This window comes from Anser brachyrhynchus (assembly GCF_964034855.1).
Source record: "Anser brachyrhynchus genome assembly, chromosome: 3".
Classification (NCBI taxonomy): domain Eukaryota; kingdom Metazoa; phylum Chordata; class Aves; order Anseriformes; family Anatidae; genus Anser; species Anser brachyrhynchus.
Genome location: NC_137696.1, coordinates 10,856,191 through 10,925,376, shown reverse-complemented (window position 1 = coordinate 10,925,376; position 69,186 = coordinate 10,856,191). Strand labels below are relative to the sequence as shown.

At 53.9% G+C, this 69,186-nt stretch overlaps 2 protein-coding genes and 1 long non-coding RNA gene across 8 annotated transcripts in view; 2 read left to right on the top strand and 1 right to left on the bottom strand.

The window, feature by feature from the left end:
* Nucleotides 1-3,218, top strand: part of LOC308191484 — a 19,362-nt gene extending 16,144 nt beyond the window's left edge. For 2 of the 5 annotated variants that reach the window (XR_013948030.1, XR_013948032.1), the window contains exons 4-6: nt 1-314; nt 689-752; nt 2,117-3,218. The exon at nt 1-314 is cut by the window's left edge and continues 672 nt beyond it. This is a non-coding gene — a long non-coding RNA (uncharacterized lncRNA). The remainder of the gene's footprint in view (nt 315-688; nt 753-2,116) is intronic. The other 3 variants (XR_013948033.1, XR_013948034.1, XR_013948031.1) reach the window with 2 other exon arrangements.
* Nucleotides 3,219-4,832: 1,614 nt separating this feature from the next.
* Nucleotides 4,833-16,370, bottom strand: NKX2-2 (NK2 homeobox 2). Of its 2 annotated transcripts, XM_080586580.1 has the most exons (3): nt 16,211-16,370; nt 9,540-10,262; nt 4,833-9,350 (listed from the first exon to the last, which is right to left on the bottom strand). In XM_080586580.1, the coding sequence occupies exons 2-3, from the start codon at nt 9,796-9,798 to the stop codon at nt 8,791-8,793; spliced, it is 819 nt and encodes a 272-aa protein (XP_080442706.1). In that variant the 5' UTR covers nt 9,799-10,262; nt 16,211-16,370; the 3' UTR covers nt 4,833-8,790. The 2 variants fall into 2 exon arrangements, with proteins under 2 accessions (XP_080442706.1, XP_080442707.1); XM_080586581.1 differs by lacking the exon at nt 16,211-16,370 and having other exon boundaries at nt 9,540-10,334.
* Nucleotides 16,371-50,660: 34,290 nt separating this feature from the next.
* PAX1 (paired box 1) lies at nt 50,661-59,585 on the top strand. The gene is made up of 5 exons (XM_080586579.1): nt 50,661-50,915; nt 52,052-52,681; nt 53,592-53,734; nt 53,820-54,036; nt 56,424-59,585. Exons 1-5 carry the CDS (start codon nt 50,912-50,914, stop codon nt 56,513-56,515), a joined length of 1,086 nt encoding a protein of 361 aa, XP_080442705.1. The 5' UTR covers nt 50,661-50,911; the 3' UTR covers nt 56,516-59,585.
* Nucleotides 59,586-69,186: the final 9,601 nt, after the last annotated feature.

Sequence of the window (69,186 nt, the reverse complement as noted above, 5' to 3'; positions counted from 1 at the left end):
AAGGGAGAACAAGGAAGATGGGCGAAAAGTCATTTTTAAAATAAAATAAAAATAAACTTTTATTTGACTGGGCCTTTGAAGAAGCACAGTGACCTGAGGCACAGAACGCATTATTTACCTCAGGAAGCGATCATGAATTATACAGAAAGTTGTCCAGGAGCCCCTCTGGAGCTGTGACCTGTGGTGATTTGTGAACAGAGAGCGCGCTCGTGGTGGGTTGCTCTCAGCTGCAGTCAGTGTCACACCCCACGGGCTCTAATGGAGAGATGCTGGCTTCCAACAGCTGAAGATCTGACCTTAGGAGTAACTGAGAGGTAAAAGCAAGCAGATAGAGAACAAAAGCCTATCTTTAGCATACTTTAAAGTTCTTAACCTAGATACAAAGCATGGCTATAAATGAAAAGACAGCCCTAGAATTTTAGCTTAAACCAAACAAAATTGACTGGTTATGGAAAAAGTCTTGTTTACTGCTGAGCTTCAGTTTTACATTCTCAAATGTAAAGGGGATAAAATTTAAGTGATTACTTCTAGCTTCCCATTTAAATACTCACATAATAATTTTAGCCAAATGGAAAGTCTAGACCAATTCAGGTTTTTGTTTTTGTTTTTATGACAGTGTTAAAAAACTGATGGTATGTTAGGCCAGATGGCTTAGAACATGCAATTGAGCTGATTTATTCCTTCACAGATGCTGGGGTGCCTAGAAAAATCCCAGTTCCTTCTGCGTGTGCTGCTTATTTTAGCTTGACTATGTGAGTTTTCTGAAGGCAGAAGCCTTCTTTAATGAAGTTATTAGGCATCTTCAGATTTCAGAGGGTTTGGGGTCAGCAGGAGGTGGACCCATAGCTGTCTGGATGGAGTGTGATGTTCAGGTGCTTATTTCCCAGAGGTGGCACGCCATGGCCACAGTAACTTCCTTCCCTAGCCCCTCCTGCAAAGCTGTGCTCACTGTGAGGACAGTAAGGTCATGATTACCAGCTGGCAGTCACTTATCTGTCCCATAGTGGGTTTGGACAGACCATGTGCTGACCAGGTTGCCATCGCATGGCTCCAAGGCTGCAGCTGAATCATCATGTTGTGCCATGAGGCAGGCTGCAAATACAAAAGTGCGCGATTCAACAAGAATTGAAAAAGGGCGGTGAATCCAAAGTGTCCTGGACTGTAAAAGGGCAAAATTGCTGTCAATGTTACAGCTCCTCTGTCATTTTAGGCAAATTCTGTGATCCATTCAGTAATGTCTCCCCACCAAGTTGCTGTCCCCAGGTCTTTGACACCTCTCTCTTTCCCACGTGGTTGCTTTACTGGTGCATTACCCCACACAAAATGCACTGTGGCAGCCTGCTGGTGCAGAATGGGTGGCGACAGCTTCTTCTCTCCTCTTTCCATCTTCTTAATCAGCTTGGATGTTCTTTGTTGAGCCTGTGTTGAGTTTTATTTCTGCCTCTTTCTGAAATGCTTACCTTAAAAGAGCCAAAATACAAAAAGGCAGGCAAGTTTCAGTTGTGCTTTTGCCCATAACATGGAGTTTTAAGTGGCCTCACTTGACAAGGTCAAATCAAGCAGTCTTCTGAAAAATGCAGCATACAGCTGCTATTGAAAGTCACTGCTTGTGATTACACTGAATTTTCTTTTGTAGTGGATTTTTGCCTGGCTGTCACCTAACTCTAAATGGGACCATCAAAGGCAAGCCTAGTCATGGCTTGTGGGATGCTTTTTGAAGTAATGGGCAAGTTTTTCTTTTGACCCTTAAAGCCTTTGTCTTTGGAAATCATTGGTAAGAGTTCCCTTCCCCTCCTCACCTATCGCCTTGCCTGGGCAGGAAGGTGATGGGGCTGACACAGTGCCACAGCCCCTCTCCAGGTGGGAGGAAGCTGTGGGAGTTCCCAAAACCTTTGGATACGTGTGATGCAAGCTGAGGTCTGTGTGTGTCTTGGCAAAGGTAATGCTTCATCTTGCATTTAGGACAAAATACGGCCAGGTTAGAGGTCATTCATAGTGTGCAAATAGGTCTTCTAGGGTCGCTCCATGGCTGGTCCATACCCAACTCAGTCTAAGGCACCACAGTATGCTTTGACTTAGGTTCTCACAGCCGTTGCTTTATTTTTTTTTCCTGCAGAGGACTCTTTCCTGCAAGATGTGGGCAGCGCATACTGAAGGCCGTGGGGAGAGGAAGCTCTGCTGCATGCTGTTTGCAACCTGCACGCCCCCATCAGCCCCAGTGGGCGTTCCTGTCAGCGGTGTGACCAAAGGATAGGGACACCACGCCTGCCCTGAGCTCAGAGGTGGCATGGAAATGGTGCTCCTACAGCTGGGGCAGAGCAAGGCCTCTGCTGGTTGCCTGGTTCTGTAGAGCTGCATGTTCCAGGAGTAATCACCACTTATTTTACTGGTGTGTATGTGACCTTAGATGCTAAAAGGGTCCTGAGCCTTTAAGCCCCCCAAATCTCCCCCATTTTATGTACTTCCTGAGGTCAGAGGGAGTGCTTGAATTCTTTGTGGTTTTGTCTCTCAGAGTTTAACTGGTATACTGCTGGTTTGTGTTCTTGGCACTAAAAAACAAGAGCCATCAGAATACACATACGCTGTTCTAAGGTATTCTTTCCTTAAACAGTTGAAATAGTTCAGCCTGTTTGACCAGACCATGCTGTGATAACATGGTTTTACACAATTTATTCTGAGAAGCTTTGCTTGCAGTTTTCCTGATGGATAACTTTCTCCCTGAAATGGTACTAAACCCTATGAAATACAGCAGATCTCTATGTAGAATTGAGGGACTCTGATGTTTGCTTAAGTCAATCTGCAGCAATTCAAGGCAGGTTCATCTGAGCTCTCTGATTTGTACATTGCATTTTGAATGTTTTCTATCGGTAGCATTGATAAGGTTCCTAGCAGTTAAACCCCCAATGTGTAAGTGGAATTAGGGGCCATTGTATGCATCCCAGTTACCTCTGACTGTTCAAACCTTGTTTGTGTAAAACAATAAAACACCTAAACATTAAAAGGAGATGTGATTCATGTTTTAGATGACTTTTGCCTGCTGTGTAAAACTTTTAGAAATAATTTGTCAGATTTGCATGCCAACACATACCTGTGGCAGGGGCACGGAAGAGCACACTGATGCTCTCAGACCCTCCTTGTTATCTGTGGGAAAGGCTTTATATTTTGTGACCAGCCAAGCTTGCAGAGTGCTGTGGACTGTGCGGTCGGCCTGGGGTGCTTGCAGGAGGGAAGGATTGAGCACCCAGCTGACTGGCATTGGTCTCCTGTCCTTGTTTCACAGCCCAATGCCTGTCCCTCGCATGGGAGCAGCATGGCCTCTGGGAAACTGCCTGTTGATCGAGTGTTTTGGGGGCAGCTGGTGTGGCTGGCACAAGCAGCCCCTGGGCCCTGGGGTGCCCCTGCAGGCAGCAGGTGAGGCTGAGGCAGCCAGGAGAAGCAGGACAGCGGGTGCAGGAGTGCTGGCTGTGGGCCTGCCAAAACCCAGCATGGGGCCAGGTGGGGAGGGACAGCAGGTGGGTGCCTTTGATGGGTGGCTGGACACTGGTGCCTCCAGCCACCAGGTGCTGCTCCGTGTGCTTCTGTGTTCCACATGCGGGGGGAGAAAAGCCAGAACTGTGTGTTCTTTATTCATAAAGTGTCATTAGTCACCATGTTTTGGTTCTGCAAGAAATGGCAGCTGTCTATGGAATGGGTGAGAGTATGGGGGGTTCATGTGTGGACGTTCAATTTCCAAGAAAGATCTGTGTTTTAAAGGGAATGTCAAATCCTGGGGCTTGGTTGGCTTACTGGCTGGTGAATCTGACGAACTAAAGCCTTGCTGTTTACCAAATTAAATGCAAAAATTAGATATGGATCACCTGGAGAGAAATAAGTGCAGAATGGGTAAGCCTCTAAAGAAGAATAAATCTTTCTGGGGCTGGAGGAGAGTGATGTCCTGGGAAAGAAATGGGGATCTCCCTCTTCTAAAGAGCGCTTGTTGTGCTCTGTTGTGCTCTGTCCTGGGGAAAGCAGCAGGCTGGCTGCTGTGGAGCTGGGCCTGGGTGTGCCTGGGTGAGGGCTGTGGTACCTGCTGAAGCACCCCAGTAGGGTCAGCCTGGGGGGTGAGCACTCCATGCTGCTCCCAGCAATGAGAGCCACCACTCATTCCATTTCACTTCTTCTTCCAAATGAGGTTACAGAGCTGTCCTGACTGCTCTGATACTTTCAAATGCCAGAAGCGGGGACAAAACCAGAGACTGGCCTCGGTTTTGACACAAAATGTGAGTACTGACATCCTTTTAGACTTTGTTCTAGCTAACACAAGAAACCTAATAGGCCAGAGCACAGGGATAAATGGTGCGTGAATGCCCTGATGTGTATGAGTAATGAAGGCAGCTGTGGCTATCCATGTACTTTCCCCTGCTTTGACTTCAGGCAGCGGGGAGAAGAGGCCAAGTGCTGGGTGAGAGCTGTACTGTCAGCACCATGCACCCATCCTCGCTGCCTCCCCCGTCCCCCTGCGCCCTTGGTGCTCGGAGAGGAGGTGAAACGTGGGCTCCCGGAGGGGGGGGTCCCACGTCGGGCAGCTCTGAAGACACCTCGGGCTACCGGAGGCCCCACTTCTTTGTCCCCTTGCCCCGGGTCGGGATTAGGGGGCAACCGTTTCCCCACCGTGACTCCCTACGGGCGGGCGGGGGGAGCTGGAGGGCGCTGGGGGGGGCGGCGGCCCCGACGGCGCGTCCCTTGTCCGGCAGCGCCGCCGTGCGGCCGCCCCGTCGGGCGGGGGCCGGTGCTCACCGCCTCAGCTCCCCCCGGCCCCCGGCACGGAGACGCCCGGTCCCCGCCACCTCCCCGCCCCGGGCGGCTCCGCGGGGCTCCGCGGCGCCCTGCGCGGAGCTTTGCTGCCTCCCAGCGGCCGCCCGGCCCCGCGCCGCTGCAGGAAAATCAGGAAAAAAAAAAGGCACCAGGCAAATCCCCGCAGTTGCAGAGAGCAATAAACCCCGAAATTGTTTCCTCTGCGGAAGGATAGCGGGGCCGTTTGGCTCGGGGAGGACTCTGCGGATTTTGGTGCGGGGCTACGGGGCGACGATGCGCGCCCGCGCACAGGGGCGCGTTCCCGTAGGGCCGCATCTCGCCGTCCCGGGGGCACCGGACACGGCGTGTGGGGGGGGAGGGGACGGCCCCGGCTCTCCCCCGCCCCCGGCAGCCCTTCCCCGCCGGCCCCTTAATAAACACCGCCGAGAATTGTTCTTATACTCGGTAAATATTGGATTAGCTTTTCATTGACCGGCTCTCTTGAAAAGACCCGAAAAATCCACACCGGTTCCAAACTAAGCCAAACAGTCAATAGGTGACGAAAGTAAGTTATTTCCAGGGCTTAACGGGGCTTCCAGCTCATTATCAGGTTATCTGATTCGCCTAAAGAGTTTCTGCCCTTCGAGAGGCTGGAGGAAGAAGAGGAGGAGGACGAGGAGCGGAGCAGGGCAGGAGGCGAGGGTGCAGCCCCCGCAGTGCCCGCTGCCGCTGGCCGGGTGCGGGGGGCTGCGGCCAAACGGGTGGGAAGGGGCCGGGGGTGCCGGGGCCCGGCGCCCAGGTGAAGGCTCCTCTCCCCGCTCCGGGCCCGCTCCCACACCGGATCAACCCCAGGCCCCCCGGGCTGAGTGGGGGGCGGTGGAAGCGTCAAGGATGATTGCTTTTTTTCTTTTTCTGCCTTTCTTTCTTTCCCTCTGTCTCTCTGTCTTCTTTTTTTTTTTTTTTTTTTTTCTCTAATCGCCTGACTTGCACAACGAGGAGCTAGGACAAGAGAGAGCCAGTTCTCTGGAAAAGACCGGGAGTCGGTCAGCGCGGCGCTGCCGGGCTGCATAACATTAGAGGGTGAATGCGCCCTTGTGTGCGCCCCGCGCGGCTGCGGGGCCGGCCGGGCGCGGCGCGGGATGCGCCGGGGGAGGCGAGGCGAGGCTCCTGCGCAGCGAGGGGCGAACTTGTCAGCGGGACCGGGAGAAAAGGAGGGCCTCTGTTATTCTTCAAAGAGAGAGGGACAGCGAGGGAGAGAGGGAGAGAAAGAGAGAGGGGTTCTTTTTCCCTTTTCGTTTTTTTTTTTCCAGAATAGATATAGCACGAATTTTTAATTCGTCTTCCTTTCACAGACAACAATGCTGGTTTTGAAAGCTGGGCACAATTTGGGTTTTGTGAGGGGTCCCCCGGCCCAGCTGGCCATATGGGATACAACATGTAGAACATGCCTAACAATGAGCACGAGTGACAGCCGTAACAAAACGCAAAGGACACTGCTCCCTGACTCCGAGATGTACTGCCTCCGATAAATGAATTGAAAGGCCCTAAAAAGAGGGAAGGGGGCGGAGGGGGGGTGGGGGGAGAAGAGGGGGAAGGCGCAGGGAGGGGGCTCACCCCCCCCAAACTGTCTCTCCCTTTTTTTTTTCTCCCCCCCCTCCGGCCCAGCCCAACCCTGGCTGCCTTTGCCTCCGTCTCCTTAATATGCACGCCTCTAACATGCTCACCTCCCTGCCTCCCCATTGTGCTGTTTTGTGAAGTCTACTGTATATTGTGCAAAGATAGACTGCCCGGAGCTGGTCCGGCAGCATGGGAGATATAAGGCCACGGAGGTTAGGGCCACACAACTGGTTTTATAGACTTAGCAGAGCCTGGGGAAAAAAAAAAATGGAGGGGGAGAAAGTATTTTCCTGCTCTCCCGCGCCTGGCTCGCACGCCGGTCTGCCCAGGGAAAACCAAATCCGCGGAAGCGCGGCGGGGCCGGGGGCATGTAGCGCCCGCGGGAGCGCGGTGCGGGTGCCCGGGCGCTGGGCGCTGGGCGTCGAGGCCGCTCCCCGGCCTCTGGCTCCCGGGCGGGTGAGAGAGGGAGGCAAGAGGGAAAAGAAGGGGAAAAGGAAAAAGAAATAAAAAGGAGAGGAAGGCAGTCCCGAGCGCGGCGGTTATGCCGGCTCTTCGCTGACCGCGGAGGGCTGCGCGGGGGCGGAGGGGCGCGGACACCCCCCCGGGGCCGCCGGTCCCGGCTGTCCGCCGCTCTGCGCGCTGCTCGGCCCGTCGGGACGGGGCGGGCGCTGCCCGGCCCCGTCGCACCGGGAGAGGCTGTAAAAAATATATATTTGTGGTACCTCCGGCAGCCTAAAATCGCGGAGCGGGACTGGGAGAGAGCGGTGAGGGTGCGAGCGCTCATGTCCCGCGGCTCTGCCCGAGAGAACCAGGTGTCCCCGGGCAGCGCTGGGTGCCCGCCGCCGTCCCCCCAGCCTCTCTTTTGGGGTGCCGCCCCTCACCCCGGCAGGCGTTAACCCTTTCTTTCGCCCTCCCGCTCGCGCCCCGGGGGCAGCCCCAAAGTTTCCGCGCTCCGCAAGCTCGGGGGGGCATCTGCGGCGACAGCCGCCCCCCGCCGAGGGACCCCAGCTACTGCGGGGGAGGTCCTGCGGCGTGGGAAAGTGGCGGCGCCGGTAGAAAAAGCCCCGCTGCCCCTGCTCCGCTCCCGGCCGCGGCGGCGGCGGCGGAGCCCGGCCCGAGGCACAGCCGCTGCCGGGGCAAAAGTTGCGGGCGCGGGGCGGGGGCGGTGGGACCCCAGCCCCCTCCCGGGGGTCTCCCCGCGGGGCCCCGCCGCCCCCAGCCTGGCCCCAACCCGTCCCCCAAACCGGCGCCGGGGCCGGCAGGGAGGAGGCGGCTGCGGCGGCGCGAAGTCAAACAAAACCGGGGCTCGGCGTCGCTCTCCGTCTTTTTCTTTTCTTTTCTTTTCTTTTCTTTTCTTTTCTTTTCTTTTCTTTTCTTTTCTTTTCTTTTCTTTTCTTTTCTTTTCTTTTCTTTTCTTTTCTTTTCTTTTCTTTTCTTTTCTTTTCTTTTCTTTTCTTTTCTTTTCTTTTCTTTTCTTTTCTTTTCTTTTCTTTTCTTTTCTTTTCTTTTCTTTTCTTTTCTTTTCTTTTCTTTTCTTTTCTTTTCATAAATAAGTAAATAAATAATAATCCCAAACCAGCGTTTTTACTAAAATTCGTATTAAAATGTGGAAGGGCCCTGTTTGCACACAGCTCCGGCGCCGAGCTCTCCCGCGGCGGCGGGCGGCAGGTTTAGGCTGCGTCTCTTCTCCTTGTGCCCCTGGCTTCCCGGGAAGAGCCGTGCGCGGTCCCGTGTAAGGCAAACCAGAAGGAAAGCCCTGGCTGTTGCTTACGGCGGCAATGCCAAGAACGATTTCTAAAAAATACCCCTGCTAACAGTTGTCGGGAATTACGCACGGGCAAAATTGTGCCAGAAGGGGAGAAATCGAGCACTCCGTTTCGGGGGGCTCTGCACCGCGCTGCCGAGGCCGGCAGCCGCGCTCCCAGCGTCCGGACGCACCTCACAAAACCACAGGAGCACCGGATTTTTTATTCTTTTTTTTTTTTATTATTATTATTATTATTATTCTGACGACCCTCCCCCCCTTTTTATTTTAGTTGTAGGTAGACAGGACCACTCTGAATGGCGCAAAAATTTCTGTAAACAATGACGCACAAAAACACCTCCCCGCCCTTCCCCCCGCCTCCCCCCGAAATGAAACCGAGCCCCCCAAAAATGGAGGGGAAAAGAAAAAGGAGAGGGAAAAAAACCCAAACATAATAATAATAATAATAGCAATAATAATAATAATAATAGTAATAGCGTTTCCCTCTCCATTCCTTCCCCTGTAGTTTTGATTTTCTTTTTGGAGCATCAGTCTGTCTGTCTGTCTCTCTATTTTTTCCTCCTTTTTTCGTGTGTGTGCGTGCGTGAGGTTGCGCGCATGGGACGTGTGCGTGTGTGCACGCTCTCCTACAGCGTTCACCAAGTCCATTGCTGAGCCTGTACCAAGTGGTGTGCTGTGGGGTACTGGGGGTTGCTGGTCGCGCTGTACTGGGCGTTGTATTGCATATGCTGTAGAGACTGGGCGCTATAGGCGGAGAAGGGGATTCCCGTCTGGAAAGTCGCGGCTGCCAAGTCCTGAGCTTTGAGCGTGTGGCAGGGCTTGCCGTCCCTGACTAAGACCGGCACGGCCACCCGCCGCGGGGAGGGAAGAGGAGTCACTTCCATACCTTTCTCGGCCCGGGCCCGCTTCATCTTGTAGCGGTGGTTCTGGAACCAGATCTTCACCTGGGTGGGCGTCAGGCGGATCAGGCTGGCCAGGTGCTCCCGCTCGGGCGCCGACAGGTACCGCTGCTGCCGGAACCGCCGCTCCAGCTCGTAGGTCTGCGCCTTGGAGAAGAGCACCCTCCTCTTCCTCTTCTTCCCCGCATCCCCGCCGCCCGCCGCCTCCTTCTCGTTGTCGGGCGACTCGTCGGCCGATGGCTCCGGGGACTTGGCGGCGGCGTCCGGGCCGCCGCCGCCGGCCGTGAGCCCGTGCACTGCGGGGAGCGGCGGAGAAGAGAGGCGCCGTCAGCGGGCCCCGACGGCACCGCCCGCCCCGGAACACGCCGCCCGCCCGGCCCCGCGCGGGGCGAGCCCCGGACCCCCGGCCCCCGCCCGCCCCCGGGGCAGCCCCGGCCGCCCCCCGCCCCCGGGCCCCCGAGCCCGGCCCGGCCCGCCGCACTCACGGGAGTACTGGATGCCCTCGGCGCTCGCCAGCCAGCGCGTGTAGGGGTTGTCGCTGTTGTCGTAGAAGGGGCTCTTCAGGGGCAGCGCCTGAACAGTGTCCAAGGGGGTCTGTCCCAGAACGCCCGCTTTCTTGGTGGGCTCCGGCGCTTCGCTCTCCTCCTCGCCGCCCTCCGCGGCGGAACCGTCCTCGTCGTTGGTGTCGGGGAGGTCCAGGATGTCCTTCACGGAAAAGCCCGTCTTTGTGTTGGTCAGAGCCATGGTCCGGGCAAATTGGGGCAGGGGACTTGGAGGAGCAGCTTGCCGAGCCGCCGTGTCACCCGCGCGCACGCACACACGGGGCAGCGGCGACACCAAGGCACACGCACACGGCGGCCGGGGGGGGAGAGGCGCGGAGGAGGAAAAAACACGGCGAAAAATAACTGGGGGGGCTGCGCGAAAGAGGAAGAGGAGCCCCGGCCGCGGCGGTGGATCTCCGGGTTTCTGCGGGCTCCTTCTGCCGCGGGGGAAATTCGGAGAGCAGGAGCAGCAGCTGGCTTCGAAAATAGTTTGTAACTCCAGGGGAAAGGGGGAAAGACGCACAAAAAAAAAAAAAAAAAAAGGAGAAAAAAAAAGGATCACTTCTGGATCTTGCTTAAACACCCCGAACCCGTGCCTGCCGCTTGAAAAAAACAAGCCATTGCTGGAGCGAACAGTCCATATAAGGCTGGTCCCCACACATGAACCTGCCGAGAGGAGGGAGAAAAAAAATACATTAAACCCGGGAAAGGTTGGCCACGTGTGGGCGGGTCTTGGAAGTCAAGTGGATGAAGACAGTGTTTGCAGATGCGAAATTGCGGGTTTTGGGCGAGCTCCGAGCTTCCACCATTGGTGATGAGTGGTATAACGTGTCAGTTAATTACCGGCGTGGGGAGGGCCCTTCCTCGTGTGTGTGCGCGAGAGAGAGAGAGGGAGTGTGTGAATTCTTTTTTTTTTAAACACAGTATTTACATACAAAGAGCCTCGCACCAGCCCGATATTCCGCACACTCCAAAGTGTTTTTCCACCGATTGTCTTGAAAAGCAGCTAACAAAAACAAAAAATCAGGGGGCGGGGGGGGGGGGGGGGGCGAGGAGCCCCAGGCCGCCTGCCCGCTCTCCGGCCCCCCGGCAGCATCTCCCCCCCAGCCCACCCGAGACCCCCGCCCGTCGCGCGGGGCCGAAACACGGCGCGGCTCAGATGGCAGGGGACCAACTTATCTAAACCGCCTAGGTCAATATTTTGGTTGAGGCTTAAGGATGAACGCTGGAAATTAAACAGCAAGTAATTGATTCTAGTATGCTCCGAAACTAACAGAACTGGCAAAATGCGATCGTCAGTCACGACGCGGAGAGATTCGGTACGCGATTAGTGGAGGGGTGGGGGGGTGTTGGCGGGGGGGCTTTATTTGAGGAGGTCTCAGTGATTTTGCCTCTTTCTTCCAGGGGAATGGAACCCGATCCGTCTGGTTAATGTAATGGGCTGGAGACCAACGGACGTTCAAATATGACTGCCTACATTTTTATTTTATTTTTTTTTTAAATTCTTATCACTATTTCTGTTTCAGAACCTGCGGAAGGAGGAGGCTGGAGGAGGGCTGGCTGTTCCCGAGGCGGTCCCGGAGACCGTCCCTGCAGGTGTCCCCGGCCGCGGGCCCCGGCGCTGCGCGGCCGCGGCCTCCCCCTGCCCGCCCGGGGCTGAGGCCGCTCCCTCCCCAGCCCCTTCCGCCCCTGTCTGCCTGCCACCGACTGCTATTTTAACACCGCCACCCCCCTTCCTACATCCCCAAAGGACCCTGCTCGGCCGTGCGCGCCCTTCGCCGTGCCCGGCCCGCACCTGCCTGGTCCCTGAAGCAGCCCGGGGCCGGGGGCTAAAATCTGGGCTAGGGCTTCTCACCGCCACCTTTATTTCTGGGAGAGAAAAGTTGTCTGAGTTTGTCTTCCCGCAGGAGGCAGTGGGAGTCGGGCTGGCGGCGGTGGGCAGAGAGGAAGACGGTCCCTCAGACATCCTCCTATTTGCCGATCAATTTATCCGCATCTTCCCCTCCCCTCTCTCCCCTCTCCCCCCATCTTTCCTCCCCCAGCCCCCAGCCTGCCTCCCATAAAGTATGTGATGTGGCTGACAATGCCCAGGGATTTTTTTTTTTTTTTAAGCGAGCCCCTGAGCACATCCTGGGTGGTCGGACCCGCGCAAACACAAATACAACCCTATGGCTAAGCTGGAGACAATGTCCGCAATGTAGACAAATGTCCGGCTTCTGTTGGAACCCTTTGTCTCGGCGCAGTTTTTGCATTTATTTCAGTGGCGAAATAATACGTGATTGACGCCCTCTTTCAATGTGTCCTAACTGTTGGGAATAAATCTGAGGTTGTTCCTAGTTGTCATGGTATTCAACCGCACTCAATGGCTATCTCTTCATCCATTTCGGAGTCCTTCCTCGATATTACGGGAACCCCTTCTTGCGGGCTCTCCCCCGCGCCTCTCCTTCCCCCGCGGGGAGGGGCCTGGGCAGCTCCCCAAGCTGGGTATTTGTCCTCGTGTTTGGCCTCATCCCGGCCCTACAGACCCTTTTATTGCCCCGGCCCGACCTGCCGGCGCGGGGGCGGCGGCCGCGTTTCGCCCCGATGGGGCAGGATGGGGCTTCGGGTCCGACAGAGAAAACAGCAGCGATAAGGGTGACAGTCGCGACAAGCGGCGTCACGGCGACGAAACGTCCCGAATGAAGGCAGGCCGGCGGCAGCCGGGGGGCAGCGGGGCTCTCGTTGCGGCTGGGAATCTCGGCCTTGCGGATAAAAACCAAGAACCCCAAAACCCAAGGAGAAGAATAAACACATACACAAATAAAAGTAAGAAATGACGCCGCAAGGCGCCCCAACACCCAAGGCAAACGGCCGCGCAAATGCCGCAGCAGGCATGCGGCGGCCGCCGACCCCCAGGGGCTGCAGGTGGGGCGGTGGCAGTCCTACGGCCACGGGAGACGGCGGTGCCCACGCGGGCTGCAGGCGGCCCCGGCGTGGAGGGACCTCCCCGGGGGGAGCCGGCGCGGGCGGCCGGGTTCCGGGGGCAGCGGGGAACAAAGCTCCCTTGTGGGCCCGCACAAAGCCTCGGGAGCGGGCCCGGGCCACGCAGGGCCGGCGGCAGCCGCGGGCGGCCCCCGCGCGTGGGCACCGAGCCTGCGGGCCGGGTCCCCCGCCAGCTGGGGGCGTGACGTCACCGGCGGGGTGTGACGTGAGAGCCGCTCAGGCCCTCTGACGTCACGAGGGGCCGCGGGGCCGGGCCCGTGCCAGGAGCCGCCGCGCCGCGAGGGAGAAAACCCGACGGCAAGCCGACGGCTGTCGCCACAGAGCTGGGGAGCCCGCGATCGCGACCGAGGGATGCTCCCAGCCGCCCTCTGTGCCCGTCCACGCTGCGCTGTCCTCCTCTCCCAGCGCCCCCACGGAGCTGGCCGCCCCCGCCCCGCCCGTCGCGCAGGGGGGACAAAACGGGGGGACCCCGCAGAACACCCCCGGCTGCTGGGAGAAGGGGAGCAGGGGGGCCGGCTGGCCTTCCCGGCCCGGCGGAATTTGAACTCCAGCCCCGCGGCCTGAGGGGCTGTTTGCACAAGCGAACAAGAGGCCGGAGGAGAGGTGCGTGTACACAGGCTAAGTGGCTGTACTTCAGGACAAGTGCCCTCTAGGAGCGGGGGAGTGTTTACCTGTTTACTTTCGCAGGTAGCTCAAACAGCCCGCATTCGCCCTTCCTCCGCCGCCCCCCCGAGCGGCGCGGGAAGCCCCCACCCCGGCGGGCGGCGGCTGCAGAATTTAGCGGTGTTAAAGCTCTTCTTCCCTTCCCTTCCCTTCCCTTCCCCTCCCCTTTTTCCCCCCCAGAGAGGGCGAAGAGACACTTGGTGGGGGATAAGAGGGGAAAAGAGCCCTTCTGAGCTGCTGCGATCCCTGGGAGGGGGCGGCTTGCGCGGTGCGCGGGGCGGCCGGCGTTCCCCGCAGCTCCGCGGACACACGTGGGGCCGGAGAGCAGACGGCCGCGGCTGGCCGACACCTCCCGCCCAGAGGCCGCGGTTTTGAGGCGGCGAACTGCTGTCCTCCGCCGGCCAGCGGGGAAAAGCTGCTCCGCGGAGCCTGGGCTCTGCTTGCTCAAAAGCACCAGCCCTTTCCCACTGTTTTAAGCCACCGACGCTTCGTCCCCCCTCCCCGGCGAGTGATATCATACACATGCACTATATGTAATAACATGTAATATGTGTATAAATGAACGCGAAGATGTTTGACAGGAGTCTTCCGCTGCTCCTCCCGTCCCTGTGCAGCTCGTTCGCGCTGACCTCTAACCCATCGCCACATCGCATCTCCGATAACAGCCGTCAAGTGGATTAGTTTATTGTCTGATTAGACCAAAGGTGCGAGCTATTGTTTTCCTTCACTCCAGACCACAAATAAACAAACAAAAAGAACTGCACCTTGCCGCTCGTTAAGCGAAGCCCGCACAAAGCCTTTGTTAGGGGAACAGGTTTATTTTATCTCTTAGAATGAGCTACACTTGAAATAGAGGGGAAGGGAAGCATAGTTCCTGATAATTGTTATTAGGAGATTCACCTGAGGAGCATCCCCGGTAAGCAATACTGCCTTTGTTTTACGGGGAAAAGGAGAGCTGCGTCATTAAGAGAAGACATCTTTTGTCGGTGATAAAAACAACCACCACCACCCTGCTACTTCTAGCTCTGCCCTACGCGAGCCCCGCACAGGCGGTGATAAATTGCCTTCGCCTGGGCATCAGGGCTGCTTCCAGCCCCGGAGCTCAGCAGCAGCCGCGGGGAGGCTCGGGGTGCCCGCAGCTGGGTTATCTTGCCCGCGGGCCGCTACAAAAAATCGGATTTCCTGAAATCACGGGGAACCGGGGCCCTCTGAATCCTCCGTGGCTTTCAGGAACTTAATCGTGATGTGCGGGGCTCGGAGTTTCTGGTGGGTGAAATTCCCTTCTCTGTTCGTAGCTGAAAAAATTGCATTAACAAAGGCGTTAATGATGTTTGGGGGGGGGGGGGGGGGGAAGAGAAGGAAACGAGAGAGAGGAGAAAAAGGGGGAAGATTCCCCCGCATGCAGAAAGGAAGCCGGCAGCAGCCTTCCCTATCGAGGAGAAAGCTCGGGAAAAATCCGCGCTACCCCCCAAAATCACCGCGCCGGCCTGCCTTTCTCCTGGAGACAATTAAATCTTCTCCAGGACATAGGAATCTAAATGAGCTTTCCTATTCTCACGATTACTTTATCTCCTTCCCCCTGAAGCTTCAAAGACGGAGAAATCCTTCCAATTCACCGATATTACTTATAAATTTGTAGATCTAGATATAGTCAACCCCCCAGCCAACCTCCCGAGGTGGCGAATTGTAATAGAAATTCGGATTTTCCCCCTCCTCCCTGGGGGCTAATGGGGTTATGTCGGAGCCGGAGGGCACATGTTAGGGCTTTGATAAATGCACTTTAATGAGATCTTTGAAAATATTGCCAGTAGAGTCGGAGGCAATGCCAGCGCGAGGCAGTTTGTTAGCGCAATGCGTGCTAGCACAAAGCCGGCAGACTGAAGCCCCCGCACCTCGCAGCCACCCGGCCCAGCTATTTGTTTGTCTTATTTAGTTTTTCCTCCCGGCCCAAGCTGTAAGCCTGGCCCGGGGCCTCCCTTCCCGTTCCACTCTATTATAACTGTTTTATTTCCCGGCCAAACGTTTCGCCCCCCCCCCAGCAAGCCCCCCGGCTGTATTCGTTCACATCTCTCTAATGATTAAACGTGTCCCAATGAGATTAAGCTTTGTCAGAAATGTTCTTCCTCGCGAAGAAAAATCCAACTCGTTTCGATAAGGGTAATTTGAATGCGGGAGATTTATGGCTCTTTATGAAACGCGGCCCTGAGAGCACTTTCTTATCTGAATTTATTTCTTACACCCGCACGCACAACATGGAGGGCTCGAGGGCCAGCCCGGCCCCGGCGCTGCCGCATGCGGACCGGAGGGCGCGCACGGACCGCGCGGGGGAGCCGTGAGGGAGACTCCGCGCGCCGCGAAGGCTCCGTGCGGGAGAGGGACGGCGGCGGGGGGGGGGGACCTGCCCGGCTCCCAGCCGGGGGGAGCCGCAAGAAAAACGCAGGGGGAAGGCACAGACGAGGATGGAGGGAGGGAGCGGCGCGGCGGGCAGAGCCGGTCGGCGGCGCGGAGCGGTCCGGCCGGGCCATTCCCGGTACTCTGGCGGACTCTGCCGTCGTAGCCGAGAAGTGTCCCGCTGCAGCCTTGCCGGGCCCGGGGGCGCTGGCCCGGCCCCCCCGCCCCAGGGGGGCCGCGCGTCCCGGCCCCGCGGCGCACGGAGGGCGCAAGGGCCCTGCCCGTCCCGCCGTCGGTACAGCCAGGCGCTGGGGTGGGACACGCGACGGGACGGGTTGGGACGGGCAGGGGAGACCCCGCCGTCGGAGCTCGGGGAGCGGCGCTGCCGTCGGTGCGCCCCAGCCGCCCCGCGCCGCCTCTCGCCTTCCCGCGGGGGCCCCGCAGCGCCCTGCCAGCGCCCCCTCCCCGCACAAAAAAAAAAAAAAAAGCCACAAACCCACCTGCTGCTCCCCCGCCCAGGCTTCCTTACAACCCCCTGCCCCCGTGGGACCCCCGCCCCGGTCCCCCGCCCCGCTCACCTGCGGCCGGCTCTAGGCGGGCAGGGGCTGAGCACGGCGGCCCCACGCCTCTCGCATTGTCCCCGCCGTGTGCGGGCGGCCGCTCCTTCACCGGCTTTACATCGCCCGCTCTGTTTGCTTTCCTCCCCGGCGTGTGACGCCAGGCGAAATACTGGCCATATGTTCGGCGGTAATAAATTGGTTATAAGCGCAAACACGCCGGTTCCTGGATGGCTCTTTTAAGCCGGCCCCGGCCCCGCTGCTGAGCCGTCCCTCTTCCCCCGGGGGGTAGAGCCCTCCCCCCGGCCCCCCCCTTCCCAAAGACGCCGGGAGCTGCTTTCTGCCCCCTCCCCGCGCTGCCCGAAGCCAGCCTGGCTCCTGCCGCCACCCCGCTCCTTCGCACCTCCCAGCCCGCCCCGCCTCGGGCAGCCGGCAACTTCCCCGGCAGCCCGGGCTGCTCTTTAACAAGCTCGCCCTCTATAAATCGCTCGGTAGCTAAGACGCTATAAAAAACAAATAGCCAGATGTGGCACGTTATTTATGTGTGAAAGCTCGTTTACATTAGATATGCTGATCCAAGCTTTGATAGCGGGGGTTTGCCAGAGATTAGAGTTGGGTTTCCATAGACAACTCCAGCTGCAGCCCCCCTCCCCTGCCCCTCTTTGGTTTTCTTTTTCTTTTAGCATAAATTTTATTTATTTGTGCCTTTTTTTTTTTTTAATAGGATGGGTGAAGAAAAGCCAGTGGAGCCAGTGGTGCCATCTGACTTTCCTGAAGCTGTGGAAAAAGAGTGATACCAGTTTGACAGAGGATCCTCCAAAAGGTACAGCCCCCTGCAAACACAGACAAACAAGGAGAGGCTTCCTTGGCACTCCACCCTACAACCTGTGCCCCCCAGACTGGCCCTGTTCTTGTCCCTCTCATGCTGCAGCTCGGGAAGCGCATCCAGCCCTGCTGTGACGTGGGACCCCTGGCCACCCCTCGCTCTGCCAACCCCAGGCCAGAGCCAGGGTAGCTCTTTGGGTGTCAAGCCCCATGTACCCAAGGATTTTGCTGCTCCATTTGAAACCCAGGGGCCTGCAAACACCATGACCCAAGGCATGCTTTCAGCATCCTCAGGAGAGCTTCCCACCTCCGCCAAGCTCAAAGTCCTCTTGAATGGGCATCACTGGTCGCTCTTAGGGCTGGTGGGAAGGTGACGGGGACGCTTCTCCATCTCACCTCACCTAGATTCTCTCCGTCACCTGCTGTATTTTTAAAAACACTGGAGAGACCTTGGACTCTTCTGTGAAAGTCTCCAAGGCCCAGGTCAGATATCGCTTAGCTAAATACCCTGGTCACAGGCGGCTGTAACAGAGCAGCCTGCAGATAAGGAGATTGATCCTCAGAGTAATCAATAAAGATCTTGTTCTGGGCAGTTAATAACTTTGCCAAACTTGCTTTGCTTGGATAAAAAAGCGACCACATTGCTGACCAAGAGAGTGAACTTTGGGGAAAAACTATCCTGTTGATGAAAAATTAAAAAAATAATAAAAATAAAAAAATGCTAATAGTTAGCTGTGTATTCACATACCTGCAAAGTCTTTAGCCTTTATAACAAGAAATTCAGTACAGATGTCTGGGGCATGTCTTGCTACAACCCTCCCAGCTGCTCTGTGTGGGAGTGTGCTGTGCCCGAGCTGCGGGAATGGTGCTGCGAGGAGGGGAGCGTGGGAGCAGCACCGGGCTGCAGCAGCAGGATTTGAGGTTGGTGAAGGAGGGCTCGAGGGGAACAAGCTGGGACCTGTGGGAGGGGAACAAGGGTGAGGAGGGCAGAAGGGTGGCCAGTGGTGCGAGCGGCAAGCTGTGCCTTTGGGAGGGTAGTGCCTTTGGGAGGCTACCCCTTCCTATCCCTGTGCTGCCAGACCTCTGGAAAAGCAGGTGTCTCAGCCCCAGCTGGCTGGCACGGGACCTGCCATGCTGATGGTGGTCCAGAGGGAAAGCAAGGAGTGATGGACCACAGAGATGCAGACATCCCCTCTGACAGTGACAACCAAGCTGTGTCTCAGATTGTATTGCAAAACATGCAGTTACTTTTTTATTAATAAATTTATGTTTTTGTTCATTAGTACAAGCAAACCTTTTTGGAGGCTTTTTGGTTTCCTGATGCATGTGGCTGAGCACTGCACCAGAACTGCTGCCAGCCAGTGTTCTGAGCATCCCGGCTGGCTCCATGCGTCAGCCAGAGCTGTGGTCATCTGTGCTGCACCCAGCTCCTGGGGCGTGGGTTCCCAGTGGGTACTGCTGTCCTTTGCACTTAACCATGTGATTTGAGTCTTTATTGGTGAGTAAAACCTGCCTGGGGGGCTTATTGCGTGGTGTGTTTCACAGGTGAGGAGACTTTTCGAATATTGATTTGTTTGTAGGGCCACCAGGAATTGTTGCTTCAGGAACAAAAAGGTGGAAGGGAGGAGGTCAGGATACCTCTCTGTGTGGGTTTGTTCCCTTTTCCTTAAACAGCCCCAATAATCACAATGGCTTTGTTGGAGGAGGCTGGGCTGTCAAATTGTGTGGATGCATTGGGAAGAGCTCCCAGACACAGTACAACTGCAGGGAGACAAAGGGTGCAGATGGCTGCTGCCCCCATCCACCCCCTTTGCCCTCCCCTACTGCACCCAATACAATACCCTGCCCATCTTGAGGAGGTGAGGGCAGGAAGCCCTGCTCCCCCAGATATGCTGGTCATGTCCCAAAGAGGCAGGGGCCCTGTGGCTGCTGCTGCTTACTTTGAACCAGTTCAGGCCACCATGCCCCCGCTAACACCCCCTTCCTGTGTTTCCTGTGTGTGATCCCCGGTGCTTCGGGAAGCAAGGTCGGGGGGGGGTGTGTGTGTGAAGCAGTTGGGCAGAGCACCAGCGTGACATGCACCAGCATGACGTGCAGGATGGGGCTGTGCTCCTGGTCCTGATTCAGAGTCATGCTGGCCGCTGGGGCTGGGTCCCCAGGTCCCAGGACAGATCTTGTGGGTCAAAGGGAAATGTTAAGGGCTGGCCCCTGGACCTGGGGAACTCAGTGTTGATCGGGTAGGGTGAATATAGCTGGGGTTTCCCTGCAGGTGTGTATTTCCACTTTTCATCTACATGCACCCACTCCTTTTTGCAGACGTGAAGGAATTTGGAGTGACCAGCTGGCAATCCTCCCCTGGTGAGGAGAGCTGGCTAAGGGGCCTATTTGGCACCACATGTCAAGAGACGTCACATTTCGGTGGTGAGCAGGGACCACTTCCATGAGGTCTGGAGGACACCAGGTGGGCAAACAACACCTGAGAGGGCTGGCAGGGCTTTGCAGCACAGGAGCCGTGGACGTGTGGGCCCCAGTGGTGTGGGACATAAGCCACGGCTGGCGCCCACCCTCCCGGCAGCCCCATGCACACCACAGCCCATGACTGGGGTGTCTGAGGGTGCCTCTGCTGCAGCCTGTGCTATGTACACACCTGTGATGAACAGATGGCCATGGGTCGTCACTGCTGGTTTGAACACACAGCGCAATCTGGCCTGCTCCCCAGGATGGCTCCTTGGCTCTGGTTCATGCTAGTGGGAAGAGGGGAGGAAGAAGATGAAGTCCATGGAGGAGGAGATGGGATTTGCTCCTTTCAGCCAGATTTGATTTGGAAGAGGGCACTAATCCTTCACTTTTCCTATGGGGGAGGCTGCAGTGTTGCACAGGATTTGGCCCGGAGCTGTTCCCAGACCCCAGCCATGGGCACAGGGGGTGGTGGGTCCCCCAACATCTCCCCCAAAAAGGGCAGTGGCAGGCATCTCCCAGTGGTACTTACGATTTCCCACTGGAACTGGTTTCTTCTCTCCTCTTAACAGCCCATCCATCCATTTCCTTCTCTCTGTAGCTAATCTCATTTTTTTTTTCTGTGTGCACCCAGGTTTTTGTATGCCATTTGCACTTGTGATGTTTGGCTAAGAATTGCCGTGGAAGATGCTTTAGAAGGATCCAGCTCTCAGCGGGCCTGCCAGGACAAGTAGGTACCAGTCTGTTCATACTTGCACACACTTTCTGTGGACAGTTGGGAAAGACGGGTCATGCCCCGAATAGCTTGTCTGATTTTACTAATCCTGAAACAGAGTCTCTGGTGTGCATTAGTAGGTGTGAAAAGAGCCAAACCAGGCTTAAAAAAAAACAAACAGAAAACCCAGGGAAAGACAGTGACATTGATGTTGTAAACCCTGCGAGCGACATGGGAGCCAACTGGGAAGCCACAGATAAGAAGCGTATCACGGGCATCCCATCAATCACGCGTCCATCTCCGGGCACCCAGACACCGGCAGAGCAGGTGGGAGCACGGCTGCAGCATCACTGTCAGTGAGGATCACCAAGGATGCTGGTGGGGCTGCTGCTGCTGGCGGGGCTGCTGCTGCCTCCCGGCTCCAACCCAGACTGAACCTGGGACCCAACACTACCTCTGGTACACTGATGGGGACAGGACCTGCTGGCACGGAGAGGGGGCTGCTCTGGGAGACCTGGGAGCTGGAGTAGAAGCTCTGCCGAGTGCGTTTTTGGCCTGACATCACGCTGCATGCTTTCCAGATGAACTTGCCATCACCAATGACAATATTATCAGGGCTTTCCTATATACAGCCATAGTGGAAGCAACAACTGCCAACCCTTATGGGCATTTCCACCTCAAGCTCTGCGCTTGGTGTAGTGCAGAAGCCACAGGCAGAGCAGGTGAAAAGAGCAATGTATTTCAAGGACTTACCTGGGAAAAACGTGACACATCCGAAGTGACAGTATGATACTGGAAGGGCTGTTCAAAGTTGTTTTTGGAGGGGGCTTGCTGCCTGTTTTCTTTAGTTTCCATGGAAACCAGATGCAAACCCAGTGATAAGGCAGGCTGAGCTGTGCCCCCGATAAAGCAGCGTAGCTCGCGCCAGTGGGACGCTGCCCGACAAAGCCAGGCCCTGCAGCCCTGCGCCTTCAAGCTGAGCGCCAGCACTGGCCCTGCCGGCTGCAGCAGCAAGTCCCTGGCATGACCTTGCCACCAGAAAAAGATATTTCCACCAGATTTTGGTAGCTCAGCCCTGGCCATCCACCCATTTTCACAAAGCTGGTGGGGCTGTGTGTGTTTGAGCTCTCAGCCTAATCCAGCGGTCAATGGACTTTCAAAGCTTCGTGGAGTGGAATAGGACAGAAATAGAACAGAGGAAACAGAACAGGCACGCACACATATGTGGGATGCTGGCTGGTGGAGAGGGGTGGGAGGGTCTGCAACCAGGAACAAGGGGGAAGAGGAGGCCCCAAGGTTTACACCAGCACCAGCAGGTGCCACAAGACCAGGACTTGCCCGTGAAGGGTCTCCGAGCGTGCTGGCGAAGATGAACTTCAGCAGGTTGAGAAGCCCCTCCTTGGGCTCCCTGCAGCTTCTGGCAGATGCTGACACCACAAAGCAGGCGAGCGGAAAGCGAGGTAAAGGTGGCACGAGCGTTACACATTAACAGCATGACCGACTGCTGTCTTGTAACCTTCCTATTACCAGGGACCTTGGTGCGGCTGGCCTGGCTAATGTGTAATCTCAGATCTTCCCTGCTCCTGTCCCCAGGGATGTCCCAGTAGTCAGGATGGTGACGGGAGGTGTGGGCTGGGGCTGTGTAGGCAGGTCGTGTGTGCTGGGGAGGATATTTGATGGTGTTGATCTTTATGGATAAATATTTTTCTAGTGGTCCTAAATGTTTCCTTGTGGGCATAAAACAGCCCTGGGAGCTCATGAACTAAAGCCAGCTCACAATGAGTCTATTTTCCTGCAAAAACGTGACTGACAAGACACCAGTGTTTCCCATGCGCACTTGGCTGGGTTGCCCGAGACGCCGTGGCTGTTGCTGCCCGGTTCACAAGGTCACATTTGGGGTGGAATTACAGACGGTGAGCTGCTGGCATCGAGTGGCGTGGCGAGCTTGTGCTGCTGCTGCTAGATGCTCAGCCTTGATCTGCCACCCCGTTATGGCTTGTATATGCACGGAGAGTAATGGTGTTTCCGTAGCTATTGCTACTCATGGGTGTTGCCACAGAAATAACTAAAAGAAATTTTGATCATTACTTCTCCTTGGTGTAGAGACTTACTATTTTTTATTTTTTTCCCTAAGACTAAAGTATCTGGGATTTGAAGCCATGGAGGAAGCAGGACAAGCCACAGGCTGGCAGGGCACGGGCAGATGGTAAGTTGTGATGTACTCCTCCTCTTCTCTGAAGCCCGTTTCAGTATTTTTTGTTTGTTTGTTTGTTTGTTTTTAAGTAGTTATGTTAGATAATGACTCCCAAGGTTTTTTTCTGTTTTTTGTTTTTTTCATCTCAGTACAACTAAGTCAACTCCTCTGCTTGTGAGATAGCACTATACACCCCATTTATTCCAATAGTAGGTCACATTATATACTAATCAGGATGCTAAATACTCTCTGTAAACCCGAGTTTTTCATCAAAGGAAAAGACCTGAGTGAACAGCTGAGTCAAGTAATGAATATCAGGAGGGTTCTGCTCTTCAAAGACAGAGAAACTTTGATTCTTTTTAAGATAAAAGCCTGATGTTTAAAAAATAATTGGAAGTAAACCTAGACGATTTACTTATCACAAAATACTATTCACACAAATAGCAGCAGTCTGATTTCGTCCCCCACTGCAGACTGCAGGGTTTGCTTCAGTCGCAGGAAGACCTGACTCAAGAAAGGTGCAGAGGAGAGCCGGAGAGGAGCAGCTGCTGTCGGGTAGAAATTGGACAGGGTGGAGACTCTGATTTAGGGGTTCCTCATAAAATTGGGTGCTTTAAAACTTGTGCTTGGAGGGGAGCCGCGGGAGCAGACAGAGCATCCCCGTCAAGCACTGGCAAGGCAGGGCTCACCTCGAGGGCTGGCCCAGCCACACTGGGCTCCGGGATCAAATCCCTTCACCAGAGCTGTTTGGGGCTGAGGGGAGGAATTAGGAATTGTGCCCTACTACTAAGTGTGCCACAAAAATCAGCAGGCAGGCCTTGAAAATGAGGAGATTAACTTAAAAAGGAAAAAAAAACAACCCTGAGACACAAAAGGGAAATCTTGCTCTAGTCCTCCACAGAAGGCGAGCTCTTCCATGGAGCAGAGATGCAGGCAAGCTGATAAAGATTTTTGACTAGCGATTTAGCTGAATCCTGAATGCCTGACCCACATTATAATCTGAGAGTAATTAATAGGCTGTGATGTGCATAGAGAGATGCCTGTGTTTTTTTTTTTTTCCTCATAGTACCTAGCCAATTTTGGATTTCTTTCTCCCACTCTCAGATAACACTCAAATGTAGTGGAATGAAACCAAATGAGCTTCTTGGAGTCATTTTTGTATTTTGTCTCTGTAATCTCTGGGTTTATTTAAATGTTCTTGTTGCAGTTATTTTCTGAGACTCTCTTTTCATGTTGAACATCTCCTGTTGAATAACTCCTCAGACACTATAATTTCAGGATCAACAATGATGCTGACAATAGAGGAAAAAATTACCTTGTGAGGCACAGAAAAATGAATCCATATCCCCATCTTTATTCTGCCATTCGGGGAGCATCCGTGTATGCAGTGCCCAAATGAATACAATGATCAACTTTTGCTCAGCGATAATTTTGGAAGGAGTCAGTCTCGTTAAACTAAAGGAAGCACTCGGAGGTGCGTAGGCACTGTTTCATCCCATGTGTCCCAGCGGGGGCACCCTATGGGAGGTAACTGCTGGTCCTGGGGCTTGCTCACCCCAGCTGTCCCCAGGCACTGGCACAGGCTTGGGATGCTCGCAGGGAAAGGGCTGGGCACGGGTGGGCTGCAGAGAGTGCAGGTGGGCTGCAGCCCTGCTCTGGGAGCCCTTGCTTCCCACCCACCCCTCCCAGCTGGGTGCCTCACGGGGTGCCATGATTTTCTTTCCCCCGGTACACGATCTGTATGAATTCATTGATCCTAAGCCCTTCAGAAGGAGTCAGCCACTCCAACGCTGGGCCATCATGCAGCAAGCTGGCTGTGGTGAGCAGCAGGGTAAGAAGCAGGGCCGGTTTCTTTGCCATTACCCATCCGTGGGGTTTCACTGACTTCCCAGGACAAGTTGCCTTAGTGGCACCAGAGGAGAGTTTGGGACCCAGCAGTTGTTATTTTTTTTGCTAAGAGGCAGGTCACATCACTTGGGTGCATGGGGCTTGCATTCAGCAGACTAAAGGTTTTGGTTGTTAATCATTATTCACCAAAGCAGAAGCCTGTCTGGAGCAGGGGGTGCAGCATGCAAGCAGGAGGAACAGATGACAGCTCAATGAAAGAGGTTCAATGACTTGTTCTTCATGTCCTGGGCACCTGGAATGTTTTCCTTGAACTTCCAGCATTCAGTCAAAAGCCCTACATTATTTTCTGAAGGACATCAGAGATAATTTTATTCATAACAGAATAAATTCTGCGACCGTCTGTAAAAGAATAAATGAAGAGACTTAACACAGCAGAGGATATGGAACATGTCACAACTGTGGCATTTCATTGAATATGCAGCATGTCTTTCTCGACTTAAGTGAATTGAAGAGCTTTAAATATATTCACCAACTCTTGTAACTACAAAAAAAGTAAAGCAAGTGCATTACTGGGGTTGCAGATGTCAAGTGACTTAGCATTTTAACATTTTCATTATGCTTGGGAACAGTAAACAGAAAAGCAAGCCAAGGTTTTTTCCTATAAATTGCGTGAGGTTTCTGAACGGTGCATGGTGAACTCAAAGCCAACACAAAACTCCAGCAAAGTGAAAGGAAAAGCAACAGGAAGCCATTGGCGTTTTGTTCTGCAGGTGATGGGCATGCGGAGGTGGGCAGGTGGGTTTGCCACTGCTGCTCGCTGTGGTTTGCTTGTGCCCCCCAGCCCATGAGCCTGGTGGAGAGCCTGTGGGCTGCTTGATGGCTCAGTGCTGCTAGGGAACATGGCAGCAAGTGACCCAAACCTGGCAGATTTGGTCCAGGTGCCCTGCAGGTAACTGGGTGCAGGATGTGGGCCTGGTCCTGCTGTTGGCTTTGGAGGCACAACCATGGTGGGATGGGCACATGGTGGGTGCCAGGAGCTGGCCTGGCACCACGGCCGCTCTCACCAGGACCTGTCCGGTGGGACTTGGGTTTCTCTGGAGGCTGGCAAGGGTTGGGTGGTGAGGGAAAATGGGACCAGCACTGAGACAAAGGCACCATGAGGATGCCATGATGGCATGAGTGCTTGGACATGCAGTGACCTCCTCCTCTGTTGGAGGGAGGCAGCACCAAAACACAGCGGGCTGGCTCTCCACGGCTGCACCAAGTCTCTGCGCCAAGACCCCAAACCCCCCAGCTGCAGAAGTCACGTGCAGCCTGTCCAACCCTGCTCAAAATGCCAGTGGATGGGGAAGGCGCTGACTTTCCCCATGAACCAGCCCCTGCTGGCAGCTTGGCTTGGCTGGCATGGGAAGCTGGCCTTGAACCGCCCGCTCCCAGCCGCGGCACTGAGCGAAGCAGTCTGCTCGCAGCCCCTGCTGCTGGATGTGACCCGGCCGGGTGCACTGTGGCGCCCACCGCACAATGTGCCCGGCTCCTTTGTGCCTCTGACTCGGGAGCTCTCTGCATCTGTTCGATGCTGAAGTGGCTCTTGGGCTGTTTAAAGGTTGAGTGCTACTGCTCCACACGACGGAAGGCAGATTCGGTTAAATAAACACAGGGGCTTAGAAATAAATTGAAGGTTACTTGAAGAGCTGGATCAGAATATAATGTTGTCAGACACATTACAGCACGCCGATCTGAATGCAGCTCTCCAGTCATATTACTCTGAAATGGGCTTTGACACATTCCTGTAAGTCCCTGCTGCTGCAAGGAGGGGGGCATGGTATGGGGGCTATGACACAGACCATGGCTGGGAGGAAGAGGATGGGTGACATGCTGTCAGGACACTCTCCTCTCCCACTTGGGGGGAAGATGATCCTTGTTTAACTATTTATCAATCTTTCTGTTTATCAGTCTATTAATTGCTGTGTGTTTAACACCCCATCCCCCACCCCCCATACATAGAATATTCCGAGTTGGAAGGGACCCATAAGGATCATCGAGTCCAACTCCTGGCACCACACAGGTCTACCCAAAATTTTAGACCATGTGACTAAGTCAGACCAAACGCTTCTTAAAACTCCAACAGGCTTGGTGCAGCGACTACTTCCCTCGGGAGCCTGTTCCAGTGTGCGACCACCCTCTCGGTAAAGAACCTCTTCCTGATGTCTAGCCTAAACCTCCCCCGCCTCAGCTTGACACTGTTCATGTGCAACTGCTCTTTGAGTAGCTGTACGTGGCCATGAAGATGGTATGGATCCCCTGCCAGCGGCTTTGGCTCTCTGCAGTCCTCAGTGCCCTGTCGTACAATATATCCTTTATAAAGCCATATTCTTCCTTAATAACTGAAGACACTATTTTACTGTCTGGGAGATTGTTTGGGTTTAATTCTAGCATCTCAACAGCTTTCTGCATGGCGAAGGCAGCACACTTCCATTTAATTCCTGCCCCCTATAAACAGGTATATATTCTGGATGTTCTTTTTGTAGTGCTATAACAAACTTGATTTGACAAGCTCCTTTTTTTTTTTTTGACTGAAATGGCTGTAATAACGTAACTCTTATTACACTGGTGCCAGCCTGCCTTGTGCCGCTGCAGCTTGTCTTCACGCTTACTGGTGTAAAGGCTTTCCTGCTGGTCAGCTCAGTAATTATGTGCCAGAATTGTGACTTTTGTGTTTATGCAGCGTCTGTGGCAGTGGAAGCCTGCTGCTGACCTGCGGCTCTGGAGCCCTCGGCGCGCTGTGCTGGCGGAGGTGAGGGTTCAGTGTGTTCTTTGTTCAAGGTGTCTCATTGTGGAGCAGACCTCCTCTTTATGCCTGCGCGAGTTCACAGATAATCTTCTGACTGAGAATAGCATTATGTGAAGTGTGTTTATGCTTGCGTTGGAGAGGAGAGAGTCCCAGTGGATGCACAAAAAGATTATTCTGCCCTGGCTTAGCCGTGTTTTTCACTTGCCTCGGTTTGTGGTGCTTCACACCATCCTGACTATTTGGCTGCCCCAACATGAAAACTCCAATTTAGCCCATGGAAATTTTGTCTGGAGAGCCCATTCCAACCAAAAAATATACGTATTTTGTTTTAAAGCAGACTAGTTTACCCAGAAAATATCCGTCCTTTTTTCTGGAAAGATAATCAGACCTTTTTCTTCCTGTCTCTGGGGAGCCCATCTCTGGAGAGCTGTCTCCCATTCCCGCTGGCAAGGACGGTTTGGTGCCGGTGCCCCAGGGGCCATGTAACTGACCTGCAGCTCAGAGCACTCTGCCTTAACGCCATTTGTCACTGCCTTGGCTCTGGTGGGTTTTGTGTCTGTTGGTAACTGGAACCCAGCACCTCATTGTGCTGGAAGCGGGATGGTAATGGCCAAAGGGAGTGACTGCATTTTCTTAATGCCTGCAATTGTTCTTTGTAACAGTCTGTCCGTGTCCACAAAATGCCTGCTCTGACACCCTAGCTGGATTTAGATCAGTTTCATGTTCCAGAAGGACATAAAATCATACTTGGGGCTTATCGATCCCTTTTATTGGGAACCCCAGAATACACACCTAGTTTTAGAGCCTCATTTACTGGATTCATGCAATTACATTCTTGTGTGATCTCTGCCCTGGTTTAAAGGGGGAGAAAAATTGCTAGCACCACTGTTTGTAGTGGAAAAACTGAAGTAGGTGCGCTCAAAGGGCAGGGACACCTGAAGATGGCTGCAGAAAAATCTCCTGCATTTTTTAAGCAACACTATGTTTCAAGCTGATCTTCTTATATTTTTTCAGGGCTTTCTATTACCTGTTTGGACAGGAGTGGGGAAGGCGGTAGCCACTTTCCATACCATCACTGGCCCATCATTTTTGATGATGCTGGTGTTGCCCTGCCTGTGCGCCCATATGTGCTGGGAGAGAGATCCTGTGGGCATCCTTGAGGCAGTGCTTTTGCCGGTCACATGCTGCCAGCCAGATAGTGTTGCCTGTGCAGACACAGGTGTTGCTGCACCAGTTGGCCTCTTCTCTTAATGCTGCCTCAGTGGTGCCAGAAAAAAGCTTGAGAGTGACAGCAGCACTCCACTTGAAAATTTCTGTCCTTTTGGTAGCACCTGTCATGGTGTGTCAGTGGGTTTAGCTAGGATCAATGCTGGGAAGTTGTATATCAGAGACGTATTTCTGCTCAGTCCTGGAGTAAATCAGTAATGATTTACAGGGCTACGTTCATAGCACACACCATGTCACTGCAGTGCTGCTAAAATTGTTTGGCCCAGTACCTAACTGAGCAGGCAGCTCACAAGTTAAGCACCCAAGAATTACAATACGAGCACAGATGTACAGCTGTGCAGTGAGAGAACAAATTGCACTGTGCTGTGCCGTGCTGTGCCATACAGAATCACAGAATTGTAGGGGTTGGAAGGGACCTCCAGAGATCATCAGGTCAAACCCCTCTGCCAAAGCAGGTTCCCTAGAGCAGGTTGCCCAGGTAGGTGTCCAGACGGGCCTTGAATATCTCCAAAGACTCCACAACCTCTCTGGGCAGCCTGTTCCACCATCCTCACCGTGAAGAAGTTCTTTCAGATGTTGGTGCAGAACTTCCTGTGCTCCGTTTTGTTGCCATTGCCCCTTGTCCTGTCCCCACAAACCACTGAAAAGAGGTTGGCCAAATCCCACTGTCTCCCACACTTAAGATATTTGTAAATATTGATAAGATAAATACCATGCCGTGCTGGACCATGCTATGCCGTGCTGTGCCATACCATGCCATTCTGTTCCGTGCTATGCCATACCGTGCCATGCTGTGCTGTGCCATATCATGCCATGCTGTCCCATACCATGCTGGCATGTGCCATACCATGCCCTCCCGTGCCACGCCTTGCCATGCCGTACAGTGCCGTGTTGTGTCCTACCATACCGTAGCACACATGCTGTGCTGTGCAATACCATGCTGTGCTGTGCCAGAATGTGCCGTGCTGTGCCATACCATGCCGTACTACTCCATACCATGCCATGTTGTGTTGTGCTGTTCCATATCATGCCATGCTGTACCATACCATGCCATGATGTGCCATGCTGTGCCATTGTTGTGGTTTAACTCAGCCGGCAGCTAAGAACCATGCAGCCGTTTACTCACCCTCCCCCCTCCCTCTCTGGGATGGGGGCGAGAATCAGGAAACTGAAGCCTGTGGGTTGAGATAGAGAACAGTTTATTAGGACAGAAAAGAAAAGGAAAATAATAATAATAATGGTAATAGTACTACTAATAATAAAGTGTACGAAACAAGTGATGCACAATGCAATTGCTCACCACCCGCTGACTGATGCCCAGCCTATCCCCAAGCAGCCGGCCCCCCACCCCGGCCAGCCACCCCTATATATTGTTTAGCATGACGTCAGATGGTATGGAATACCCCTTTGGCCAGTTTGGGTCAGCTGTCCTGGGTCTGTCCCCTCCCAGCTCCTGCTGCACCCCCAGCCTGCCCGCTGGCAGGACAGAGCGAGAAGCTGAAAAGTCCTTGGCTTAGTGTAAGCACTGCTCTGCAACAATTAAAACATCAGCATATTATCAACACTCTTCTCATCCTAATCCAAAACATAGCACCCTACCAGCTACTAGGAGGAAAATTAACTCTATTCTAGCTGAAACCAGGACAGCTATACCATGCCGTGCTAAGCTGTGCCATGATGTGCCATACCGTGCCATGTTCTGCCATAATGTGTCATGCTATGCCATGCTATGCCATACTATGCCGGGATGTACCATGCTGTTCCATACCATGCCGTGCCATACCATGCTGTGCTGTGCCATACTGTGCCTTCCCATGCTGTGCAGTGCTATGCCATACCATGCCATACTGTGCTGTGCTGTGCCATACCATGGTGTGTTGTGCCATACCGTGCTGTAGTGTGCCGTGGTGTGCCATACTGTGCCATATCGTGCCATGCTGTGCCATACTGTGCCGTGGTGTGCCATACTGTGCCATATTGTGCCGTGCTGTGCCATACCGTGCCATATCATGCCGTGCTGTGCCATACCATGCCGTAGTTTGCCATAAGGTGCCATGCTGTGCCATACCATGGCGTGGAGTGCCAAACTGTGCTATGCCATGCCGTGCTGTGCCATATTATGCTGTGCTCTGCCATGCTGTGCCTTGCTGTGCCGTAGCACACCTTGCTGTGCCGTACCATGCTGTGCCATACTGTGCCATATTGTGCTGTGCTGTGCCATACCGTGCCATATCATGCCATGCTGTGCCATACCATGGCGTGGAGTGCCAAACTGTGCCATGCCATGCCGTGCTGTGCCATACAATGCTGTGCTGTGCCATACTATGCTGTGCTCTGCCATGCTGTGCCTTGTTGTGCCGTAGCACACCTTGCTGTGCCGTACCATGCTGTGCTGTGCTACACCGTGCCATACCATGCCATACCATGCCATGCTGTGCCGTATCGTGCCATACCATGCTGTGCTGTGCCATGCTGTGCCATACCGTACCTTGCTGTGCCGTAGTATGCTGTGCTGTGCCATTCTGTGCCGTACCATGCTGTGCCATATTATGGCGTGCTGTGCCATGCCCTCCTGTTCTGTTCCTAGCTGTGCCATACTATGACATGCTGTGCCATGCCATGCTATACTATTGCATGTCGTGCCATTCTGTACTGTGCCATGCTCTGATGCTAATCTATGCTGTGCCAAGATGTGCCATACCATGCTGTGCTGTACCACACCATGTTGTGCCATGCCTCGCTGTGCCATGCTGTGCTGTGCCATGCTGTGCCAATCAGTTCTGTGCCATGCTCTGCCACACCATGCCATGCCATGCCATGCTGTACCAGACCACACAGTGCTGTGCCATGCTGTGCCATGCTGCGCTGTGCCATGCTGTTCCATGCCATTCTGTGCCATGCTGTGCTGTATCATACCATGCCATGCCATGCCAGGCTGTGTGGTGCCATGAGGGCTGTGTCCCTGTTTGCCACCCTTATGTCGCGTGAAGGGGAGGCCAGCGATGCTGGGGAGATGTCAGCACAGGCGAGTCAGTGGGACAAGATGTGCAGAGGTGGAGGAATAGAGAGCAAGCAGGGAGGGGAGACTGGCGGAAACCAAGGGGCTCTGCGCATGGCTGGAGGCCCAGTACCGGCATCATGTCCCCGTGTGTGGGGCAGCTGGCCACAGCCCTGATGCTGCCTCTTGCGCTTCCCACCTTGGGAATTCCCATCCTAGAGCAGGATGCTAGGGCCGTGCATGGCGCCCAGAGGCTGCCAGCAGACCCCGCCGGCAAAGGGGGCCGGGGGGGCTGGGGGAGCCGGAGGGACCGGGGTGGGGTGGGGCGGGAGGACCGGGGGCGCCGGGCCGAGAGCGGGCGGGCGGCTGCGGGGAGTGGAGCGGGCAGGCGGGCGGCGATGCTGCGATCTCCGCTGACATCTTGTGGCCGGGCCCCGCATCTCCGCTCCCGCAGCACCATGGCACATGGCTCTGGGCCGCCAGGGGCGAGATCAGGTGCGGGATTTCCCTGCGAGGCCTGTGCGGATCTCCACATCCCACCCGAAAAGCTGCCGTGTCCCCTTCCTCTCGACCATCCCAAGTGCTGTGCCCTCGGTGGCAAGCAGGGTGCTTGAGGCCAGGGACCTCTCAGCCCTGATTTTGGCATCCATGAGGCTCCAGGAAGGAAGCTTGCCTGCAGCTGCAGGCTGCGTGCCTCCTTAGCAGAGGTGCTTTCTCCTTGGTGCCACATTACCACCTGCCAAAAGGACCCAGCACACCAGGCGGGGTCCATCTCTGGTTTTGGGTGTCTGGGCGAACCCCCTGGAAGCCTCCCTGAAGCGCCCAGGTTACTTCTGGCTCCTGGTTATGTAGCTGGGGAGAGTCATCGTGTCTTATAAGAGAGAAGCAGCAGCAAACAAAACCCCGATCTGATGCAGCACGTGGCTGATGCACCCTCTGCCTGCAGGAGGGCTGCCCCGCTGCAGCCAGCCCAGTTTGCAGGAAAACACCAGGGCCAGGAGGCAGCAGGGCAGGCAGGGAGCACCAGTGCTGCTGCCAAATCGAGCCGTTATCCTACCTGCAGGAAGACATGACATTACTCATTATTACTAGTTGTTATTACTAGCACAAAACTGTTAATGAAGGCAGGGAGAGCTTTACGTGGCTGTCACAGAAGGTGTATTTAGGGGAACAAACATCCCCGTGCTCACAGCAACGGCAGGACCCTGCAAAGACACTTGCTGTGTCTGAGCGGTGTCTCTGCTTTTCGGGCCCTCCGGAGAGGCGGAGAGCAGAGCTAAAGGAAGATTTAGAGCTCAGGAAAGAGCCTCAACAATAGACAATGGATCCATTTATGGGACAACAAACAACTTTATGCCCTTTGAGTTTGTCCCATTGAAGTCACGGGGTGAGAGCCACAACGGAAGGGAATGAATGGGTGTTTTACTCTTGGTTTCAAGAGAGCCAGGACTTTACCCACTGTGCAGCCACTTCAGATGCTGTAGCAATTTTTTTTTTTTCACAGGATCAGAGCCAGAGAAAGAAAGGGAACAAAAGCATCACATTTGCTGTTGAAAATGGAGGAGGGGAGTGAAGGGGCTTTAAAATAAAGCACAGATGGGAAAATATGAATATTCCCCCTCAAAAAGCAAAGCAGAAAGGGCCTGAACCTCTTGCAGAGCTGGCTCTGACAGTGGCCCGAAGCACGATGCCGGGGCAGCCTCTCCCCAAGCACAGGACACGGGGTGGGGATGTGCAAACTGCACTCAGCCCTACTGCAGAGTGCAGGGGCCAGGGGTGTGGGTGCCCTGTTTCCAACACCCTGGCATAAGGGGGCGTGTGGGAAAGGCACTTTTTTGTCCCAGCAAGCCCTGTGGGACGCAAGCTGGTGCAGGCAAAGGCAGGAAGTTCAGGGAAGGATGCTGCAGGCACCCTTGTTCCTTTCCTGTTTATGCTCCATTTTACTGCTGTCTATCTGACACTCAGCTTGGTGGATTTTGGTAGTGGTTTGGTGCAGGAGCAACAGGGTTAAAGAAATATTCATCCAGAGACAGGGAGGAAAAATGAGAGCTGCTTCCTTTGGCCTAACTCAGCCCCTCGCTGCAGAGGAAGCGGAGCTGCTCTCCTCTTCGAAGCCTGGTGGCACTCGGGTTTAGTGTCGCAGCCATTATTTCAGTTGCCGTTATTTTATTGTGTTGTATTTGCTGGGAATTAGCTGTGAGATTTGGAGAGCCTACAGGAAAGTTGGAGGGTTTTCCTGGAGTTTATTAAGTTAAAAATAGCAATAATTTGAGAGATCAGAAAAATGGAAGGACAAAGCTAGCAAGGGAGAGCTGAAGACGTATGGTGGGTGGGTGCAGGAAGAATGCCCTGGCCTGCTTTCCTGCCCTGGAGCTTGGTTTCTGTCGGGGCTCTGGTCCATTTTCAGGTGCTTGCTTCCACAGATAATTGCTTTCAACCGAGCAATTGGCATGGGATGGGTGCCCATTCTCCCTGTGTAACCGGTGATGGCAACACCTCTCGGCTACAGTAAGCCCCACAGCCCCCCTACACAACCCCCCCAGCGCTGTTCTGGGTGCAGTTTGGGCAGGATTGGGCCATAATGCCCGGGGCCCTGGGCTGCTCCTGAGCCACGGCTGCTCAACCGCCACACGGCCGCCTCTCCCTGCTGCCAGCTGCTCTGTGCGCGGGGTTAATTAGCACAATTAATAGTGAATGCTCTAATTGCAGACATTTAGTGGGGGGCTTTATGATTATTGTTTTCTAATGCAATTGTGCTGAACACTTGGGTGTCTCTTTATTAAACGAAATAAAGCCATAATTAGTCACAGTCTAATCCCAGCACTGGCAGGAGACCTGTGGGGATGCAGCGGCTCAGTCTGGAGCCAGGGGTCCTTAGCAAATGCTGTCATTCCCTCACACTTCGGGCTAAATGATGTGGGATTTGGGGTGGGCTAATGTCATTTTGACCCAAAAATGGTGGGCTCCAGATGGAAGTCTGTAAAGCAAGGCTCCCAGAGTACGCAAACAAACAGGGGCTGTGGTGTGCATCAAAAGCAAACAAAAGCTTAATGATGTGCCTGAAAAACCCAGGGCTGGGTCAGCCCTCATTGTGTAGAGATATGGCAATGAATTTCTCTTTTAAGTGAAATTAATGCACAGATTGTATATGTATAGGAGTGCTATGCTGCACTATGCGATATGAAGATGTGTCTGAGAGTTTCATCTATACTCCGGGCGACACTATTCATGCAAATTTATCTCTTTTATGGATTTGAAGCTTTTTCAGATACATATCAAAGACCTTTCCTTGCCTCCAACATGAATAATATATGCTGGCACTGCTTATAATAAATCATCTCAGTTTTCTGTGCCCCAGCGAGCAAACATGGCTATTTTGAGCACAGCCATCTGCATTACAGACCCCCTCTAACACCTCAGAAACGTCTTTTACCTTTTCCTGTACAGGTGCACATGCCTGGCTGAAGCCAGGTGCCTCGGACACGCCGTGCTGGCTGATCCATTGGGCTGGCAGCAGATGCCAAAGGACAAGGAACATCTTAGATACCATTCTCCTCCTTTGAGACCATTTGTGGGCTGCAGAGAGCCGGGCCTGGCCAGAAGTAAAGGAAGTAAAAAACTTTTTACACAGTAAAAAGGAAGAAAAATCACAAAGAACGTCTCAGGACCTGGTTCCTCCATGGGGCTCCTGGATCCCCCTTGGTCCCCAAGGATGCTTGATGCCCACAGGTGGTGCTCCCAGGGGCATCGTATGGGGGCCAGGTGACCACACGGGTGCAGCTGCAACCCCAGGCTCCTCTCGCACCCACGGGAGCAGCCAAGCACAGGGCTCACATACCTCCACCCCAAGTTTGCCTCACACACAAGATCTTCCAGGTGAAAGCTTGCTGTGTACGGCATGTGAGAGCATTCTCTTGAAAATCAATTATTTTGAGTTTACGGAGTGCATTTTCTATTACCTAACGTGCTGCAGCCAGTATATCTGTTGATTTCAATGTGTTTTTTTTTTTTTTTTTACTTCACATTGGCATGTCTTTTATCAGAAATCATTTTGAAACTTTTTAATTTATGGGCCTTTATTGCAATACTCAATTCATCCTGAGTAGTCTATTATTAAGTGTTCTAGAGGCTCTTATTGTCCTTTATCAGAGGATTGTATCTCTGTGCAATTCATCTGTAGTCATTCTTCATAGGGAAAATCTTTCATATTAGGTTTCTTTCATCATTCGATGACAACTCTTGAATACATCATTATTCAGCAATGGTTTTGGAAATTATAATCATTAGGCAATTTTTCATATAATCTGATTTTATAAACTGTTTCTTTTTATTATCTTTTGATGGAAAACAGTAAATGCATCTGTCTATTTTGATCCTCTCTGATAACAGTAATAGAAAAACTAAGTAAGGACATCTTATTGAGGAAACAGCCTGGCTGCATTTTTTATATGCACAGAACCAAAGATTATTTAATGTGAAGTAAAGCTTACTACTCTCTCTAATGCGACACACCGAGCACAAACATCCAAATGTAAATTCTGCAGTTCTTGCGCATGACTGTCACCGCTCAATTGACTCTGTACTCCAGGTGGCTGGGACTGGGACTGGGTTTATGCAATTAAATAACATATACATATCAGTATCAGAAGGAAAAATTACACCAACAGATTTGGGGGCAGGTTCTCAGGAATAAGCATCCCCTTTCCCCTCGGCAAGATAGGAAAAATGTCACATATATTTGCAATCCCCTTCCTCACTCTTCTTTTCCCCCTTCCCCTTCTTTTTGTCCTGATCACTCCATTTTCCTTTTCCAAATGCCCTTGTTCCTGTTTTGCTGCACTGCAACCATCATCTCTGATGGTCTGGCTCTGGGAGCCACAAAGAAAAGTACAATTAAAAACTAAAAATGAAGGTAAACACATCACAAGGTTTTCTAACGTGGTTGCAAAGGCGAACTATGTCCGTTGGAGCCGTAAATCAGATTTCTTTCAGAGCCTTACAGTAATCAGCATTGGCTGGCAGTCCAGCTGGGGCAGCTGGGGGGCAACTCTGGGGCTTCTTTCTTAAAAACTTGCACCTTTGTTTTGTATTTATGGAAAATCTATGGCAAAGAGCTTATTTCCTGACTATTTTTCCCCTGTTTCTGGGCATTTAGAATGGGTCATTCTAAACCAGCTGTGACTTGGTTGCCCAGAGGAAAGCATCATATCAGGGAGTTGTCCTGGCTGTGGGCTGGGGCTGGCGCCCCAGCAGGAACAGCCCCTTCACCACCTTGGTAAGAGAAGGCAGAAGCTGAATTGAGTGGGCTGAGGAGACGGCTTGCCCTGTGGCCCTGGGGTTTGTCAGACCCACTCATGCTGGTGCCGCTCCCTGCGGACAATCAGTGAGCTTTCCAGAGGCCAGGAACCCAGTCCCTTTGCCCTGCTGCTTTGCTGCTGTCCGAGCAGCAGTCTTGCTCGTGGGGTTGCTGCAGCAACGCAGCTCCACGCCCCTCAGCCTCTGCTAACGGAGTTTTCCTGCAGCTTCCCCCTGCATTTCCCCGGGCATGGCTTTTTCAGCTACTTTGCTTTAGAATTACTTTTGTCTCAAGCCCCAGAAGTTACAATTACTCTGGAGTAAACATATGTATAACCTGAAACACACATGTATATATGCATACACGTATAAACACTTGTATCAACGCACACGGCCACCACATACCCGTTTGTTTATCACCTCATATCTGTATATGTGCGCACAGGGACACACACAAGTGTTTCTTTAAGCCTGCTTCTAGAAACACGACTGGCCGTGCTATGCAGCACGGGGCAGCTTGATGTCTTATTTAGCGTGGCCATAGCCAGCCTGTGGTGACATGAGCCAATAAAACATTGTTGATTCAAAGCTTAGTTCATGACGCCTCTAATCCTACGGCAGATAGCAAACAGATAACAGAGACACTCTAATTTTCCATAGTTTATTTGAGAATATAGAGGCAGATAATGTGCCACAGGGCAAATATGCATTATTGCTTTAAACAGGAATTAAAAAAAATGAAGAAAAAAAAAAAAAAGAAAATCCCCAGTCGCTTGAAAACATTTCGGAGGCATTTCCCAGCTCCGAGGCCAGCTTCTCCCTGGGAAGGTTGATGTGTGACACCTCGTGTGTTTCCTCCCTCATGCCGTTCTGGTTTCAGCCCCCCCAGGGGCTGTGAGATCGCTCCTTGGAGGGGCTGTTCACTGGCCGAGGGGCTGTGCGTGGAGCAGGGCAAAGTGCCTGCATTGTCTGCTGTGGGGAGGTGGCTTGGGGCTGCTCAGGAGGCAGTCAGCAGAGCGGCGTGCATCCCTTTTGGTGATTGCAGGGACAGTGGCGCAGGCGAGCCTCGTGTTTGTTCCAGGGCCTCTCTGCAGATGAAATGAATCAGATTCCCTGGGCAAATATTTGACACATAGCACTTCTGTGTGTGTTGGCGAGTACGCAGGTATATAATAAGGTATGTAAACTGGGGCTTGGGCCTGTCATTTCCTATGATTTTGTGGCTGATGTAATGGCAGGGCTCAAAGGTGAGGAGAACAAGAAGCCTGCGGGCAAGATGCACAGCGTTTATCACTCCTGGTGCTGCATGGCTGAAGTTGTCAGCCTGGCCTGACCAGCAGCAATGGCAGGGCTCGAGCCATGTTCACACGTACCTGGCCAGAGCAAGAGACCCCCTCCTGAAGCGCAGCAGTAGGTGCTCTGCCTCTGGGGCTGCCAGGAGAGAAGCTGCACATCCCTGGCACCCAGCACTGCAGGGAGCTGCATGCCCCGACCCCTGCACCGCCACGCAGCCCCTGCACCACAAGCACAGCGGGCAGGCCGTGTGCTGGCATCCGCTCCTGTTTTATTGTTTTCTTCTTCTTCTTCTTTTTTTTTTTCCAGCTCAGAAAACTTTCTTGTTGATTCTGACAGCCGGCTTGGCATGCCCCAGTCTGCTCCAGAGGTGTGTGTGGAGAAATGGCCTGACTCTGGAGCTTGTAACCATCCCAGTGACCCGCCCGCCCCCCCCCCCCCCCCAAAAATACAAAACAAAACATCCCCACCAAGCATAAATTCATCTTAGAAATCATTATTTTGAGAAAAATTGCCTTTTTTCCACATTTTAAAAATTGAAAGTTTTGCCCAAAAGGCATGTGTGGAGGGAGTGCTGACAATCCATAAATGTTCCTAATTTTTGCCAAACAAAGCCTGCTGAACTTCATCTCCATTCCCAAATGTCAGACCTTTGTGTCTCAGAAATGATGGCTGATGAGATAAATTACCTCTTGCATCTCTGCTTTTTCATTTCCTCTTGAATTCAGCAACATTGCCAAAAACAAACAAACAAAAAACAGCTTCAGTGTAAAGATATATATGTGTATGTATATATATATATATATATATATATTTTTTTTTTTGTGACTTTATGAGTGAAGATTTAAAGAACCCAGCAACATTTTCTCCTCCTCATGTGGACTTCTCCCATCCCTCGGCGCTTGCTGCCATGTTCAGCCATGGCCTTTCCACTGCGGTGTTTGGCATAGGATGCAGGAGTGGTGTTTGTCCACTCGGCCAAGAAAAGAAGGTGGGACCAGCAATCCTGTTCCAGTTGGCTCGGCCAAGGCTGTAAGAAGTTTCCAAGGAGCGGCCACCAGTGAAGGTCCCCAGATTTGCCCTACGAATGGAATTGCTGCAGAGGCTGGGTCTTTTGGTGCTGGAGTGATCTCCAGCAGCGTGTTGGAGCCTGTTCTTCAGTGCGCTGCCATTTGCTTGGTGTACTGCAGGCTGGCTGAGCTTCCTGGCAGCTCCTTCACAGGGCTGTATCTGCATTCGGTCTGGTTTAGAAATGAGCACTACAGGTGCCATCGATGGGTTGAGCATCCATCTCAGGGCCCTGCAAGCACCTCTGTGACAGTCAGGTGGGGATTTTCAAAGCCATCAGCTTATTTCTGTGCTCTGCTGTGCCAAAGAAATGGGGTATTTTCAAGGCATTTGTCAGAAGCACCCTCCTGGAGCAATGCAGCATTCCCCTCTGGCAGCCCGGCCATGGTGCGAGGACATGCGCGGCGGTGCTGGGCAGCAGGAGGCTGCCTGGCCACGCACACAGACCTTTTGGCAGCACTTTCGGTGCAGCCGTGCGTGGTGCGTGGCTTGCACCCGCTGCGGGGTCCAGGCTCTGTTGACAGAGGCTTTTGTCAACACGAAGGTGTTGAAGGATGATGTGTTTGTGGAAGAAGTCACAAAGAGGTGAAAGATATCCCCTTCAAAAGTGCCTTGCCTAGGAAACCATTCACGTGTATTATTCAGCAGAAGCTGGGGGTGCGCTGGCTCGAGTGCCCTGTGCCCCCCATGCCTGTGCAGGGCCGGCATTGTGATCCCCACTCTGTAGGGGATGATGCTGATCAAAATCGATGCTGAGGCTGCTGCTGTGAACCCTGCCCAGGGCAGAAGGTGAAGAACCCAAAGTAGTCCTCCTGGTCCACCCTGTGCAGCCGCTCATGAGTGCAGGCATTGTGGCTGCCCCAGATTGTACCCGAGCACCCTAAGGCAGACCAATGGTGCTTATACTGTGCCAGACAACAGCAGATGACCACGAAAGAATGAAATGGGCTGTTTTCCCCATTAGGGCACTTGCGTTCTCTCTGCAGTTTTTTTTGTTTGTTTGTTTTTGGGGTTTTTTTGTTCATTTCCCCTAATAAATGATCCTGGGGAACTCACTCACCTTTTCTGTGCTTCTGGTTCTCTGCTCACTTCTCCCCATTTTGCTGATCCGGACAAGCTGGATGGCACAGAGCCTCCTCCGCAGTAGGGCTGTGGTTAGCACCCTTGGTCAGGACACCAAAAATTGCTGCAGAACGAGCAATGGGGAGCAGCTCTGTGGGTAGCCAAGCAAGCAGAGCTGGCGGCCAGAGGTTGGCTGTCCTGCCTCCTGCCCCCGTCTTCCCAGGGGATTTCACCCCTGAGCAGCAACTCTTATTGTAACTTCTGAGGGGAATGGGTCACTTCCAGGTTTATTGGGGGCTTTATTAAATCACAAGTTTATTTCACAAGTTTTCACTGGGAGAGCAGATCCATTGGAAGGAGCTGCATGCTTTGCTAAGTCCGCGCCTCCTCATTTTGCTCACTGCTCTGCTAAAGAACTCGGAAGAATTAAGTTAATTTTAAATATATATATATATATTTTTTTTTTCCCATTTTCCCTCCAAATTTCACTTGTGCCCGATTTTCTGGCAGGGCACGGCCCCAGCCACAGCCTGCTGGCCCCGGGGATAGCTTTGTGCCTTGCCCGCAGGTGCAAGTGCAGCATGTAGGACCTCAGCCAGCATGCTCGTGCCGTGCCCTGCCTTGTTTCCTGTGGCAGCCTTGTCTCATCTAATCAGGGTCGGGGGAACAAACAGGAAAATAATCAGGGGCATAAAAGAAAATCAGCACAGCTTGGCAGTTCAGAACTGCGAAAGTTCTGGTCCATGATGTTTGAATTTTCACAAGGATGCATGTCAACTGGATGCAATCCCAACATGTTAAATGCAACTCTCGTCTAATTACATTGTTTCCGCTGATCTCTGATGAAATTATTTATATGTATAACAAGCGTGTTTGGCTGTAATAGTTTTAAACTTTATATGAATTTTCCATTTGCTTGTTTGCTAAAAAGAGACCAAACACTAGCAGGTTTGAGTTATTTTTTCCCCCCAATTAATTTTGTTTTTCTTTCACTCCCTCACATATATTTTTACTCTCTCCCTCCTCTCTGGTAGTGCCAACAGCAGAACAGGAAGGGTGGCTGGAGAGAGGCCAAATTTTGCTTCAGATCATTTCTCTTCAACACACACTGGTCTCTGAAAAACCAGATTCTGTTTGTCATTTGCTTTGCTCTCCCAGCATTGTGTCATGGCGATGGTATTGCTGATGGATTTCGAGCTTGCCTCGTAGAGCAGTGCACAAGGTTTTCATAAGCACATTAATCTTAAAAGAAAAACTGTCAGAAGCAAACAATACCCCTATGAATGATGTTGTAAAGACACATACTAACTCTAAACATCCATTACCAAAGAATATTAACTTATAGAAGAACTCCATTTCCTCTTACTCCTTTTTAATAGGTACCTGAAACCCAAAGTACTTCCACATTTAAAAATTTGCTCCGAGATTTGAAATTGTCCATGGAAAAGCCCCTTAGTGGGATCTTTTCCAGCGAAGCCCCAGCAAAGCGCATGTAGGGACGAGGAGGAGGGCGTCCTGTGGTGTGGGGCCAAGGGTGCTCCGCTGGGGTTTGCTCCCCCTGCAGGGGTCCCTTTGTGCCCCCAGGCCCTTGGCCTTGTCAGATACCAGCACTGCCCCATGGTGCATCGCCCAGCTGGCTTCACTAGCAGTCACCATGCTGGAGGAGGGAAAGCAGTGGTGGCACAGTGGCCACCGCCACTTCTCCGCTGCCTGGAAGTTGGTTTTCATGCACCCATGTTGGTGGCTCTGCGCACTCCCCCCCCACCCCACCCCCCAGCCCCAACACACACACACACTTTTTGTTCATAAGCAAGCAGCCTGTGTGGCAGAAATAAAACATCTGAGATCGCTTTAAATGTCACTTGGAGCCAAGCCAGGAGCATAGGCAAGGAAAAGCTGGTAGCTTGTTTTAATTTAATGGTGTTGAAGTGTTCTACTGCAATTAAGCATCTGAAAATTAAACAGAAACAGTCATTAAGTCTGGTGATACAAACCCACTAGACCAGAGAATATAAATTATTTCAAATGGTAAATGCCAAAGCAGTGTTTATGATAGGGATGTTTCCCCTTATTAGCCATTATCTGTTGTTTTAAATCAGAGGAATTTAATCCTGAGGAAATTAATCGCTGCAGATGTTGAATCCTGGAGTCGGAGCAGGTCACTCACTTACTGCAGGTTGCTAAAAGCGAGAGTCAGGGCTTGTGGCAGAGAAAATGCAGGACAGTGCAGGGGCTGCTGGCGCCCATCTCCCCGGGGAGTTCCCGTCCCTGTTTCCCCAGCCCTCCCGCCCCAGGGACAGGTGATGGGGCTTGCACCGAGCTCACTCTTGTGTCCAGAGGGCCTCTGCCCCCAAAAACTTGCTGTTCTCCGGCGGGTGTGCCCGTTCCCACCCTTTTCTGACTGACACACCACCAGGCCCCAAAATACAATGTGCCGTGGGCAGGACCCAGCCCACGGTCGCCTCCTACCTACGATGTTCATCCCTGCAGCACCATTACTGACGCACCAGGGAGCACAATATTGGTACCAGCGCACCAGGGAGCATGATATTGTTTGCAAACTGCAAATTGCAGCTCTTGGAAATTGGAGCAGATGTGGCCACATATCTTCATCTGCAGCAGAGCCCTTCCCCTGCACTGGCCGGACAACTCAGACCGACAACCTGGAAAAGTAAAACTTCAAATGTGCTCTATTTCTGTAGTATTTCTTTTACGAGCCTCAGCTTTGCTCTGCTGTGAACACAAGCCAAGCTCTGATTCAGGTAAGCACATAAGTGCTTGTTTAAATTCCTCGTCTTTCAGCACAAGCGTACGCTTACGTCTAACGGCCTTTGGTGAGACTTAAGCCTGGCTTTAAAGTTAAGCATGTGTTTTAAGTGCGTTCCTGCATTGGGGCTCTGAGATCCATTGACGTGAACAGAGAGATTCCCCATTGGCTTTAGTGGGATTTTTCTTGCCTGAAATGGAGTCCAGATCTCATGAAATAAATACCCACGTCTTTGTAGATGTGGAACCACATGGAGACTTATGAATACTTGTTCCCAGAAAAGGATCCAGCTTATTCATATGCCTACATCATGTGTATTAAATTCTCCTGACATCTACCACAATTCTAGCATATAAATGGAAAACAGAATAGATACTGTGCCCTGAAAGCACTTAGCTATTGATGCCGTTGAATTAATAGCAGGAAGCATTGTTTGCATGCAGCCTTTACAAATTGTGCTTACATTTTCCTCTTACATTGTCTCATTCACATTCTGCCCCAACTGCTGGCCCGGCTGGCCGCAGCCCCCAGCTAATGGGGAAACCCGACCTGTGGTGGCAGTGTTGACTTTCCTGGGGCTGTCCCCTGGGGACTAGAGAGCAGGATTTGGCCCTTGGTGCAGGTCCCGACAAGGCTGGAGTGCTGCTCGTCCCCCTGCTCCTGTCTGGCAAAGGAGGGACAGGCAGCAGCAGTGGGAGTGCAGGGGGATGGAGCTTGTGCCACGAGGGACCATACCTGCGTGCAGATAGATCTGAGCCTCCTGAGCGGAGCTGCTCGGAGCAGCCACCGGTCACGCCACTGTTTGTGCGGGAATTGCACGTGTCCCACAGCTCACGAGGACTCAGATAACCTGTGTGCTCGTCCTGTGGGATCGTGGCTTGGTTTGGAGCAGGAGCGGCAGAAAGGAGCCGCGATCTGCTTGCGGTTCGTGGTCCCCATCCCAGAGATGGCAGCCAGCGAATCAGATGTTCCCGTTTCAACACCCACCGCTCCTCCAACCTCCAGAAGTGCTACCAGAGATCAGTGGGAGTGCTGAAATAACTTGCAGCACATTTCATTTGCTTCTCAGACCTTGGGGTGATGCTCTGGCAGAGCGGGCTCCCTGGGAAGCAGGGGTCGTCTCCCCAAGGACGCCAACCACATCCCGTCTGCTGCTGCTGCTCCACATCCCAGCCAGCCACCCCCGCCCATTAGGATTAGACAAAGTTATGCAGGTTGAATCCTTGGGTGTGTTCTGCAAAAAGCCAGTAAGTCCCTCTGGTCTGGGGGGTGCCTGGGTGGCTACAGAGCAAGAAAGGGGCTCAGCTACGGTCTCAGGGGGCACCTTGTGCCTGCCCTGGTGCATCGAGTTGGACACAACACCTGGTTAAAATAACATCTGTGCCATCCCCATCCCACCACACACCAGCCAGAGCGGATCGGGGCTTGGCTTCTGCCTGCATGGACAAAAAAGGAGGCAGAGGTGAAGGGGGGCCAGGAGGAGACCAAGAGCTTCAGGGCACCACCAGCAGTGAGGTGCGGTTCAGAGCAGAGAGATCCCAAAATATTTAATCTTTTCCCTGTAATGAAAATCAAACTTTTCCAGCCATACAGGACTTGTCATTGTCTCTTACCTCAACTGTCAGAAAAATGCAGTTGGAAAACCATCTTTTGCATCTCAGAACATTTCTACTCAAATACCACACCACTGGAAAAAAGAAAAGAAAATTAAAAAAAGACCCTTTTTGCTCAGAGGGCTTTTTTTTTTCCTTTTCTCTTTTTTTTTTTCTCTGGAGAAAGACTGCAATGAAAACAACTTATAGAGACATAAACAACTATTTTAACATCAGGAGGAGAAGGAAGAGAAGGAGGAGAAGGAGAAGGAGGAGGAGGAGAAGGAGGAGGAGGAGGAGGAAGGGCTGTGCCTTGGTGCTGTTCACAGGAAGAGGTGCTCCAGGGCTGCAGAAACCGCTAGAATGAGCAACAAGGCAGCTCTTCACAGCCGAGCACTTTCTGTGCTGTAAATCCCATTTTATATCCCCCGTGTCACATAGAGGGAGGAATAAACACAGTTTTGAGATGATTATTCAGCGTCTTTATGATGGTTATAATGTTCTCTGCCGCTCACCTCACCCCTGCCTTGCCACCTCAGTGGATTTTCATATTGATACAAGTTTCTGCTGTGAAATGATCCCTGAAAAGAGTTTACCTGCCACTAAATGGCTCTGACATCGATGGGATGCTTTGGTACGGCCGTGTGAAACACAGCTCGTGGGCACCTAGAGCAGCAAGCCGTGCACACACCTTGCAGAGTGCCCTGCTCACAGCAGCTGTGGCTTGCTGTGCCGTGGCACAAAGGGCTGCAGAAGGAACCTCACGCTCTGTGAAACACACCCTGTTGTGTCCTTCATCACCTTTCTGCATGCCCCTTCTTTTTCCCCCCATTGTCCCTCCCCAGGATGCCACAGGGATGAGCAGATCCTGCGCACAGCCCACGGACACATCACCAGGAACGTGTGTCACCCTGCCCAAGCCCGCTGGGTGCTGACACTGCCCCAGAGCCTCGTGCCACAAAGCCTAGCCGCCTCCTGCACGAGCAAAGGTCTCCGAGCCCCCACTGATGCATCTGCTGCCGCTATTCTTTGTGCACAGGGTGCCAAACGCAACAAGTCAGCCGGGTGCTATTTCAGCCTCCTCGATGTGTTTTTCCATGAGTGCGACTGAATGTCCGCTCCTCTGCCAAGTGTACAGCCTTCCCACTTCATTATGGTCATGAGAAATCCATTTCAGTGCGAAAACAAAGGAATAGATTTAGCAGCCCTTCATTCCTCCTGTCTGCAAGCACGTGCAACGTTTGTTTGCAAAGTTTGGTGCAAGCTAATAACCTGATCATGCAAAGATTTACACTCAGGCAAAGACTTCCATATGGGCTTAATAGTAAGCCAGACCTTAATCTAAAGGAAAATACTATTAGTATTATTTTTGTTTCTCTTTCAGTGCACTGCAGGACCAATATCCACCAAAGGGAATGGAGGGGTGGCATTGATGCCACCAGTCTCAGGAGGACTTCTTGCCCGCAGAGGTGCTGGCCACCCCTGCAGTGCCCTGGGCACCTCTGGCTCCCAGAAGAGCCCCAGGGGTCACCAGCACCACGTGGGGCTGGGCGAGGGCTCGCAGGGGGCATACGGCATGGGGGCTTCCTCTTGCCCTGGGCAAGGCTGCAGGAGGATCTGGTGGGGACGCTGCCTCCAGCACTTGTCACGAGGTGGAAAAAAAGCAGGCAGCAAGGAAGTGCACAACGCAGGAGCTGAAAGGAGTTTTTCTGCAATGACCTCAGCAAACTGGGGAGCTCAAAAGCTCGGTGACACGCCACGTGCCTCCAGACCCGGGGGTGTGCACACGTTTTCAACTGCCCCGAGCAGAAAGGGGGTGGCCGGGCACTGCAAGGCTGCGAGAGAGGGATGTCACTTGGCGGGGACAGCCTCTGCCGGGGCCCTGGCCACCCCCAGCACCCAGAGGTAGAGTGCAGGCAGAAGCCCCCCAGAGGGCACTCTGCAGGCTGGCCTCCCTGCGAGAAGCCATCCTGCTGCATCCCTCTGCATGTGGGCTCGGTTTCTGCCTTCAGCCCACTGCTCCTGCTTGCCGGTCCCCTCACATACGTCAGGCAGATGTCCCTGTCACCGCGTGAACTGCCCTGCAGTTGTCAAATTGTGTCGCCGAATCAGGCCAGCTGGGGGCCCACAGCAGTGCCCCCCTGTCGCTGACAGCAGACCAGTGCACATGGGCTGCATCTATCCCCCCTACTATCCACACGTTGCTCGGGACATTAAAATATATCTGAAATCCACCAAAGGTGACTTTCAAGTCTTTTTAAATGGTTTGCAGGCAGAAAAGGAGGAGGAAATGGTGATACTGTCAGAAAAAAAGGAAGGTAGGATACATCCATTGCTATTAATTTAAACAATGGTGATAATGTAAAATGATTTGTATTGTCCTCAGATCAACGTGTTTTGCACAAGAACTGGACAGAATTTATTAAGGATCCAGGGTCCTGGTATCATTTTCACTTTAAGAATCTGACCAGCACAGAGATCAACATTTAGTCTTTAAAAAAAAACAATAATCCAAACATAAAAATCTATTTTTTCTTCCCTTATGTGGAATTGAGAAGCCTTCTGGCTTGCAGCAGGGTGTATTTTCTACAGTTAAATTGCTTTTGACAAATGAAACCAAGTTATTGTTAATTACTCAACCTGTGGCCAAACCTGTGGCCAAACTGAAATATATGATTAAACAAAATGGCTCAGACAGCACAGTAAGCTTTGAAGAATGATTTTATTTTTGAGCTCTCCAAGCCTTTTCTTTAGAAAACAGAAAGCATTTTTTTTTTCATCACAGCAGGATAGTTCAGCTCTCTATATTTAGCCGGTGTCAAAACACTCAAGAAAAAAATTGTCAGAAGTAATTTTGTGATCCTTCTGACACAAAAAGCACACGCACAGGCACTCAGATAATATTGCACTCCACTTTGCGAGAGAGAAACATTATGCTTTGCAGTGTGTCTGCTGTGAGCAGGCGCTCAGTTTGAACAGCCTGAAATAGGATTTTCTAATTTTGACTGATTGTGACAGAAAATGAACTCCATAACCATGACTAAACTAAATATTCCCTCTAAGAACCGCAGCAATTCTGACTCATTAATGGGTACAGAATAAATAATGGGGAAACACAGGGGAACCCCTACCTTTAACTATACTAATTGACAGCTGCCATGGTAGAGCAATGTTCTTGGTATTTCTACCACAAAAAATAAAACTAAACTAAAATTAAAAAAAACATAGCTACCTGTTTCACTGCCGCTACATTTTTCCAGCCAAACTAGCCGTGCGGCGATGCAGCCATGTGAAGCTCAGCCCCAGGAGCACTCGCCCTAAAAACGCCCCCACACCCACCCGTTACCTCAGCATGGGGGGCTCTGGGGCTTGAAAAAGGGAAAATGAGGAATAGGAAGAGGAAGAGGGGGACGGTGCCCCCCAGCCTGCCCCTCACTGGGGGTGGGGGTACAGGGGCTGCCCTCCCCTTGCTTTCACCCCAGCCTAATATTTTCCATGCTGGATCGTGAGCTCATGATGCTAAATCAAAACCGGAGGCAGGCGGGAGCGTCAATAAACCAAGAGGGCTGAGAGAGGAGAGGGGAAAGAAGGGGTGGAAGGGGGAAAAGGAGCCTGAGCAAATTAAAACCATCTCGGAGGCAGGGCGGGGGCAGGGAGGAGCCGCCCCGGGGGGTTGGGGGGGGGCAGGCCTGGGTACGCCGAGCCCGGTGCTGGGTCCTGCTCCCTGGTACCAGCTGCCGAGGGCGGCGCAGGGCTCCCAGCGGTGTCGGGCCGGCGCTGCTCCCTTCCCTAGCGGCTGCCGTCGGGCGGCCTCTGAGAGGGGGCGGGAGGGACCCCTGTGTCCGAGAGACCCCCTCTCTGCTCTGCCCCGGGCTGCCCGCAGGATCCTGGCCACTCAGCCCCACTCACTGCAGCCGCTGTCCTTCCTTCCTTTTCTTCCTCTCCCTTCTTCTTCCTCTCTTCTTTCTTCTTCCTTTCTTCTTCTTCCTCTTTTCATTTTTCTTTCTTTTCCTTTTTTTTTTGTTTTTCTATTTTTTACATTTTTTATTTTTCTTTTCTTCTTCTTGTTCTTGTTCCTTCTTTCCTTGTTCTTTCTTTTTTCTTTTTCCTTTTTTCTTTTCCCCTTTCTCCTCCCTTTTGTTTCTTCTCCCACTCTTCCCGTTTTTCTTTCATTTTCTTTTTCTTCTTCTTGTCATTCTTCATTTTCTTCATTTTCTTTTTCTTCTTTTCGTTCTTTGTTTTATTTCCATATTTTCATTTTTATTCGTTTTCTTCTTTTTCTTCCTCTTTTCGTTCTTCTTTGCTTTCGTCTATCCTTCCTCGTTTGCTCCCCTTCCCTGCCTGCTGTTTGCCCGCTGGCAGCAGGCCGGGCCGAGAGGACCCTTTCCCGTTCACATAAGGCCCGCAGTCACGTCCCCGACCCCCTAAGGCAGCCGAACTTCTCCTGCTCCTCCTGGCTAGCAGCCGGCGGAGCCACGGGCCGCCCGGCTGTGCGATGCTGCCCCGCAGCAGGTGCCCGGGGAGGGGCATATTTATTTCTTCAACCGCCCAGGGAAAGGCCCCCCGTCCCATCCCTGGCGGGATCCCACCCGCGGCTGCCCAGAGCCCCCACCGGCCCGGGGCGGATTTCTCCGCACTTCCCAACAGAGGGAGACAAGAGATTGGCCCGGCCGGGGGGCAGCGGTTGGGCTGGGGCCGGACCGGCTCGGGGAGCCCCAGTGGGTGCGGGCTGCTGCCCCTGCAGCGCTGCCACCCGCTCAGCCACGCCGTCGGGGGCTCGGGGCCGCCGCTGTGCCGGGTTTCCCAGCCAGCAAGGAACTCGGGAGGGTCCGTGGGGGCAGGAGCGGTGCCTGCTCGGCCGCCCCCGGGCAGGCCTCTGCCTCAGCCCGGCTCGGAGCAGGGCGTGGGCGAGCAGCGGCGGTGAGCCCCGCTGGGGGCTGGAGGCGGCCCGGGGGAAAAGGATGAGCCGCGAGGGGGACCGGGACTCCCAGACGCACCGGAAAAATTGTTCCGTCGGAATGACAGGGCAAGGAGAAAGAAAGCTCGCGTTCGCGGCCGCCTTTCGATTGCCTCCTTCCCGCATGCTGCAGGGAGCTTCTTCCGTCCTGTTCGGGCGGCCGAGGAAGGGAAACTCCTGGCCACGGTGCACCCGGGCCCTGCAGCCGGGGAGGGCTAAGAGGGGGGAAAGCAAACGCGGGGCACCCACCCCTTCGCAATGCTTAACTGCTTTTTAATCGATCCGCTCCACTCTCCCGAAGACGGATTCCCAGCTCTCGGGCGGCACTGCCTGCTGCGGCCCCACCGTGTGCGCAGGGATTTAATCCCCCCGGGGGGGGGGGCGGGGGGGGGGGCGAGGAGAGGGGGCCCGGGGAGGGCTTGTAGCCATGCCCGTCCCCGAGTGGCCTCCGCACCGCGGGCCGCAGACGCCGTTTGCGCTCCCACGCGAGCCGGGTTCGCCCTCCGGCCGTTTACACGCGGCGGCGGTACCGGCGCAATTAACGCCTGCTGCTCGTTAGGGAAAGGCCCCTTCGGGGGGGGGGGGTGGGGTGGGGTGGCAGCGGCTGCCCTGCCCGGGCCGTCGGCGGCGAGGCCGGATCCGGGGCGGCCGGCGGGCCCAGCCCCGCGTCCTGCCGCATCCCGAAGCGCAGGAACGGGGCCGCGGCGGGCGATGCCCGCGGCTGCCTGCGAGGCGATTGCCCCCTTCTCCCTCCAGCCTTTCGGCCGTCTGCGTACAAACACTCACGATCTTTCGATCTGTCTTTCCGGGGGGGGACACGCAAAAATCAACCAAACCTCAGCGCTCGGCGCTCGCCCCACCCGCGTTTCACGAGGCTGCTCTCCTGTGTTAGCTGCCGGTGAGAGAGCGGGGCGGATTTCAGTGCGGGCAGAGCAGCGGCAGGCTTCGGGGAACCCCAGACGTCTCCGGCCCGGCCCGGCCTCCCGCTGCCCCCTCGATGCCCCCCCCTACGTGTCCGTGTCCCGCGGCGGCCGTCGGGGCTGCGGGCTAGAGGCGGCGCAGGTGCGCGTCCCGGCCCCGTCCCGCGTGGGAACAGGCGCGGGAGGGGTCCGGGGGGTTCCCGCCGCCTCGGACGGGGGGCGGGGGGACCCCGCTCCGCCTTCCCTCGGTCCGGTACCGGGCGGGGGGCGCCCCGGGGGGGAGACGGACCGGGGGAAGGCGCCGGCGGCCCCCGGGCGGGGAGCGGTGGCCGCGCCGGGGCGCTCGCCCCGAGGGGGCGGGCGGAGGGAGCCGGCCCCCCCCGGGCCGCGGCCATTTAGGAGCGGGCGGGAGCCAATGGGCGGCCGCGGGGCGCCTCCAGCGTGACGGCCGGGATTGACGTGGTTCCCACGTCAAATTGATCCCAAGTAGCGGCGGGGGCTCCCCGCGAACGGGGAACCGGCGCGACGCCGCCAGGACAGCCCCGCGGCCGCCGCCCCCCGCCGGCCGCCCCCAGCCGGCGCGGCCGGGCCGCCCCCCTCCGCGGTCCCGCGCCCTCTATGCCGGGCCGGCGGCGGCGGCGGCTGCGGCTGCGGAGCGGCGGGCCGGCGGCGCCCCCTCCCCGGGCTGCGCGGCGCTCCCCCGGTACCGGGCGATGGGTAAGCGCGGGCGGCCGCGGGGAGGGCTGGGACCGGGCCGGGCGGCGCCGCGACCCGCCGCGGTTTCGCTTTGCGGGCGGGGGGCCGCGGGGGGGGGGCCGGCGGGCGCCGGGACCGACCCCGGCCCGCCGCCGGGACCGGGGCCGGGACCGGGATCGGGACGGGGACAGGGACTGGGACTGCGCGGCCGCGCTGAGCAGAGGCCGGGCTGCGGAGCGGCTTCTGTGGGCCGTCGTGGCGGCTGGTCCCGGCGTGGGAGAGCGCTCTGCTCTGCCCGACTTCATGGTCCCCTTCCTTCTCCCTTCTCTCTGCTGTTCTGCTCTTTTCTTGCTTTTAATTTTTCTTTCTCTTTCTTTCTTTTCTTTCTTTTCTTTCTTCTTTCTTTCCTTTTTCTTTCTTTCTTTTTTTCTTTCTTTCTTTTCTTTCTTCTTTCTTTTCTTTCTTTTCTTTTCTTTCTTTCTTTCTTTCTTTCTTTCTTTCTTTCTCTCTCTCTCTTTCTCTCTCTTTCTCTCTCTTTCTTTTTCTCTTTCTTTCTTTCGTTTTCTTTCTTTCGTTTTCTTTCTTTCTTTCTTCGTTTCTTTCCTTTCCTTCTCTCGCTCCTTCTCTCAGTCCCCCTTCTCTTTCTCTTTTTGCTTTCCCCTTTGTTTCTCCATTTCTTCCTTCCCCCCTTCTCACTCTTTTTCCCTTTCTTTTTCTATTTTTTTCTATTTTTTCTTCCTCTCCTCTCCTCTCCTCTCCTCTCCTCTCCTCTCCTCTCCTCTCCTCTCCTCTCCTCTCCTCTCCTCTCCTCTCCTCTCCTCTCCTCTCCTCTCCTCTCCTCTCCTCTCCTCTCCTCTCCTCTCCTCTCCTCTCCTCTCCCTCTCCTCTCCCTCTCCTCTCCCTCTCCTCTCCCTCTCCTCTCCCTCTCCTCTCCCTCTCCTCTCCCTCTCCTCTCCCTCTCCTCTCCTCTCCCACTGTCCCAGTCTCCTTAGATGTGAGCTGGCCAGACTGCCCAAGGGGCATGGCTTTCGCAGACTCGTTTCTGCGCCCCCTCCGCCCCTTCCCACCAGTGCCCTTACCCCTGCTCCCCTGCCCTGCTCCTGGTGCCCGCCGCCGGTAACGCTGTGTCCCGGCCCGGCGTGGCCCGGCCCCGGCAGAGCACACATACGGGGAGGTGAACCAGCTGGGCGGCGTGTTCGTCAACGGGCGGCCGCTGCCCAACGCCATCCGGCTCCGGATCGTGGAGCTGGCGCAGCTCGGCATCCGGCCCTGCGACATCAGCCGCCAGCTCCGCGTCTCACACGGCTGCGTCAGCAAGATCCTGGCCCGCTACAACGAGACGGGCTCCATCCTGCCTGGGGCCATCGGTGGCAGCAAGCCACGGGTCACCACCCCCAATGTGGTCAAGCACATCCGCGACTACAAGCAGGGCGACCCCGGCATCTTCGCCTGGGAGATCCGTGACCGGCTGCTGGCGGACGGCGTCTGCGACAAATACAACGTGCCCTCGGTCAGCTCCATCAGCAGGATCCTGCGGAACAAGATTGGGAGCCTCTCCCAGCCTGGCCCCTACGATGGCAGCAAGCAGCCACCCCCCCAGCCTGCGCTGCCCTACAACCACATCTACCAGTACCCCTACCCCAGCCCCATGGCCTCGCCGGCCGCCAAGATGGGCAGCCACCCCGGCGCGCCCGTCGCGGCGGCCCATGTCAGCCTGCCCCGCTCCTGGCCGTCGGCTCACTCTGTCACCAACATCCTGGGCATCCGGACCTTCATGGAGCAGACGGGTGGGTACTGCGACAGGCGCGCTCTCGGGCCGCAGCCCTGCCTCGCGCTGCCCTGGGAGCGCCGGGCTCGGCAGGCATCGGCCCTTCCCCACCCGGCGAGCAGCTCTCCCTGGCCCGGGCTTTGGGGGATTTGTTTTGTTTTATTTTATTTTATTTTGTTTCATTTTATTTTTTTGATCTCCGCACCCCGCGCCGGCAGGACGGAGCGGTGGGGCCAGATGCGGCGAGGCTCAGACATCTTGAACTTTTTATGAAAAATGTGGAAAATATTTTCGTAGGATGATAGATTGCCGACCGCAAATTCGGAGCCCTGAATTTCCCTTTGCAAATAAAAAAAAGCAAAAAAAAACGGAGGGGGTGGGGGTAAAAAGGGGGGGAAAACAAGCCAGGGGAGGGAAAAAAGCAGGGAAAGAGGGGAAAGCAAATGGCTTCTGAAAGCTGGGCGGCACGGCGGATCTCTGCGGGCGTCCCCCAAGAAATCTGCCCGTTTTTTTAGAGAAGGAAGAAGGCCAGAGGCGCGTCTTTTCGAATGGATGTCACTGCAGCCCCGAGCCCCGGCCCGGTTTTCCCGCCGGCTCCGGGGTAGGGCGGGGGGCGAGTCCTTTTATCCTCCCCAAACCCGGGTAAATCAACCGCATGCATTCCCCTCTGCGCAATCATTTATCTTTAAAAATTCCGATGTCACTTTTATAAATCTCCTTCGCCAAGAGAGAGGAGTCGGGCCTCCTAAATTATGGAGAGCAGGAAAGTGCCGGGGCGGCGGGCAGAGCCGGACGGGGGTGCCGCGCCTCGGCTAGCTGGGGCAGCGCAGCGGGGCCGGCAGCGGGGCCCCTCCGCGGCTGTCCGCGGAGCTCCCCCGGCCGGGGGGCGAGGGCCGAGGCTAACGGCGCCGCGGCTCTGTCCCGCCCAGGGGCGCTGGCCGGCACCGAGGGCTCTGCCTACCCCCCCAAAATGGAAGACTGGCCCGGCGTCAACAGGACGGCCTTTCCCCCGGCCCAGCCCGTCAACGGCATCGACAAGGCTGCGGCGGACGGGGACATCAAGTACCCGCAGGTACCGGGCGGGGGGCGGCGGGCGCCGGGGGCGCCGCCGGGACGCCGCCGCCCCGTGCCCGACGCGTGTCTGTGCCCGTCCCCAGCCCGCCCCGGGGCTCTCCTCCGTGGGCAGCTTCCTCCCGGCCTGCGCCTATCCCCCCTCCAACCAGCACGGCGTCTACGGCGGCCCCGGCGGCTACATCCCCCCTGGCCACCCCTGGCAGCCGCAGAGCAGCCCCTTGGGCCACCACGGCCCCGGCGTGGCGGTGCACGGCGGCGACCTGGCCAGCGCGATGGCGTTCAAGCAGCCCGGCAGGGAAGGTGAGCGGGGGCCGGGGGGCACGGGGGGCCGGGAGCAGAAAGGGACGGCGGGGGGGACCTGGTTCGCCCCGACGGGGCGGCGGAGAGCCCCCCGGCCGGGTGTTCGATGGCCCCGAATCGTGGCAGAGCATCCCGGGGGGTGGGGGACGGGAAACCATTTTTTCCTCGCCGTGTGCCACCGCCCGCGCTGGGAACGGCCGAGGAAGCGGCGCGACCCAGGGCCAGCCCTCGCCTTTCCATGCCTGTATCCCGCAGACTTCGCGGGCCCGCAGCGCCGTGCGGGCAGAGCTGCAGCCGCTCGGCCCAGCAGCGGGGTCCCCCGCAGCCCCCCGGAGCGCCGTGCCAAGGGCAGCCTCGCTGCTCCCCTGCCAGCCCGGGGAGAGGGCAGCAGTTATCAGCGTGATAAATAAATCTTCCCCGCTCCACGCCGCAGGCAGCACTCAGATGAAGTCTGTATGCGGAGCACGCGTTTGCTCTGAACGCCTTTACCAGCGGCTGCTAATTGGGACACTGCTTTTATCTCCTGTTAATTATTTCGGTTCAGTTATCGAAGCTTTATTTCCTTGATAGGTGGTTTCGTTTAAGAAATCCCAGCTCATCTGTTCTGGATATAAAATCCCCGTCAATATCTTTCTTTTTCGTGGTATTCGACTTTCTAATATTTTTCACATTTGTAATTCATTTCCCACTTATTAGTTCATTTCTTTATTCTATTTTTTTATACGACCTTTTACCGTTTCTATCTAACTACGGGAACCTGCTGTGACTTATATCAGTCGTCTCAGGGATGAATAATTGCAAGTATCAATGGCTGAAAATGGACAATAGTAAACCTATTTTTTTGTTTAAAATAAAGGAAACGAAAAGTGAGAAAGGGATGGAGTGAGTAGAGAAAAAAAAGGAAAGGAAAAAGAGAAAGGAGAGCAAGAAAGAAGAAAGCAAAAGAAAGAAGGGGAAAGAAAGGAAAGAAGAAAAATAAAGCGAAACAAAGTGAAAGAAAGCTAAAGGAAGAGAGAGAAAGAAAAAAAATGTAGAAAGAACGAGAGAGAGAAAAAAAATGAAAGGAAAAGGAAACAAATGATGGAGGAAAGATGCCTTTTTAAGTGACTCTCTCACTTTTTAAGTGACTCGGAGGCTGAATTTTCTGACTTGGCGATCCTCAAGCTGTCCCAGTCCCAGCCCGCGGACTTTATTTAATTTAATTTAATTTAATTTTTATACATTTTTTTATACATTTATACGTTTATTTTTTATACATTTTTTCCCCTTGCCTTTGGATCGAATTTCTGGTTCGGCTCTGTTAGACCCGGGGCCAGGCAAAGCCGGGTTACCTGGGCAGTGGCCCGAGGGTGCCTGGGGGCCGGGGAGGTCCAGGGGATCTGGGGCTGTGCAGGAGGGTCCGGGGGGCTTTGTGCCAGCAGTGGCCGCGCTCCGCTCAGCGGGGCAGCCCCATGCCGCCCGCTTCTGCTGGCCCAGAGCGGGGGGAACAGGCAGGCAGGGAAGGGAGCAAAGGAAAGAACAGAGAAGGGAGAAAGGGGAGGTCGGCCGGGATATTTCACCCTCTTGCTCAGACCTGTTCTGATTTCACTGCTGTCGCTCTCCCGCAAGGTCCCCTTGAAGTGAAAAAAAGGTTTACGATTGTCTGTTTTCAGCCCCTGCCCCGTGCCCACGTCCGCAGCAGCCCCGGGGCTTTTCGCACCCCCTGCCTGCCCCCATGGCGCGTACAGGGGCGGTGCGGCGGTTGCACGGGTCCTGGGGCCGTGCCGAGCTCACAAGGAGTTTAAGCCCAGCCGGCACTGATGGCGGGCCCATCCCCTCTCCCCTTCCCCTCCTTTCCCCTCCGATTTCTCCCTGCCGCTCTCTCTGCCGCTCCCTGTGCAGCACAGGACCTGTCTCTGCATCCAAGACAGGGCTCAAACCTGACATCCGGACCCTTGCCCTGCCTGCATCAGCACCCCGCTATATGACTGTTAATGCACGCCGAAAAACATGCAGAAAAAGAGCCTGTGCCCCCAAATGCTCCCCCTGCCCCTCAAAGAGCTGGAGCCCCAGAAAAAGGCAGTGCGGGGACGGCTCTCTCCCTGGTCTGGTGACAAGGCGTGACTCCACCCCCATGGCAAATCAGGGAAACCTGTGCAGGTGGGCAGGGAGGTGAGCAGCCCGGGGACAGGGCAGGACTCGGTGCCTTTCTCCAGCAGGCTGTGGAAGCACAAGAGCCGGGTCCAGATCACCTCCCGGGCAGATGGCAGAGGGTGTCTGTCCCCACTGCGGTCCCTGTCGCTTGGGAGATGCATCTCCCCTTCCCTCCCTGTTTCCCCGGGAAAGTTGGAGGCTGGTAATCCACTGCTCTGCTGTTGTCTTTCTTTCCCCCTCTATTCTTCTTGCAGCCACAGACAGAAAACCTGCCAGCCCTGCGGGCAAATCTCCAGACCCTCTGAACACTATCCACGGACTCTCAATCCCAGCCTCCTCTTCCTAGAGCCGTGGAGCAGCAGTCAAGGGATGGTCACCCTCGGATCAAGCTCCTACAAACTGTAACCGAACTGTTCCTGAAGTGCCACTGCCTCCAGCAGGTGCCTGCGGAGACAAGGAGGCCGGTGTGAGGCTGGAGAGAGGTTACAGCCTCCCATGGCAAATCCCCACTCCAGGGAACACGGTCGGGACACTCACACTACCCAGAGGGACACGTTACCTCCATCGGATCAGAAAGGGGTGACAGAAGAGGCTCAGCCTTCCATCTTTATTTTGTCCTTTTTTTTTTTTTTTCCCCTCCTCGCTCTCAGTTTTTTCTCTCTCTCCTCCCTGCTGTCTCTGAAGACTGCCAGACGTGGAGCAGCGGGGGCCTCCATCCCCAGCCTCTGCTCGGCGCATCCTGGGCTCTGTCCCCCCCTCGGGAGTGCATCTCCTCCAGGGAGGAACCTGCAGCCGGCCATACAGTGTGCCGAAGCACTCTCCTTGCAAGCCTTCTGCCCCAGAGTGTAAATGGACAAATAAGCCACAACTTTTATGATATATTTTTATAATAACAAACCTTAATAAAAAGTGACTACCATGCGCTTCCGGCATCCTTCCCCAGTGCGGACCCAAATGTGGGGCAGCAGGAATTGCAGGTGCATTGCAGCCCAGGGCGGCCCTGCGGCAGGGGTCTGTGCCCCCACTGGATGCAGAGCGGTGCTTTGGGGCTGCCCCCTTGCAGCCCACACACCGGGGTCTGTGCCTCCCCTCCTGTCCATCTGGCTCGGGTGCAACCAGAATGGGCTCTGCTGGGCTTTTGAATTCCCTGGCTCCACCAGCCGCTGCCATTGGCTTTGGTCCCTGCATTGTCTGGAGAAGGGGAAGGTCCTCCAGTGGGGCAGGGAGGAAATATCCTGGCAGCAGAATACACGCCTGGCTTTCTGCAGAGAGCGTGTCTTTGTGGGAGGGAGGCAGAATGATGCCAAATTCGACATCCCACCCCGGGAAATTATTTTGCCTTCAACCTTAGGGTGGCAAAATTCAGTTTTGCCTCTGCCGCTACGAAGCCTCCAGCCAGAGCTGGTCTTTGCAACTGACTACAAAGCACGGGAGGGGAAGGAGGGAATTGTAAGCAGGCGAGAGTGCTGTCCCAGGGCCAGGCCTGCCTCCCGCACTGCCACAGGGTACATTTTAAAGGATGCGAGGATGGAAGAGTCACCTGAGAGAGATGCTGACAGCTCTCACTAAGTCTAGGCTTATCCACATAAAGCTACATTAGAGCATGGGTGAGACCAGCCCTAGAAAAGAGGAGTGACAGAAACACCCCTAAAGTGCAAATGCACACACGGGGCCTCTGTCTCCCGATTGCTGCAGGAGAAACACAGTCCCTCACAGGGAAGAGAGAAAAACCTGAGCAGAAATTAGGATGGCCGAGCACTGTCCCTGCAGGGACTCTGCTGGTCTGGGAGGCCAAAGGAGCCCTTTGCACACCCAGCCCTTAAACCTTGCCACGTAGGGCCTGAAGAAGCTCAGCCATCCTCTAGGACGTGGGAACCTGGTTGCCCCCAGGGTGTCCCCGTGGTGTCCCTGGCTCACCCTGCCCCTGAACAGGATGAACAGGGTTCTTCTGGCCAAGCTCAGCCCTGGGCTCAAGCTCTCTGCGGGACAGATCTGCTGGCATCCCCTGGGAGCAGCTCGGTGCCCCATTTAGACCAGCCCCCCCCCCCCCACCTCACCACAGCCCCTGGTGGCCCCATGGCAGAGTCACATCCCCAGAGGGGTCAGACTGAGTGCCCTGTGTCCCCATCCCTCTGGCTGCTGAGAAGCCTTCTGCTGGGCAGCCAGCGCATTGGACTGGCATCCCGTTGGGATGGGTGCGAGCTGCCAGTGCTCTCGGGAAGCCACCTGAAGCCCCCGGCGACACTTCGCGCCCACCTCAGCCCCGATCCCCATCACCCCAGATAGCTGCCTGCCCTGCAGGCCCCACTGCAGTGGCCGCACACTTCAGGCTGGATTTGCCACCAGAGGGAGACCCTATTGTTCTGCAGACACGTGAAAGGAGCCTGCTGCAAGCTGCAAGGAAGGGTTCGCTTTCCCAGCTGGGGAACAGAGGGACGCGAGGGGATGTGCCCAGTCACACCAAACCTGCCTTGCCGCAGGTATAGGGAGAAGGTGTCACAAAGAGCTGCAGCACAAAGCCACGGGACGATGCCTGCAGCCAGGCACAGAGCAGAGCCAGGGAGCAGAGCGAAGCATGCCGCGCAGCGGCAGAGTGGCTTTCATCGTCTGGCTTCTGCCTTCTGTTTTGTGCTTGTCTCTTTGACTGTCGGTAGCCTTTATTAAAGATGCAATTCTAACAATCATGACTATGGAAGGGACTTCTCATTAAAAAAAAAAAAAAGTTTGCCTGGGCATTGTTTCAGCCGTCGGGTTTAACTCAGGCTTCTGAAAGCTTGTAGCTGTCTGAACTTTTCCTGTGCTTTGCTGGGTGAGAGAGGAACCTTGACACCGGGACCAGGCACCTGCCCCCAGGCACCCCAAGCCTGCTCCCCGCTGCCCTTGCCCAGTGCCATTCATGGTGCAGACGGAGCAGCCAAAGAGCAAAACCCGGTGGGCTGTCCCCGCAGTGATCCACCATCACGTGCTGGGGCAGGTCATGACACCGTGGCTTGGTGTTCCCTGCAGAGGGGGTCAAGGAGAAACCTTGCTGGGTGGGAGAACCCCCATGGCAGCCGTGTGTCCCCCAGAAGCAAGCCTCATTGCGCCCCACGCTGCCTTGCTGCGAGGCTCTGCCTTGCTGGGTCTGCAGGCAGTGACACCTGCCTCAGATGAAGGGGAACATAGGACTGAGCGGGGCTTTTGAAGCCACAAAAAGCCTGTTTTCTAGAGCAAAACAGGCACTCCAGCGCACAGGTCAGCAGCAGGACACAAGTGCTGATGGCCTCAGCAGCAGCAGGTGCCACGGAGACTGCCGGCACTCCCAGTAAGAAATGCAGACATTTCCAGCTGGAAATGTAATGGGCAGCATGTCACTGTGGGGAAATTTGCCACAGCAAGTGCCTTCCTAAGGCTGACAGCAGCAGAGAAAGAAGTAGTGTGAAGTGGGAGGAAAATGAGCTGGAGTAGATCACGGAGTTCTGAGAAAAAAAAAGGAAAAATAGATTGTTTTGCCTATGATGGTAATGTCAATGACAACAATTACTGTCACTCTGAATATTTATTCAGCATGACAGCCTCGGGTTGGAAGTCCTGGGAGTTTGGGGTTCTGTCCCTGGTCTGCACAGAGGAGCTGGTGGAAGGAACACCACCGTCACCCAGCCCCAGCCTCTCCTCCTCGTGCCCAGGGGGAGGCCAGGCTGATTCAAGCAGCTGCTGTGAGACAGGACCTGCAGAGGTGGTGGGAAGGAGGCCGGGGTGGGGATCTGAGGGGCGCAGGGACTGGAGCTGCTGAGAAGCGGACAGCTCGCACCTTTGAACCTCCCCAGGGTTATCGCTGGTGCAGAATTTCCTTCCCTTCTGCAAAAGGACAAAGAGCTACAGAAGTTGTGATAATGTCCGCAGAATGATGCTGTTCTGCTTTTTGATGCTTTTTGCTGGCCTTGGGGCCAGCAGCCATGTGGAGCACCCCTGGCAAATTCAGTGCTTACCCCGTGCAGCTCAGCACCCCATTGCAGTGAAATGCTGAGAGCAAAAGCCCCCAACAAATTGCAAAGTAAAATTGGCAGCAAAAACACCTCCCAAGCAGGGCTACATCAGTGCTGCTCTGATTCTTGGCTACCCAGGCTCGCAGCAAATTCCTCTCTGCAGTGGGCAGGCTGACACAATCGAGAGAAAATTGGACTTGATCGGAGCGGAACTTTCTGAATTTATTGGAACAAAGCGAGAGGGTGGAAACAATCCATTTTGACACTTTTTCACTGACAATTTTGTCAAAATCGATACCATCCCTCAGAACATGTCAATTTTGATGAAATGGCATTTTCTGATGGAAAAAATTAGGTTGAAACTGTTTCCATCAGCTCTACCTGACCCATATATCTTTAGCACCGTTTCTTTTGAGAGCGTGACGCAGCATGGAGAACGTTACAGACCTTGTTCTAAGACCTGCACTTTGTTTCTGGAGACTCACTGGTGGACCACATATTTATTTTCTTTTTAGCATGTTAAGAATCATAAAGATTTAAAAACATCACTCTGGCTGGAAACAAGCCGTGCCGTGGGAGTGGGGCTTGCAGATGTTTGGCACGAGTACAGACCGCAGTTGCTCTCGCAAGGTCTGCCCGCATCGCCCAGTGCTTTCAGCCGCCAGCTGCAGCGGTGCGAGCGCTGTGCACGCACCCGCCTGCACAATGCCACTGTGCTGCTCGCCGTGTGGCCACGTGCTCCCAAGGGCTGGTGTTTTCCAGGCTCCAACCTGGCTCTCAGCACCATGGCTCTGCTAAGGCACCGTCCCCTGGATTTTAGGGCACTGCAGGCATGGCCCTGTTGGTAACTCATTCTGCAGGGCCACAAACACCTGCTTGAGTGGTGTCACTGGAGATTAGGCTGGCCAAAGACCTGGCCCTCACGTGGGATCAGTTTTCAGTAAATGTTAGTTATGTTTGAAAACAGCCTATATACAATTTTCAAACTGTGACTGGTTCAAATGTTTGAGGTCTTTGTAACTAGATCCTCGTCCTCCTGCATGAGCATTTGCAGGAGGACGCACAAGAATACGTGCCCTGCTCTCCCTGGCTTTCAGCAGAAGTCACAAACCAAACCATCATTTGCAAATTTATAAGCCTTCCCACAATTGCATAAGTCGTTTTTGAAAATGGGACATTGATTCCCAAATTGCTCAGGCACTTCATAGCATTTCCTCCTAAATAGCCTTTTGGGCACTCAGCCCGTCGGGGGCTGGATGGAGCCCAGGGCTGCGTTTTGCATGCCAGCACTTTTTCGGCAGTGCTGACCCACAGCAGGAGCCAAAGGGACAGGGACCTGCCCCATAGCCCTGCCCCACAGCCTTTCCCCATAGCCCTTCTGTGCTGCTCACTGCTGACTGGAGCTCTCATGCCGTGGCTGCAGGAGAGGCTGAGCTCAGATCCTTGTTTCAGAGCCTGAGATGCCCAATAATGGCCCAAAAACCAAATGAGTCCTCCAGAAGAGCCCTGGACCAAAGGCATGAAAGGCATTTTCCTCACACACTGTGCCCATTTTTTTGTCGCCCTGATGGTTGTTCCCCCACTGGGTGCAGCCCTTCCCCACACCAAGTCATGAGCTTGGGCAGGCGCCTGCAGAGAACAGGCGAAGCCCTGCTGGCCTCGCACTTGCCAGGTTTTCACTTCTTTATCTCACTGTGCAGGAACAGGGCTACAGAAGATGTCTCCTATACCCAGCGTGTGCTCTGACAGCCACACAGCCTCATTCAAATTGCCACAATTAACAGCAGATAGGGAGTGAGCCCAGACACGGCGGGCGGTGAAGCCTGGCCGTGTCTCGGACAGGCGCTGCCAACAGCGCCGATAGCCGGGGCTGGGCGCAGGCTGCCTGGGCTGGGCTTGGGGGCTGGCCCTGGGCTCAGTCCCTCTTCCTCATGCTGCCCGATTCCTGCTCACCTCTGGCTGCAAACCCTGCCTCCTGCGTGTGCCTGTGCATGCCGTGCCGCTCCCTTCCAGCAAGTTCATGCATTCCCACAGCAAGCAGGTGCTGGGTGCCGTGGGCTGCAAAGCGGCCTCCGCTGCTGTGTGCAGAGGCCCGTGCCTCCTCTGGGCGAGGACAGAGGCCCGGTGCTGCCCAGGCACCCCCGCGCTGCGGGACCAGATGTGCTATCTGGAGAGTCCCAGAGGTGACCGCGATAATCCGCATGGTTGTAATTCCGCTTGTACAAACCCCCGCCAGCATCGGCACCTCGTACGGCCGTAATATTTATGTTGCTTGTTTGGTATCCAAGACGTCTGCCCCAACGGCACGAGGCTGGAGAACAGGCTTTTATTTCCTGGAGGTGCTGAGAGACGTTTATGACCTGAAGCTTTAGAGGGAAAGGAGATATCTGTCGGCCCTGCCGCCGGGAAGGGAAGCAAAGGCAGGCGAGCGAGCTCTGCATGCTGCAGGCAGCCACAGAGGAAAGCTTATTTCCTCCCAGATTGTAGGGCAAAGATATGAACCTCCCTTTTCTTCCTTAGTGCTCAGACATATAAACCTCAGACCTTGCTGCTGCAGCGAAGTGCTCATAAAGGTGACCAAGGGCTGCCCAGCTCTGCCAGCGCAGCAACACTGTCAGCTAATCATGCCAGAGTGAGGGTTGCTTGCTCTTGAGGACCACGAGCGCTGCAGGGCACCGGCCTCAGAGCTGGAATCGGACTCCTGCACAGAGAGACTTACCAAGACTGCATGTGATACGAAGGTGCTTTCCAGGAAAGCGTTAGTTTACGATTTTGCATTTCATTATATGGTTTTGGAAATCCCTGCTGAACTGATGGATGCAGGAAGAAAACTAAAGAAGAGTGGTACTGTCAGGGGGTTTTGGCAGTGGCTCCTCTTGGTAATTTGCAGAGAGCTGGTGATGATAAATTGAAGCAAAAAGAATTCCTGAGCCCTGAGTGTAGCGTTACTCGGCCACCGAGGAGCACTGTGGTTTCCAGTCTTCCTTCAGAAGCATCGTGTGTCAATGGATTTTGGAGCAAGCTGGGGAGCGAAGATCAATGACTCGCTCCAAGATGGCAAGTCTTCTGCTGCTTGACTTGATACTATATAAACGAATGTATTATTTCCCTTGGGGAAAACCTACCCCCCTGCCTCGCTCCCTGTCCTGCAGTATAAATAAAAAGTACTTTTTATCTCAAAGTTATATTAACCTGGCAAAGATGACAAAAGCTTTCACTGAAGCTCTCCCAGAGATAGCACTGTTTTGGCATCAGGTTCTCAGAAAGTGATGTCATCCTGAATTTATATGCCAGAATTTTCCCTTTCTTCTTCAGATTTGTGGCAATGTCAAAGTTCTTCTCTAGAGCAGATCTGTTTCCAATATTTCATATTTACGTTTTTCATTTCAGGGCTGGAAGGAACATCTTTTGGTTTCAACCTTGCAGATGCTTACACGCATGGAAAACCCTAAACTCTTGAAGAGTCTCTTGAAGAATTGGGGAATTAATAGAGATTACTTCTAAATCCGCATGGGCCTACAATATTTTTAAACGTCAAGATTACAGAAATCTATGCAGCTCCCCTGCTCCAGTGAGGATGCACCTCTTTTCCTGAGTGCAGGACTTGACGCCAGGTACTGCTGCCAAGGTTTTTTCTGACCAAGCCCTATCTCACAGCTGGTAAAGGCCAGGTCTTGGGAAAATAGCAAAAAAGCATTATTTATCACATAATGTTTCGTACAGCCTTGAGAGCCGGGGGTCAGCATCCCCTATCAGGAAGCCTCTTTGCATGGAAGATGGAGATGGGGAGACATCGCTGAGCCCTCCCAGCACAGGCGGTGGCCACCCCTTGCTCTCCTATTCCTCCGATCCTGCATGAAGCCCCCAGAGCAGGCAGGGGGCTGCCGGGGCCGCATGGGGTTGGGCTCCTCTCCTGGGGCTGGCCCAAGGGCATCAGCATGGGGCTTGCAGTAACCAGCAGGAATGGAGCAGGGCGGGCGCCAGGTACCTTCAGACACTCTCTGTCGTGGTTGTGTTGTGCCACGAGCCCTCATCCCTTCTCTGCAGAAACACTCCAAAGCCAGTGGGATATTTTTCTCTTTTTTTCTTCTTTGGGTTGCCAAAGAGTCATATTTTAAAGTTAGAAATACTTGTCAGCATCCTAGCATGGCCCCCAGAGCCGATGACGCAAATATGACAAGAAGCGAGGTCAGATTACAAATGAGGCCACTTCAAAACCTCTCCCGGAAAACTGGAGGTTTGAAGAAAGAGATGAAATGTGCTGAGAAGAAAAAAAAATAAGGAGAAAACAACCAACAAACTACTTCATAATCTGCTTGGAAGCCAGCACAGAACGCCCTTTGCTGGGAGGTGCGCAGAGCACGGGTGGCTGCATGGAAGCAGCCTGGGAGGGCAAAGTGCTCTCGCGAGCCCTTGTTGGGAAACCACGCTCTTGGGGACGGCTGCGTGGGAAGGAGCCTTGCTACGAATTTGGACACGCTCCCACTCGCGCCAGGTGACGTGGTCTGGCAGGGAAAGCGGGCAAAAAGACCGCTGGTCCCAGCATGAAGCAGGGCAAGGGAAGGGGCAGAACTTATCTTCCTGCACCAGGCCACCCCCGGGCACCTCGCCTGTTTGACTTGGGTTGTGCTCCTGGAGGCGCCTGGGGAGACCTGAAGCAGGCTGTGCCGCCTGGGGAGACCCAAAGCAGGCTTTGCCCTGTCCCCGCAAGCCTCAGCAGGCGCACCAGGTAGCAGCCCTGCGCCACAGCAGGAACAACACGCGGCCCCGCAGCCAACACTGTCAAATTCCATCTGGCTCCAAGACCCGACCTCATCTCATGTCCAAAGCGATAACAAAACATCGTCTTTATGAGAAGTTGTCAAGAATCTAATTGTTTTGCAAACACTGCAGATACCTCTTCCATTTCAAGGAACAAGTGGGGTTGCTTTTGGTTTTGGAAGAACTGAGTAAGCATGAAGACTTCCAAACTTGCTCAGATACAAAACACTATTGTTATGTAGTACAGTGAAACAGCTGTGGTTTATAAGTACCATTAATGTGAAACTTTAACTTAAAAAAAAAAAAAAAACCTACCCTAAAAAAAGTTGAAGGAACAGAAAACAAGAAAACATTTCATCCATACTAATGTGAGGTTTTAAACATATAGGCTTTTAAGTGAATTGGCCATAACCACAACAATATTTTGGGTCTGACCAGAGCATATATTGTATGCAGATGTTAATTTGGCATTTGCATGCATATGCAAAGAAAAAATCTTTTCTACATGTTTTTTCTTGAGCGCATTGCGATCTGGAGTCACTTTAGCTTTACAAACTGATTATAAACACTAATTACCTGAAAACATGCTGTTTGGCTTAATACGCAGCCTGTAGACTGAAGTTCTGCTTTATAAAAACACAAAATTCAGCCGGAATGCTCACCCTTCTCTCTATATATAGATATGTGCATTTTTAAAAGCAGAATGTGCTGATTTGTACAAAACCCCTATTCCTCTGTTAACCCTCTCCCTCCCATTGAGGAGTGATGTGTGTCAGGTGAGACTATAAGATTTTGGGAGGGGAGGCTGAAGCCTCTACGGTGGCTCACCTCGGCTGCTCCAACATCTGCTGCCCCAGGGACCATGGCAGTGGCCCACTGGACCTCCTGCCCCTCCCGGCCTCGTGGCATGAGCGTGCCAGAGGGACACAAAGGTAGCAAAGACAGTCCTCGCAGGGGTGCGATTGTAACTGCAGTGTACGTGCCCTGTGGCAGCAGCGGTGGGCTTCCAGAGGGCTCTGCCATGCCACAAAAATCCTTTCTGGGCAGGTCCCTGGGGAAGGAGGTCTCACAGATGGATGGTGGGCAGGACAAACTGCTCTGGCAAGTCAACTCCGCCTGCAGCGGGGCACCCCTGCCTTAGGGGCTGGCCAGCTAGGCACATGGAGGTCTATAAACACAGCTATCAATAGAACTGATGCCTTCTGAAAGGAGGTACCAAAACTGGGTAAAATAGAGCTTTCCACCTGATTTTTCAGTGGTGGTTTCAGAGGATTTTTTAAAGTGAATTGCCCTGAAGAGGGGAGCATGCTGCTGGACACGTTGGGCATGGAAGAGCCAGAGCCCCCAGAGGGAAACACAGCACTCGGCCATCTCGCTCCAACAGAGAGCGGTGGAGAAGGTGTCCAGCACTTCTTCAGCCCTGTCAGCACCTCCTGGGCCTGACACTGGGAGCACTGGGGCCAGACCCTCCCGAGGACGCCCTCACCCCCTTTCTTCCTCTGCTTCACAGGCAGTGGCTGGGGCTGATGATGCCCTCCTGCTCCGACAGCTCTCTGCTGTCCTGCTGACACGGCTGGGGTTGCTCCCAGCCTTCCCGAGGATGCAGAGGGAGCTGGCGGGATCAAACACTTATTGTTCTGCACCCTCAAAGAAATAACATTTGTGGAGCACACTGCCGTTTGGGGTGGCGGTCTTGGAAAAGACCCACCTTGGGAAATGTAGAATGAATCCACAGGAGAAACATCTCCCACCTTGGGAAATGTGGACTGAATCAAACGGTGGTAGCCAGTTTCAGGGTAAAACAAAGAAAAATTAAAAGAAGCAACGTTAGAGGGAAAAAATCGCAGAGCTTGCCTTATTTTTCTAACTTAATCTTATTTTTGCGCTGGCTTAAGAACCCAGTTAGAGCAAGTGTCTTCAGCTGCTCTCTTCAGGATGTGCTTCTGTTGCCCTTTCCCAAAGGGCGCTCCTCACCCTGGCTTTAGCTTCTGCCCTCCAAAGCCTCCTGCCCCTGGACTGGGGCTGGGGGTCCCTGCCCCACTGTGCAGCCAGGGCAGAAGAAGTGGACACACACTGTGAGAAGCAGAGCCTTTAATATCCTGCCCAGTTAATAATCTATGAAAGCTCTTCCTTCCTTAAAAAAAAAAAAAAAAGGAATTGCAGGAGAACATCAAAAGATGACATTGGCTTGGCAAGTGGAAAACAACTCAGGGAGCCCTGTCCCAAGGAGGAGAGGAGTTGTAAAGCTGTGCCGTCATCTTAGCAGAAGAGATGAAGCTGCTTGCTGAAGCTTTTATGGCTGTGCATCTCCAGTTCTACGTTAGTAATAGAGTTATGCTCTGCAGTTACGGCTGTGGTCTCAAAGGGCAGTTTACAGCAGGATGAGAGGAAAAATACAACTCTCAGACAGAGAAGCCCGCCAGCTGAGGATGCTCCGTGTCCTGACACCCACCATCAGGGCTCAGCCTCAATGCGGCGTGAAATATTCATTACCAGCCCGACCCAAACCTCTGTCGAGTCAGCGGGCAGGTTCCCAGGTGGCTTCAGAAGGCAGAGGAGCAAGCACTGTGTAACTCTCCATTTAACATCCTTCCCATTTGTTTTCTATGGTTGAATTCCAGGCAGTGCAGGCTATTTGTGTGCGAGAGGTCTGCAGCAAACGTGAGCTGAAGTGCAGAGCGCTTTGAGGGGCTGCGAGCAGCCATGGGTTTCCCTGGCTATCACCTTTAAAGCATGAAAGGCATTTTCGGTTGTTTCAAATTTTCATCTTTGGAGTATTTTTCTTGTTAGTTCATGCTCGGCTTTCATTCATCTACAGGGAATAGCACTGCAGTAACATGATACATAGCAAATATCACAATTTAAATAGAACCAATCCATTGTGAATGAAGACTTCTGCGAAGAATGGGAAAATAGAGCTAAAGGGCTGTTAAGTAAACTCTTTTATGTGTGACATTATGCAGGCAATGGTTTTGGAGTGTAAAAGATATTTTTCATTATATCAGTGTTATTAATTCCATCAGCTTGAACTGGATTGGTACATGAAATGGCTGTGTGTTTCCCAGGTTAATAAATCTGCATAGGTTTATTGTTCGGAATAAAATCTATTTTCCTCAGCAAATAACCATGATCATTTGGGGTTACAACCATTCCTCAGGAAATGCTTTATAACTAACATTTTTATTGGTATCATAGGAAATTCATATGCCAAATAACATGGGACTATAACTTTTATCTGACTTTAAAACAAAATCTGTTATCTTTTATGGCCAGTTTCATATAGTCCCACTATCAGTTTCCATAAAATTCAACAAGCATTCCTCATTCAGCCTGGAAAATCAATAACAGAGTTGGTTGAAAAGTGAAAATGTCTTTTTGCAAACATTTTTGAAATTTCTGAGTTGTTTTCATTTGAAAGCACTTGCAACTGACTGGTTTCTGGCAGAGAAAAGTCCTCTAATGCTCTTTATAATGTTTTCTGTTCTACTTCTTTAACACGGAAAGAAAGTACATTTCTGGGGACAAGATGAACGTTTTTCACGATATCATCAACTTTAACGGACGATTCTGTTTTTATGAAAGGCTTATTTTCCATGTTAAAACCTCGACTCAAGCACGATTTCACCAGCCGCTGTCCTCCAGCCTGACCCCACAGCCGCCCACTGAGCTCCCACGGTGGCAGCGGGACACGGGGCCAGAAGTGTGGTGGTTGCCCCTCGCCTTGCTCCGCGGCTTTTCTCTTGGACCCGCCGACTCTGAGCAGAGACGGCCCTCAATCTTATTTTCGCACAGCCCCAACCACCAAAGGGATCTTGAGCTCATTAGGAGGTGCTTGCGCATCTGTGCTAGGCAGTCGTTCACCGAACCGCAGTACAAATGAAATCATCACAGGCATCGGGAGCACCCGTGGCCACGCCAAGCCTGTGGAAGCTCCTGCCGTTGACCTCAGTGAAGCCAGAATTTCACTAAATTATTTCTGAAGCCTGAAGGAGCTGGTCAGGATTGGATGCAGAGGACGATTAAAATAAAAGAATTACAAAATTTTAATTTCTATTTGGCAATGCCTCTGTGAGGCCTACTGCAATTATGTTGCCATGCCTCTGCACAGCAAGAGTCTGGGCTAGTGCCTGCTGAAGTGAATGGGAATATTCCCCCAGGATTTGGGCAAGGGATTTAAGCTTCATGTTTGTTTTTTCAGGCAGCGTTTCAGTAAGTGCTTACAAAACAAGGCTCTGGGAGAGACACCCACAAACCTCCCATAGTCAATGAGGAGTCATCTGATCGCGAACCG

Excerpts from the sequence above, each read along its gene's own strand:
- NKX2-2 (XM_080586580.1), bottom strand. The coding sequence starts at position 9,798 with ATGGCTCTGACCAACACAAAGACGGGCTTTTCCGTGAAGGACATCCTG. Across the intron at positions 9,351-9,539 it reads CGAGGGCATCCAGTACTCCC|TGCACGGGCTCACGGCCGGC; the intron begins GTGAGTGCGGCG and ends CGCTCCCCGCAG.
- PAX1 (XM_080586579.1), top strand. Across the intron at positions 52,682-53,591 it reads GACCTTCATGGAGCAGACGG|GGGCGCTGGCCGGCACCGAG; the intron begins GTGGGTACTGCG and ends TGTCCCGCCCAG. Across the intron at positions 53,735-53,819 it reads GGGACATCAAGTACCCGCAG|CCCGCCCCGGGGCTCTCCTC; the intron begins GTACCGGGCGGG and ends GCCCGTCCCCAG.